Raw genomic sequence first — 72089 nt, forward strand, 5'->3', positions numbered from 1 at the left:
AAACATCTGGCTCAAGACATGCTAATTTCTTCACCTGTTACATGGGGGCTTTGACTAAATCTCTAAGGTTGCTTCCAGCTCTAAAAGTTGGACTTTTTTTTTTTTTTTTAATCCTGCAACTAGGAGAAACCTAACAAGGAAGTTTTCTTGCTATTTTTCTTTAGACATATGAAAAATACATTTCAGGACAGTCACAGGAAGCAGCCTGGAGTTTTATAATTGATCAGGAGTACTAGAAAGGCAAACTAATATTATTCCTTTAAGTTACTATGGTTGCCTAGGCTCTAACTTTTCTTGAGTAATTTTTTGTTGTTGTTAAATCTTTTGTTTTCTGTTTTCTTTATATTGGTATGTAAGAAATAGCTACCATATTCAATTAAGTTTAAAGATTTCAGTAAAGAATTAGAGCAAAGAATAAAACCATGTATGTTTCAATATATTGGAACACCTTCCTATAGTAAAAATCCTTATTGTGCAAATAACTCAGCCATGACTGAAGCACTGTTGCCACCTGCTGGCACATTGCCTAATTACAGGAAAAATATCAAAACAGCTTGTGAAACTAAACGACAACACATATTATAGGTCTTGTTTGTTTGTTTGTCTATGGCCACACCTCGTGGCATGTGGGATCTTGGTTCCCCAACCAGGAATTGAACTCAGACACTCTTCAGTGGAAGCACAGCGTCTTAAGCACTGGACCACGAGGAAATTCCCAAATGTTATAGTTTTAAACAAGCCTCTGAAATGTATATTTAACAAGGCAATTACTATGTAGATAAAAGTATTATAATCTAGTAGTGCCCAGGTTGGTGTCACTGAACCTATAGTCAGGCAACATTGCTTATTTTTGCTTTCTTGGAAATAAAAAAAAATCCACTTTTTTTTTCTTCCAGTTGCTCCAGTGGCATTTATTTATTTATTTAAAAATTTTAATTAAGTAAGTCATGGATGCTTTTCTGGAAAAGTTAGAAAACCGAAAGAAGCAAGAAGTTTATAAAAGCCATTTACAGTGGTATCACCCAAGAGTAAACACTCGTTAACTTTTGGGCATATTTCCAATATCATATCATAAGTTTTTCTACATCATTTAAATGATGGGATAAGTGATTTAGTACACATGCAACAATATTAATAATAACGACTGACACTAACGTTGTACTTACTGTATGCCATGCAGTTCCAAATGCTTTAATCTTCATGGCTAGCCTATGAAGAAAGTAATATTATCTTCATGTTACACACAGGAAATTGAAGCATGTAGAAGAGCAGAAGCTTACTAGATGTCGTAATAACAACTGGTAGAGCTGGGATTCAAACTTAGTCTGCTTGGGTTTAGATCTATTCTTAACCGCCTCTCTGCATTAGTTATATTGATATAATTTAGTCACTAAATTACCCTTGTTGGACATTTAGGTAGTTTCCAGTTATTGTTCTTATAAACAGTGATAAGGTGGGCATCGTTTTTGTTAGTTTTTGCAAACATACTTCATTATACTTTTAGGCTAAATTCCAAGAGGTAAAATGAAAGTCAGATTAACTTCACATTTTTTAAGGTTCATTGTCTAATCGCCTTGTGTCAGTAAGAATGTGCTCAAAGAAAGAAGGGTGTGGTGAGGGAAATCTAAAGGGAGTCAGTGGTATTGGATTGGAATTGAAGGCATGGGCATGAACTTACAGTATTTAAAAACATATTTAGATAGCTAAATATAGAAATAGATTGAGATATGTGTATACTGAGAGGATATAAATTCATGCATTATATGTTTAACAGCTCTGTCTGCTGAGAGGGCCCCAAAACAGTGACACCCAGTAGCAATGAGCACACCTAGCACTCATATCTTGGTTTTTAAGTGCCGTTCTTCATTAAAAGGAACCACATCTTCCTTGGAGAAATGGCTGATACCAGGGCTGGGGCTGGGAAAGTGCAAGATGAGTGCGCAACATTTTGGTGTCAGAAAGTAAGGCAGTGACCAAAGAAAGAGGGAATATATCAGAAGAACGTAGGAGTCAGGTAAAAGGAACTCCCACTGACCAAATCTGGGACAATTTGAGCATCAAAATAAATAATGATAGTAAAGTTTAAACTCCATTGAGTTTAAACCAGTATAAGTAAGTGTATGAAACAAAGAACAAATGATGAATAAATGGGAAAGAGAAAATTTTCCTTAATAGTAATATTCTAACTAATTAATGTTAGTTAATTAGCTTCTTAGGGTTTCCCAAGTAGCTCAGATAGTAAAGAATCTGCTTGCAATGCAGGAGACCCAGGTTTGATCCCTGGGTCGGGAAGATCCTCTGGAGAAGGGCATGGCAACTCACTCCAGTATTCTTGCCTGGAGAATCCCATGGACAGAGAAGCCTAGCAGGCTACAGTCCATGGGGTCACAAAGAGTTGGGCACGACTGAGTGACTAACACACAACAGCTGATTAATGTAGAAGGAATGATGGAATTAGAAAGCCACTATTACAAAGGAAAAACTAGTAAATTAACAGTGGAGAAACCTGGCAAGACGTCACCGTCACCAAGTGTTCGAAGCTTAACAGCACCTGTGATGGTTCATTGTGTGCCTCCTGATACGGGGACGAACACATCACACCTGTGATATTGCCATCCCAAAGGATAACCTGAATCATGAGGAAACATCAGACAATTCCAAACTGAGGCACATTCTTCAAAATACTTGGACTTTATTCATCAGAAACATCAGGATCATGAAACAGAGAGAAAGAACTTCCCTGGTGGTACAGTGGACGGGAATCCATCTACCAATGCAGGGGATGCGGTTTTGATCCCTGGTCCAGGAGTATCCCACATGCCTTGGAGCAACAGAGCCCATGCCCCGCAACTACTGAACTAGAGCCCGTGGGCTGCAACTGCTAAGCATATATGCTGCAACTACTGAAGCCCGCATGCCTAGAGCCCGTGTTCTGCAACAAGAGAAGCTGCCGCAATGAGAAACCCAAGCACCGCAACCAAGAATAGCCCCACTCGCGCAGCTAGAGAAAAGCCCAGGCACACAGCAAGGAAGACCCAGCATCATCAAAGAATGGCATTGAAACATGTCTAATATCATTTAAGAAACGAATCACCAGTCCAGGTTCGATGCAGGATACAGGATGCTTGGGGCTGGTGCACTGGGATGACCCAGAGGGATGGTACAGGGAGGGAGGTGGGAAGGGGGTTTAGGATGGGGAACATATGTACATCCGTGGCGGATTCATGTTGATGTATGGCAAAACCAATACAATATTGTAAAGTAATTAGCCTCCAATTAAAATAAATAAATTTAAATTAAAAAAAAGCAAAACAATAGAAAGACTGAGGCACTGTTCTAATAAAAGGAGACTAAAGACACATGACAGCTGAATGCAATCCATTATCTGAGATTTCCTTTTCCTACAAAAGTCATTGTTGGGATAATAGTTGAAATATGATTTATAGATTAGCTAATAGCTTTTTATCAAAGTTAATTTCTTGATTTTCCTGATTTTGGTAATTGTATTGTGATTATATAATAGAGTGCTTTGCTTTAGTAAATAGCTGTATTTAGAGGTACAGGGGAATCATGTCTGCAACTTTCTCTCAGTTTAAAAATTCACATATACATACAGAAAGAGAAGGAGAGAGAGAAAGAGAGGAAGTGGGGGAAGGGAGAGGGAGAGAGAAAACAAATGTGACATCTGGGGAATCTGTGTGGAGGTTATAAAGTAATTCTTTGCACTATTTTTGCAATGTAGTGTAAAACCTGAAATTTTGCCAAAATCAAAAGTTAAAAAAACAAACAAACATGTATGTGTTTTCCTGGTGGGTCTGTGGTAAAGACTCTGCCTTCTAATGCAGGAAACACAGGTTCAATCCCTGGATTGGGAAGATCCCCTGGAGGAGGGCATGGCAACCCACTCCAGTATTCTTGCCTGGAGAATCCCAAGGACAGAGCAGCCTGGTCCATGGGATCCCAAAGAGTCGGACACAACTTAGTGACCAAACAACAACAGGAAGAAATGTATATGCTATAAAAGGGAAAGTGATTTCTTACTCTTTTTTTTTTTAATATCCTTTCCCTCAGATATAATCACAATAAGCAGTTTGGTGGGTAGGCTTACAAACATCTGCTACGCATATATAAATAGATGTGTCTGTGTCTGTGTATGTGTTCTTACACATAATTTTTAAGTCAGCTCATAGTATAATAGAATATTCTGCTACTTGAGTTTTTAAAACGTGTCATTGACATTTTCCCATGTCAGAAAATATACATATATCTCTCTTTAAGAACTAGTTGTTTAATACCCAGGGTGTGGATGTGTAGTACAGCTTAGTTAACAGCTTTGCCATTGGTAAACAAGCACTTTTCTACAAAAACCAGAGTGAGCATTTTTGTGCATTTGTATCTTTATTCGTGTGCTACAGTCACATGGAAATCCTGAGTCAAAGGATATTCATATTTAACCTCTTGATAAATATGGCAAAGGCCTCTTTAGAAAGCAAAAGGTTCCCTACACAGTATCTCTTGATTACCACTGTCAGGGCGTTCAGAATATATGTGAACATTGACTGAGACCAGTTTTGGGGCCATTTGGGTGAGCCTTATGGACCACCGTCTGCTTATGGCTTTGCATCAGTGACCAGCACGAGCAGTGTAAATGCCTCTCATACTCTTGTATATTACCCGTAAACATCTCTGGCTGTGGGTTACCTCGTGCAGGCTGGCACATGACTGTAAACAGTTTCCCAAGAGTTCATTGTTAACCTGAGGGGTTGTGCCAACTCCGTAAGTGCCCCATAATTACCTGCGTGTTTTCTGGTGTGTTTGTCTTAAGAACACAGCTATTAATTATTGTGACTCGGATCACTACTTATCTTCTACTTTACTTTCTTCTCTTTACTGTTGTGTGTTGTTATGATTATTTTTTTGCCTTTCACTCACAACCAATTCAGTAATATCAGTTAGATACCTGTAAGGAAATATTGGCATCAAGACAGGCTTAATAAAAATAAGTAAATACAATAATTCCTTTTATTATACTGTCCACCACTACTGCCCCCAAATATTTGCTCTGTAAGTTGGCTTTTCATTAGCAATGGATATGTTATGTTGTGGGAAAGGTCTGTATTCAAGGGAGAAGCGGCAGAAATAGTTATCCCAGTGAAACATAGGCTCAGAGATTGTTTGTAAGCCAATGGAAATGTTTTTGAATCATGACTGTAAATTGGCAAATTTAAGGATGTAAAAAGGGTTTTTAAAGGATAGAAGGTTACCATATGAAAATCTTCAGGCAGCACAAGGCTTACCATGACATGACTGGAGAACAATGAGAGGAAAAATCACGAAAAGTAGTTTTCATGGAACAATCACTGAGTTTCTGTTCCAAGTCCTGGGCTGGGTGCTGGGGAACATAGATGAGTAAGGTGTGCCCTTTACCCCTGGGTAACTTGCCCTCTTGTGGGGGCATGGACACGGGTGCACATAATTATAACGTGGTATGCAGAGCTATGCACTGGGTGCAGCTGTCAAGTACCAGAGAGCACAGAAGAGAGAGTCATTAGTTTCGGCTCAGGGTACAGCATAAGGGAGGGCTTCCTAGGTGGCTTCCCAGTGGTGAAGAATCCACCTGCCAGTGCAGGAGACATAAGAGACACAGGTTCGATCCCTGGATCGGGAAGATCCCCTGGAGGAGGGCATGGCAACCCACTCCAGTATTCTTGCCTGGAGAACCCCATGGACAGAGGAGCCTGGCGGGCTACAGTTCACAGGGTCGCCAAGAGTCAGACACGACTGAACGACTAATACTTTGACTTTTTAGTTGCTTGACGATGTTGTGTTAGTTTCCACTGTACAGCAAAGTGAATCAGCTATAGACATACATAGACCCCCTCTTTTTGGATTTCCTCACCATTTAGGTCACCACAGAGCACTGCGCAGAGTCTCCTGTACTATACGAGCGTATAGAGTTGTTTAGTTGCTCAGTTGTGTCCAACTCTTTGCAACCCTACATGGACTGTAGCCCACCTGACTCCTAAGTCCATGGGATTTCCTAGGCAAGAATACAGGAGTGGGTTGCCATTTCCTTCTCCAGGGGATCTTCCCGACCCAGGGACTTAACCCACATCTCCTGCTTGGCAGGTGGCTTCTTTACCACTGAGCCGCCTGGGATGCATGTGCTGTACAACGGAATCTCATTAATCATCTATTTTATACATAGTTTCAGTAGTGTGTATATTTCAATCCCAATCTCCCAATTCATCCCACATCCCCCTTACCCCTTGGTATCCAAATGTTTGTTCTGTGTCTGTGTCTATTTCTGCTTTTGTAAATAAGATCATCTATACCAATTTTTTTTTTTCAGATTCCACATATACAATATTTGTTTTCTCTCTCTGGCTTACTTCCATTTGAGTTATTTGATGATGTTTTCTTGGGTGCTTCAGTGAGAAAATAGATGCATCAGTTGGGATGCCCTGTTTTGAATTCGTGACAATGGTTCCTAAAGAGCCACTGTGTTTTGTTTTGGTTTTTTTTTGATCATAGAAGTGATGCTTGTGTTTTGCAGAACATTTGGCAATAAGCCATGACTTGGAGTGGTCTCAGTTGAGTAGATGATATGGACTATTTTTCTTTTATTCCTGTTTTCCATACCTCACCCTGTGGCCACACCCTCTTTGGGGAGCTGGCTCTGGTGAGTGGTTTGGCAATGTGGTAAACAGAATCCCCGGGGGGCCCACCTGTTGCGCTAAAGACAGACTGTGATCGCCAAATAAGATCACTGAGCTGTTCTTCGCTTTCATCTTCCCTGCTATTAATGCTGGTTGTGAAATGCAGTAGGGAGGCTTCATAAGACTAATGAAGGAGGAGGAAAGATCAAGTGATTGTCTTTCACAAGAAGATCATCCTCATCACGATTTCTGTGATGAACTGCACAACCTACCCAGATAGTTTGGAGCAGACCTAAGGCTGGAATCTAGTGCCCAGGGATTGGACTATCCTTACTTCCTCAGCCTCTCCCTGAACATCCCCACAGAGACCACTGCAGAGACGAGACCGTATGAGATTGTACTAGAATGATAAGCAATGATTAACACCATGGTCTCACTAAGAATAAAATCAGATGGACATGTGAGCCTGTTGGAGGGAATTATGAAATCAGAGGCTGGAGGAGATTGGTGATGAGGACTCCCCAATCCAAAGCTGACTCAAGACATCTTCGATAACGTTTCCAAGCACACGATCATCTATCTGGAGGGCAGCATTTAGCTGGCTCACTAAGTAAACATCTTGGAACCAGGGTTTATCTCTTTCAATTTTGGTTCCACCAGATTCCTGAAACGTCAGTTCTCATTCTTTCACACGCATACTGATCACCTGGAAGCATTTGTTGGGAATGCCTATGCCTGGGCTGCCTTGCAGTCAGCGGACTCAGAGAAGCTCCAGGAGGCTGAACCCAGCCGCTGAGTGTCCCTCCTTCCCGGAGTCATGCTGACTGACAAGTGCAGGTCCCATGCGACTGGGGAAGAAAGTCCTGTGTTTCCTCCTGCTGGTTTCCCACCAAGTGCTCAGAGTAAAGGCTAAACGAAGAGGTCCAAAGAAAGGAAAAACAGAATAGATGACCCCCAATTTTTACAGCCCAATGTATTTCTCAAAAGTTGCATAAAACTCTAATTTGTATGAGCTTTATCTTAACTTTTTATTTCAACCCTGACATATTATATCCACTTTTTGATCTTCATGTGGTCGTGGCTTTGCCACCTCACCTTTCTTTTTCAGCTCCACCCAGCCTCTCCAGTGTGAATTTAACTTCTTGTGAACAGAGTAAGCAGGGTAAGTGAGAGCCCCGAGGGCCCCCTGCCTTTACAGCCCCTCATCTCCCCCGGGGGTACCTCTCTCAGGCGCCAGCGCCTGTCTCAGGGTCACATGGCTGCTGGCCTTCTGCCTCGGGGTGTAGGATTGTTTGCACCCTGGCCAAGGCCCTGGCTCTCCTCTTGCTCTGCCCCGCTGCCTGTCAAGTTGTGCCTGGAGGTGCAGAGTGACTTTACTCTATCACTTGTCAGACCAGGTGCCCCGGTTGGGCTGGTCACCCGTCTGGCTTCATCCCGGGTGAGCACCGCACTGACTGAAAGGGATCGGAAGTCATTTCCCATCAGAGTCCCAAGTTCCTGCTCTGCAACTAGTGCTTCCTACCTCTGTTTGCTGTCGGAGTAGGTGAGATGCTTCCCAGGGCTTCCCAGGTGGTGCTCGTGCTGAAGAACCCACCTGCCAATGCTGCTGCTGCTGCTAAGTCGCTTCAGTCGTGTCCAACTCTGTGCGACCCCATAGACAGCAGCCCACCAGGCTCCCCCATCCCTGGGATTCTCCAGGCAAGAACACTGGAGTGGGTTGCCATTTCCTTCTCCGATGCATGAAAGTGAAAAGTGAAAGTGAAGTCACTCAGTTGTGTCTGACTCTTAGCTACCCCATGGACTGCAGCCCACCAGGCTCCTCCGTCCATGGGATTTTCCAGGCAAGAGTACTGGAATGGGGTGCCATTGTGTGGATCACAATAAAGTGTGGAAAATTCTGAAAGAGATGGGAATACCAGACCACCTGACCTGCCTCTTGAGAAATCTGTATGCAGGTCAGGAAGCAACAGTTAGAACTGGACATGGAACAACAGACTGGTTCCAAATAGGAAAAGGAGTACGTCAAGGCTGTATATTGTCACCCTGCTTATTTAACTTATATGCAGAGTACATCATGAGAAACGCTGGACTGGAAGAAACACAAGCTGGCATCAGGATTGCTGGGAGAAATATCAATAACCTCAGATATGCAGATGACACCACCCTTATAGCAGAAAGTGAAGAAGAACTAAAGAGCCTCTTGATGAAAGTGAAAGAAGAGAGTGAAAAAGTTGGCTTAAAGCTCAACATTCAGAAAACGAAGATGATGGCATCCGGTCCCATCACTTCATGGCAAATAGATAGGGAAACAATGGAAACAGTGAGAGACTTTGTGTTTTTTTTGGGCTCCAAAATCTCTGCAGATGGTGACTGCAGCCGTGAAATTAAAAGACACTTGCTTATTGGAAGAAACGCTATGACCAACCTAGACAGCATGTTAAAAAGCAGAGACATTACTTTGCCAACAAAGGTCCATCTAGTCAAAGCTGTGGTTTTTCTAGTAGTCATGTATGGATGTGAGAATTGGACTATAAAGAAAGGTCAGCGCCAAAAAATTAATGCTTTTGAATTGTGGTGTTGGAGAAGACTCTTGAGAGTCCCTTGGACTACAAGGAGATCCAACCAGTCCATCCTAAAGGAAATCAGTCCTGAATATTCATTGGAAGGACTGATGCTAAAGCTGGAGCTCCAATATTTTGGCCCCCTGATGCAAAGAACTGACTCATTGGAAAAGACCCTGATGCTGGGAAAGATTGAAGGTGGGAGAAGGAGATGACAGAGAATGAGTAGTTGGATGGCATCACCAACTCGATGGACATGAGTTTGAGTAAACTCCAGAAGTTGGTGATGGACAGGGAAGCCTGGCATGCTGCAGTCCATGGGGTTGCATAGAGTCAGACACAGCTGAGCAACTGAACTGAACTGATTCTTCTATAAGTAACAGTTGTTGCTTCTCCCCAGTTTATTTGTATCAGTATGAACTCAAGGATATTTATTTTAATCTTTGGGTTTTAAATCAGCACTGTTCTTATTTGTTCTGATGCTCAAATTGTTCCAGCCTTGGCCACCGGGAACTCTTTTAGGTTAAATTCCATGCCTTTTGAGCAAGTTCCCTCTTTTTTGAAAGGGCATTATTTTACTTTCTGGTGTTTTACCAACTGCAGCCTTGGAATCCACTTTCTGCAAGGGGTTGGGACTTCTTGTGTTATAGAATGGTATTTAAAAATAAAAATCTAGATGCTAAGTTGTATTTTTAGGTCAAAGGATATGGGTGTCATTAATGGCCTGGTATACTTGTCAATAGATTCTTTTTCAATAAGGTTACACTAAATATACTACCAACAGCAATCTTCTAGTTTTACTAAATCTTGTTGTCAATCCAAATGAATTATCATTCATTTATTTTTCTCTTACTTCATCCCTCCCTCCCTTTCTTCTTTCCTTCTCTGTTTTTCTAATATAGTGAGAAAAAATTGCTTTATTAATTTTCCAACTATAAGTAAGTTTGGGTCTTTCATTCATTCAGCCAAAATATAGAGATTTTGACTACAAACCAGGTACTGTTCTAGGCACTGGGAATATGGTAATGAGTGTGAGTAAAATTCTTGTCCACATAGAGCTGGGTTTTTGCAGGAGGAAGAGACAGTACATAAACTATTCATTGTGCCTGGTAGATAAATGGAGCAGAAAAGGAGGTGAGGTTCACTAGTGAATAAATATTTGTGATGCGAAGAGTTGACTCATTGGAAAAGACTCTGATGCTGGGAGGGATTGGGGGCAGGAGGAGAAGGGGATGACAGAGGATGAGATGGCTGGATGGCATCACTGACTCGATGGATGTGAATCTGAGTGAACTCCGGGAGATGGTGATGGACAGGGAGGCCTGGCGTGCTGCGATTCATGGGGTTGCAAAGAGTCGGACACGACTGAGCGACTGAACTGAACTGAAGTGAATCAGAGAAAGCTTTGTTAGGTGACCTTTGAACAAAGACCTGAAAAAGTGAGTTTAAGAGCCAGGTGGGACATTTGGGGGGAGTGTGTTTGGAGGCAAAGCATAAAGGCCCTGAGAGCAGAGTGTGTACCCTTATGTATTTGTTTACTAATTCTAGTTGCTCTTTTTTTGTCGTTTGCCATTTTTCTTTTGTTACTTGCCTGCTTTTCTCATAAAACTGTATAAATTCTTTATATAACTTAAAAATATCCAATTTATTTGTCTTGTTTGCCATAAGTATTTTTTTGGTATCATTTAAAAATTTTCTTAAGAACCTGTTTTTAATCTGCTGACCTTTTCACTTGGGCTTCTTTTATTACTTTGAGGTTACAGAAGTAAACATCTGTCCAAGTTTAGGTAATGATTCAGTTCTATTCCCTTGCACTTTCCATTAAATTTTTTCCCTTTTACTTAATCACTGATCCATGCAATATTTGTTTGGTGTATGGTATGGGGTCGCAAAGAGTCGGACACGACTGAGCGACTGAACTGAACTGATGAGGTGTTAAGTTGTTCTTCCCCTACCCAATTGCTAACTAATTGTCCCAATACCATTTATTAACAAATTTGTGAAGCATCCTTTATTATATGTTCACTATTATGCAAACTATTTCTAGATTATCTCTTTTTGCCTTTCATGATTTATTCTTGTATGAATACCAGTATCTTTAAAAACAATTTAAACTATGTATTTGATCTGAGGTAGGTCTTCACATTATTCTTCCTTTGCAGAATTTCTTTTGTGTTCTCTATTTTTCATTCCAAATGAAATTTTAAATCCTTTTATCAAACACCAGAAATGTATATTGAAATTTTGATAGAAATCATAAAATAAATTATATAAATTAAATGTAAACTATTAACATCTTCATAACACTTAACCTTCCTATTTAGGTATATGGGGTTCTGCTCCACTTACTCAGTTTTTCTTTTACAGCATCCAGTAGTTTCGTGAACTTTCTCACACTAAGACTTTCCCCTTACCTGGTTCTACTGCTGTCAAGCTCTGAAGATTTGCTTCTTCTGGGTTACCAGAAGGCTTCAGGATGGCTAAGGAACCTCATTTGAGGTAGAGCCACACTGGTTTGCCAGCTGGTGGGCTTTGGCCAAGTGATTTTAATAGTTCTCAAAGTGTGGTACCATGCTAGCAGCATCAGCAACACTCAGGAAGTGTTACAAATGCAAATTCTTGGGCTCCTGGGAGCCCTGCTGAATAAGACAGTCTGGGGTGGGGCCCAGCCGTGTTTGACAAGCTCTCTCGATGATAACTGCTGAATACTAACGTCTGAGGAACAGTACTTTTTTTTAAATTTATTTTTTTTTTTCAAATTTGGCTGCACCCGGTCTTACCTGGAAGAAAAGATCTTACCTGGAAGAAAAGATCTTCCATCTTCATTGGGGCATGCAGGATCTTTAGTTGGGGCATGTAGTCTTAGTTGTGGCATGTGGGATCCAGGTCCCTGACCAGGGGTTGAACCCAGGCCCCATGCATTAGGAGCTCAGAGCGTTAGCCACTGGACCACCAGGGAAGTCCCCGAGGAATACTGCTTTAAAGCAATGATTCTTAACCTGGCTGCACAGTACAGCCATCTAAGGAGCTTCTCAAAAATACTGTGGTGAAGTCATTGCTCTCTTCCCACCCCCATGCTGATTGAATTGGCCTGGAGTGGAATCAGCTACAGGGTTCTTCTAACCTCCTGCTGGTGACTCTAACACATAGCTGGAGCTGAGGGCCACAAATCTAAACTGCAGTTCACATATAAAATGGGCAAAGCTATTATACTTCATAGGGTGATTGTAAGAATTAAGTGATATAGCTTATGGAGTGAAGCATAGTACTTGCTGTGCCGTGCTGCTGTGCTCAGTTGTGTCCGACTCTGCGACCCCATGGACTGTAGCCCACCAGACTTCTCTGCCCATGTGATTTTCCAGGCAAGAATGCTGGAGTGAGTTGCCATTTCCTTCTCTAGGGGATCTGCCCAGGAATTGAACCTGTAACTCCTGCTTTGGCAGGTGGATTCTTTACCACTGAGCCACCAGGCAAGCCCAAGCACAGAGCTTAGCAAATGCTAAAACACTGGACAAATGGTAGTTATTGTTGCAGTAATCCTCAGACTTAGCAGATCTGTGCTACGCCGTCATGTCACAAAAGGTACAGGCTTTGGAGTCAGGTGGCTTGGACTTAACCTTCAGTCTTAAGACATTTGGAGCTGTGTGATTTTTGGCAAAAGACCTAAGCCTCAGTTTCTGCATCTGTAAAAGGGGGGATACTTATGATATGGGAATTAAATAAGATTGGGCTTACAAAGCACAAGCCCTGGCATCTGGTAAGCACTCTAAAACACTGACATTACTTGCAATCACTGCTTGTAAAGTTCCTGATGATTCAAACCACATTGGTCTCTCAAAACGTTTCAAGTTCAGCATACATTTTTTACTGGTTTTCCAGTTATCTCCACATCCAGGCCTTTACTATTTGTTTCCTTGTTTTATCTAAGTCTTCTTGAATGTATTGCTGTTTTGGTGATTTTATCTTATATGTAATTTTAAATATATATAAAATATACATTTTATATAAATGTGTATATTTTAATATATGTACATATTATATACATATATTTTTTAAAGAAATGCTTCCTTTTGAACTTATGAGTACTTAAGAAGGATCATGAAGTCAGGATTGGCAGGTTGAAAGACATTTCCCTCTGCCTTTTGCTCTTGAAGTTTGTTTCTGCCTCTCATTCTCTAAACTTTGAGACTTAAAAGCTTTGGGAGAAGTGTGTGAGGAAGGAGGAAAAAGGTGAAAAGGGTAGAATTTTGTTTTTTTAAACTTTTTATTTTATATTGGAGTATAGCCGATTAGCAATGTTGTGACAGTTTCAAGGGGACAGAAAAGGGACTCAGCCATACAGACACATGTATCCATTTGAGGGTGGAATTTTAAATTCTGACTTTTTTGTGGGAGGGGCTTCATAAATAAAAGCATTATTATGTATGTGTGTGCTTTTTTTTAAAAAATAAGTTACCTGAACCCATGATTACAGAAACAGTAAAATGCATCTTACACCTTCTTCCTGAACCTACCACGCTGCTTATAAATGTAGAGAACTCATATTTTTAGCAGGTATTTATCAACATTATCTTGGAAAAATCTGCTAGTAAAACAGAAGCAGTTCTTATTAGTCATACAAATAGCTGTCTGTAAAAATATTTGATTAATCTTTTATAGTATACCTAGTCCTTTTCACAAATGTTTTCATTAATCCCATGAAGTACTATCATGATTTTACAGAGGCAGAAAGTCTCGGAGGTTGTAAGGGACTTAATGTCTCCTAGCTGGTGAGTAGAACTATGTCACAAACCCATGAGTTTTGAATCATGGGTTTGAGAAACCCAGTCTCTTTTTACTAAGCCATTCCAGGGTGAAATCCAAACAAATAGTTTTGGTTGTGACCAGAGAAATTAAACCACCTGGCTAGCCAAAACCCAAAAAGGTATTTTTTCTAGTTGCAGTTAGTTCTTAACTGCTGGTCGCTGGTGTCCTGAAATGTGTTGATTCCCTGGACTTAAGAATTGACAAGAATTGACTCTTCCCTCTCATCTTTTACTTTCCGTCTGGTCCACCGTTCAGTACGGATTGTTTTGAGCTGCACAGTGTTTCCTTATCAGTTGGTTTTAGGGTGCAGCTCACGTACAAATGCATTTTACCCTTAGTTTCTCATTTTCAGCATGGAGCAGTGCCACGCTAATATGCTGAGTTGTCTACAGCTTTCCTGTCAAACAGTGGCTCTTTGGAGGCTCAGGGACCATCAGCGCACCAACACACCGATCCTTGGCTTGTTTTCTGACTCCGGGGAGCTGTTGACATCTAATGCACTCTATTTTTTGTATAAAAGATTAAAATTATTGGTCTTTTTTGGGGAATTTGAGGCATCATTGGTGTATTACAACTGAGCCGTTAGTCTTGTAGCTTCATCAACATTAACCGGTCGTTTTCATGACACTGCTGAGATACCAGTTGTTTCTGCAGAGGTTCAAGGGAAAGGCCTTTTGAGAAGTTTGCCAGTTCCTTCTGTGTATCTATAAAAGCTTTATTCACTCTGTTAACTTTTTCATCATTCATAATGTTTATCTTCTCAAGATTAGGGTAACTGGTTTTATTTCTAACCTTAAAGCTTTTTGACTGGCTATGTGGAATACACTCCTGGACTTCTGCCCTCTTGGTTTGTTCTTGGCCACTGTCTCTCACCAGGCCTCCGACACCCTCATGTAGCCTCTCAGGTTCCAGGTGACGCCACCTGCGTGCACGAGACCCGGAAGTTCCGGGATGAGAGGGCCTGTCAAAAGGCCTCCTCAGAGCCGTGCTGCAGTCACTCTCTTTAAAGTATCAAGCTAATGCTCCCAAGTTCCTCTGAGAGTCTTCCCCTGAAAAGGTGGCGATGGCGTGATTCAGAACATCCGTTTAGCTACACTGGGTTCAGGCTGCAAGCCTGTTTCCCAGCCCAGCATCCTGGAGCCCGTCTACTCAGCAGGCTCCACTGCACTGGCCAAGAGTGACAGTGTATCTGCACTTTCCTGAGCGAGTCCCCAGGATCTGGCCAATGCTTTACAACACACGCCTGTTCATTCCCAGATCCTAGTGACCAAGGCTGTTCGTCTGTCCTCTACAATCAGTGTGGGCCAGGTGCTCAGGAAAAGTTCTAACTGAATGGATTCTCAGCTTTCTGTTGAAATTCATGTCTATCAGATGGAATTATCCATTTTTAGGTATTTCGTATTTTTATCAACTGTAATATAGGCCCTAGCCGTACCATCTGGATAAGTATCTCTAAAAATACCATTTATCTAAACATATGGAGCAAGATTCCTACTAGTTCAGGAATTATTCACAGGGCAGTTACTGCCAATACTGCCAGTGTTGCAGGGAAAGAAAATTACGGCTAGAGCAGTGGCTGTTGGTGCCTTGCCAGTGGGGAACAGGGGTTAAAGGTGCTTTATTTTCCACAATAATCTGCATATAGTTAGCACTTCTGTACTGTACACTGAAACAGTCAGGATGGTAACTTTTACGATTTTGCCACAGTAAAAATAAAGTATTTAAAAAATTTCCTAGACAGTGCTAGAGGGGGAAAAAAAATCAGAGAAGCTCTTGCATTTCATTGGAAACTCACTGCTAGAATACAATAAAAAGTTAATCTGATTAAGTTAACATGTACAAGTTGATCTGGCTAAGTCCAAGCTTTTTCAAAGAACTTGCAAAACCCTTCGTCTGGCTTTTGTTTCATTATACCTAAAGTCGTACTAGTTAGTGTTTTTTCAGTTCCTCAAACTAGACTGTTTCCTTTTATCTTTGGGCTTTGCCAATGGATGTTCTCTATGCCTCTAATGCTTTCCCACCATTTTTATTCTAATACCCTCATTTATTCTTCAGAGCTCTTTAGGGAGGCCTTCTTTAAATTACCTAACGAAGTTTTGGCCTCTTGGTATCTCTCTGGATCAATCCATCGATCCATCCACATTCTCACAGAAGTCTGGATTTTTCCTTTGTAGCATATAATACAGCTGCATTTGTGTAACTGTGTAATATCAGTCTCTCGCACAGGACTGAAAGTTCCATGAGGTAGGGACTGTTTCCTGCAAAGCACTGTTATTAGCAGGACTCTGGCAGCTTGTATACAGCAGGTATTCGGTACTCTCCTACCAGGCACAGCCTTTTATCCCACAAACTTACCTTACAGATATTCTCAAAGGAGTAGGTGGAGAGGAACATAAAGTTTGTGAGCTTGGTGGTGGAGACAGTGGTTGAACAGCCAGAGAGATCAAAGAGTTTAGGGGTGGTTTAGGTGGGGAGGCAAGAAGGGAGTAATGAGGACATTCATTTAATGAGTCTCCCCTCCACTCTCCCAACACCCCATACCCTCCCAAACCAGTCATTCAACAATAAATAGTCATGCATTCCATTTCTTTGAGGAATAAGGTAAACCTCAGATTACAGAACCAAGGCAGATAATTTTGCAGAATTACAATGAAACCAGTCACAATTCAACTGGGTTAGATTTCAAAGCAGAGATGATGGTGTTCCTCCAAACAGTCTTCAACCTGGGAAGCTGACACTCCTCCAGGATGTGGACAGACCGTAAATACACTTCCTCCTACTTTCAGCTGCTGAGAGAGAAGTCCTCCCCTGATGGACCAGCACTATTTCTTTTTCGCTGCTCTTTTCCCTTCTCCTTTCCTTGGTTTCTCCTTTCCACGAAGTTTCTTTAGACGCAGCTGCTCATCCTTGAAGTCCTGATGTTCGTCTCTGAAAGGTGAAAGAAAAAAATAATTAGCCAGTATTTTTATCAGACTGGAAAAACTCACCTGTTTAGAGTGTCCCCTTATGTGGTTCTGGTTATCAAACTCTTGACTTCTACAGCTTAGTGAACAGAAAGGACATGGAGCCCCTGATGTACAGACAGGCTGCGTTCCCAGTGTTCATTTCTAAGTCAGTTTCCCCTCACAGAAGCGAGGTCACGAACAGCAGTTAATTGCTAAGCCCATCTGTGTAAACTGATATTAATTATGATTCAACACTAATAATTGCCCCAGGTTTCCCTGTAACACCAAGACTACACATTGATGGGGGCAGAAAGTGCGTATAAGCTTCAGTAGCTACATGAGACCCTGGGAGGCCCAGGGATCAGCACCTAAGGGGACAGGTGTGGAGGAAGCTGCCTGGATGACAGTGGATGAGTCACACAGAAGTCTGCTGGGGAGTCTCCAGCAGAAGGAAGCTAGGTCAGCAAAGAGGAACTCTACAGACAGGTCCTTGAGGAATCAAGGCAGCCAGGGCTGTTTGTACATATGAATAGGGTGTAAACTGAAGACTGCCTGTACTGTATAAAAATGTCTGCATTTTACAATGAAACATGATCATTCATCAGTATCCTTGGGGAACTGGCCTAGGACAACCCCCCACCAATAGATACTAAAATCCACTGGTGCTCAGGTTCCTTATATAGCATAGCATATAATCTATACACATCTTCCTGTGTACTTTAAATCATCTACTTATAATACTTAATAAAATAAATGTAAATGTTATATAGAGAGAGTTGCCAGTGCACGGCAAATTCACGGTGTGTTTCTTGGGACTTTCTGGATTTTTTTTTTTTTTTTATATTTTCAATCTGTGGTTGGATGAATCTACAGATAGCTAACCTGTGGATAAGGAGGGCCTAAAACAGTATCGTGTTTTAATACGTAAGCTCTGGAACCCATGTGACCCTGGGTTCAAGCCACAGCTGCACCACCTAGTAGCTGTGTGACCTTGGGTGAGGATCCTTCCCTCTCTGCACCCTGGTCTCCTCACCTGTACGAGTGTGGATAGTGGTAAACTAATTAAATGTAAGAGAGTGGTTTCCTGGGCCCAATTTTCAACTCCTGATGCTGTTTTTTTTAGGGTTTCCCTGGTAGCTCAGCTGGTAAAGAATCCAATGCAGGAGACCCTGGTTTGATCCCTGGGTCAGGAAGATCCCCTGGAGAAGGGCATGGCAACCCACTCCAGTATTCTTGCCTGGAGAATCCCCATGGACAGAGGAGCCTGGTGGGCTGCAAGTCCACAGGTCAGAGTCCGACATGACTGAGCGACTAAGGACACACAGCACAGCTGCTTTTTCATTTTTTTTAATCCTTTAACTTTTGGCTGTGCCGTGTGACTTGTGGGATCTTAGTTCCCCAGTCAGAGATTGAACCTGGGCCCTTGGCAGTGAAAGCTCAGTCTTAACTGCTGGACCACCAAGGAGTTCCTCCAGGTTGTTTTAAAAAATAGATAGGTTTTATAGGGTTGGATGTTTCAGTCCATGAACATGATGGCTACAACAGACCTCTCTGGGATGAGCTATGCACTGTGCTTCGCTTAGTCGCTCAGTTGTGTTCAACACTTTGCGACCTGATGGACTGTAGCCCGCCAGGCTCCTCTGTCCCTGGGATTCTCCAGGCCCTCCTCAGGATTAGCTATGACTGCCCCCAAGTAAGTCACTCTCAAAAAAGCAGCCAGAGTAATTCTTCTGACAGCCTGGCAAATTGCTCTCTGCTCTCTCAGCCCCCTTCACAACCTGCCTCCTGTACCATGGCTTTCCCGTCAGCCTGTGAGGCTCCTGGAACAGATGAGGCGCATTCCTCAAGGTCTTTGCTCTGCTTTGGCCTCTGCCTTGAAAGCTCTTCCTTGGGCCCCCCTGGCTCGCTCTCCACCCTCAAGTCTCTGCAGAAACCTCTCTTCTCAGTGAGGCTACCCTGACTGCTCTGTTTGATACTGTGATCCGTCCTCGCCCTGCCCACTGAGGGCCCAGTCAGCACTCTAGATCCTGCTCAGCTGGCTCTACTATTTTTTCCCCCTGCATCACATTCAACTTTGTAACATTCCACATGATTTACTTACTTAGTATGTTTTCCCTCTCTTCTTCCCTCCCGTCAGTCATTTCTGACAACCCCCCAGCCAGAAAGACAATTCCACAGGCAGGGGTCTTTGTGGATGAACTGCCCAAGCACCTGCTTGATGGAATGAGTCACTGTTTTTGAGACCCTGATTCCCTTCCCATTTTATAGGTCTTTGTAAGATTTTTTTTTAAATTGAAGTCTGCCTGCTTTCATCCTGCCTGACTCCCCAGGAGGCCTTGCGTTAGAGGCACCATTTACTGTAACTAGTGACTACATACATGAAAATAATTGTGCTTCTCCATGGATAACTAAACCTAAGTGTTTTTCCTCTGTCCCCAAAGGTAGTTGAAGCTTTATTTTTCAAACAAATGGGAAGCAGCAGCAAAAAAGTAAAATAACTGAAGGTAATTTTGATATGGGTTATGATTTTCTACTCAGGACATGTGTCTTTCAATATTTTATTTGGGGTAAGAATAAAATTAATTTTTATTTTTTGAGCCAAGACTTTAGGGAGATAATCCCAAAAGCAATTCCAGAAATTCAAAATACATCATGGATTATCATCTCTAGTGATATATTAACTAAGAAGATCTATTTTGTTCATAGAACTTTTCCCTTGTGCCCATCTTAAATGCCTGCATATGGAAGGTACTTAAAAAAAAAATCTGTTGGGTAAACGAATGTACCAATCTCTAGTTATTTGGAATGAACTGTTAATCTTATTATATTAGAGCGAACAGTCCCAAATTAATTTTTGTAACATCGCCCTAAGACAATTAAAACATGTTAAATTAAAAAAAAAAGTAGGCATTTGACTTGATACAATTATGTACTGTTTAAATTCTTGTATAATGAGCATGTATTCGTTTGGTAATTAAGACATTTTTTAAAAGAAAAACGATCACAGGGGTATTTGATCTTTTTTCTTTTTAGAGCAGCATATCATCTTAAGCGCCCACTTCCTACACATGCACAAACATACAAATGCATGGTGGAAAGAGCCCGCTACTCTTACTATTACATACTATTATCCTATTATAATATCAATTACCTATTACCCGTAAAGGTAAACTTCAGCTTTAGTATACCAAAAAGGGTACCAATTAAAAATGCCCAAGGAGAGTGAAAGGAAATAAGAAATCCAACAAAACTGCCATCAGGAAAGAAGCGAGGCTCCCCCTCACCAGTTAGGAAACAGCTCGGCTGCGCCCTTTTCACCTGACCAACGGGATCTGCTCAGTGTGTGGACCTATTTCCTCTGCATCCATTGAGTGCTCTTAGATTAACAACTAATTCAAGGTCTCTCTATAGCTCAGTGTCTAGTCAATGTCAGTCACATCTTAGACATAATTAAGGTATGTCTTCTAGGAAGTTCGTGTTTCCTTTTTTTTCTTAGTATACTCATTATGGACATTTCGAAAGCTTTCCCCTCCCACAATTGTACCTTTTGAATTACCTGGGCACTATTATAAGAATAAAAAAACTATGAAAGTAGAAAGGCTAATTTTTTCCCTTTCTGATCTATTAAACAAACCTCCTATAGGTTACTCTTTGTGGATTTTTTTTTTGTCATTACCTGTAGAGGCCAAGAAAACGTAGTATCCCCATGAGTGCAAAGTAAGTGTTGTGATTTGGATACCAGTCATAAGTCTCCTTCCTCTTGGCCAAAGGCTGCTCACTGAACAACTTCACCACTTTCATGGATTTGGAATCAGTAGGCCTGGCAACCTCACCAAATAGCCGGGCACTCAGACGACTCATGCGCAAGGCATATTCTGAAAGTGAAGACATTTCTTGAGCAGCAAGGAATAAGAGGCCCTATAGAAAAATGAGAACACAAATGGTTCACGTTAAGAAATTCCCAGATTATCTACGGAATGCTTTACAAAGTGAAAACACAGACAGCCACCCCTGACTTAGTTCACGTTGGCAGGACATGCCTTGGGGTTGAGAGATCTCCACAGTCCGAGTGGATGCGCAGTTCCTTTCAGCGCTTTCCGCTTGCATCTTTTACGCTTAGTGTTAACATGATTATTCCTGTGCTGTAATGCCCTTTTTCGATGAACGATTCTGTGATTTAATAGGTTATTTACTGATAGTCAGCTTACCTATTTGTAGGCTAGATGAGGACAGGGAAATAAGTTATCCAGCCACAGCATCTGTTATTATACCTTCAGAAAACACCGACCTCAGCACTCTGCAGAATAAACATGCTGACTGCTTGCCATCTAAAGGTTTAATCATGGTGGAGAAATAATTATGCTGTTGTCTTTATTATCAGCCCTTTGAACACTGTTCTCCTCAAGGGCTCCAGATGGCTCTGAGAATGGCTAATGAGTTATGAGGTCATTTAGCCTCTAGGTTGCTGGACTGGATTCTGCCTAGAGACAGAGAGCCAGTTGGGGAAAACAGAGATAATAGTCTTATAGGAATTGACTCGATGGCTCAAAAGATTCATTTTATTCCTGAATAAAAGGCATTTATGAGTTGGGATGTGACGTGTCTTATCTTCCATCTTATATATTCTGTTTAATGAAAACTTGCTAAATTTGTATTGGCTGAAAACAGAAACTTTTTCTTTGGAGGCATAAGATGGTGAAATAGTGTAAGAATGATATCTGCAACATGCAGAAATTACAGGTAATATATATTGAAGATTATATAAGTGATACATTAAAAATCAAGACTGTTCACAAGTACTATACCAATATTTTGTAACTATAAATGGAATATTACCTTTAAAAATTGTGCATTACTATAGGGTATATATGTAACATATAATATTGTACATCAGCTATAATTCAATTACAAAAGCAGTAGAGAGTTTCTTATATTAGAAAAAAGAATGATGCTAGTGGACTAACTCTCATTCCATTTTAGTTCAAATGTAAGGGCAACTGTCAGCAGAGTATACTAATTTACATAAACTTTTGTAGTGACATGAGAGTTTTGTTGACTAAGACAGTATCTTGGGGGACAGTTCATCTAGGATGAAAAGGAGCTGACCTCTGAATAGAAAAAAAAAGGCATCAACTTATCTTGAAAAACCAATGGAAGAAATATATTAAAAAAAACCTCTCCTGAACAGGAATGCTGACAAGTAAATTTCAAAAGTGCTCTGGCAATTTAAATACCCAGTATTTAAAGAACTTTTCATATCCATTCCAAGATCCACTGAAAGAGCCTAAAGGATGACCTGAAACCAATTTCAGGTCAATCTCTAACCAGTTACCTTCTGAAAACCAACCAAGCAATCTTGGGCCAACAGTGCCACCTGAAGGCCAGCAATGGGAGAACGGTCAGGTCCAAGGTCTCCCAGCCCATCTCCCCTCCAAGCTGGGATGTGTGCAAGCCTTACTCCTTTCAGCACTCTGTTTCAGGATTCCCTTCTTTCCCAACTCTTGCTCCACTGTGGATGGGGATGGATTGGGGTTGTTAGGGCTAGGTTTATAATTTCATCAATGAGAAAAAGTCACTAACAGTTTAACATATAAAGAGAGCTAAAAAGCCTCTTGATGAAAGTGAAAGAAGAGAGCGAAAAAGTTGGCTTAAAGCTCAACATTCAGAAAACGAAGATCATGGCATCTGGTCCCATCACTTCATGGGAATTAGATGGAGAAACAGTGGAAACAGTGTCAGACTTTTTTTTTTTTGACTCCAAAATCACTGCAGATGGTGACTGCAGCCATGAAATTAAAAGACGCTTACTCCTTGGAATAAAAGTTATGACCAACCTAGATAGTATATTCAAAAGCAGAGACATTACTTTGCCGACTAAGGTCCATCTAGTCAAGGCTATGGTTTTTCCTGTGGTCATGTATGGATGTGAGCGTTGGACTGTGAAGAGAGCTGAGCGCCGAAGAATTGATGCTTTTGAACTGTGGTGTTGGAGAACACCCTTGAGGGTCCCTTGGACTGCAAGGAGATCCAACCAGTCCATTCTGAAGGAGATCAACCCTGGGATTTCTTTGGAAGGAATGATGCTGAAGCTGAAACTCCAGTACTTTGGCCACCTCATGTGAAGAGTTGACTCATTGGAAAAGACTCTGATGCTGGGAGGGATTGGGGGCAGGAGAAGAAAGGGACGACCGAGGATGAGATGGCTGGATGGCATCACTGACTCGATGGACGTGAGTCTGAGTGAACTCCGGAGGATAGTAATGGACAGGGAGGCCTGGGGTGCTGCGATTCATGGGTCGCAAAGAGTCGGACATGACTGAGCGACTGAACTGAATAACGTATCAGGTTTTGCACATTACCAGAAGTTGCCTTCAAAAGCTACAAAAAGTTTCTTTGCATGCATTATCTTTTCTCTTCCCTCCACCCTTCAGTTCAGTTCAGTCACTTAGTCGTGTCTGACTCTTTGGGACCTCATGAACTGCAGCATGCCAGGCCTCCCTGTCCATTATCAACTTCCGGAGTTCAACCAAAATTGGGTGAACAATTACCTATTGTCTCTAAATATGAGTTTCCCTTTCGGAAAACAAAGCTTGCATGACTGTGTGAGAAATAAGACAGTGGCGCTGAATAAACGGCAAACTAAAAAAACAAAAACCTAAATGTGCCTGGTATTCATACATTCTATATACAGACACATTTGTTTGTTCCTTGTCCTCATTTAGCCATGCACAAAAGGAGATGCATACCCCATGCAGCTGAACCTGTGCCTCCCTGGAATGGTATCCTCACTTACAAACACTGACGCCCAGGGAAACACAGGGGAGGGGACCACAGCTTGGCAGTAATGAGCAAGGGACTCAGCAGGACTGTGGTCACTGAAAGCAACACAGGATGCTAAGTCATCTCCATGGCAGCCCTGGAAGGCAGCAAAGTGCTGGGACATGACTCATGGATAACAAGGTCTCATTAGAACCCAACGGAGGGCTTCCCTAGTAGTCCAGTGGTTAAGAGTCTGCATGCCAGTGCAGGGGACATGGGTTTGATCCCTGGTCTGGGAAGATTCCATGTGCCACGGGGCAACTAAGCCCGTGTGCTGCAGCTGGTGATCCTGTGCACTAGAGCCTATGCTCTGCATCAGGAGAAGCCGCCGCAGTGAGCAGCCCGGGCACTGCTGCTAGAGAAAAGTCCGCATCCAGCGATGAGGGACCAGTGCAGCAATACATAAGTAAGTAAGTAGGAAGATTTGTTTAAAAAAAAAAAAAAAAAAGGAAGAAGAATCCTGTGGAAATGGTCATATCACAAACTCAAGGCCTAGAACTTTTCTGATGGAGAAAGAGAATAAGCTTCTCCAGACCTGAAACATTTACTAGAAACAAAGCAGCCCTTGCTAAATAGAAGCAAACAAAATGGCTCTAACAATTACCAGTTACTGTTTTGTGGCCTCTTACAGAGCCCAGACCTATATGCTCCGGATGAAGGGTGGCATGCTGCTGCTGCTGCTGAGTCGCTGCGAAGAATGGCATAGGTGCTAGGTAATCCTTTCTTTCACATAGATTAAAACAGCTCAAAAGTTATGCTGTCCCTAAATACTGGTCCTGAGACTGGCAAACTGCCACTCTTTACTAGCTTTGATTTTTTTTTAAGATTGGGAAAGCCTTACCTAGGACTTTTCAGGATCCTCGTATGTCCCTTTACGGAAACTTTCAACTTTATCTTAAAAACAAACAAACAAAAAAGAACATGTTTACTGTGTGAAAGACATTAAGGTAAAAGGCAAGTAAATTAGATTTTTATCCACATGAGGCCACTTAAAATATCAGATTTTCTTTAAATGTGAACTAAATAAAACGGTATCATGAAGAAAAATTACCTGGACTGAAAATGCTAAGTAAAAACGAATTACTGAAATGTGCTGGCTGGAGCAAGATGGGAGAAAATGTCCATATTTTTACTTTAGCATATAAGGGCAAGTTTCTGTATCTTTCTGATAGGTCTGATGCAGTAAAAAGGTCAGGTTTGTACAGTAACTGACTTTGGATTATGTTTGCCTGTGTTCTTTGAAAAGTGTGGATGATGTTCAAGAGTTCTTAATCTGGGTATCCCTCAGTGTGGTGAATCTCGGGGAGCTGTATTTAGAAGCATATGCTAAAAGGTGTGTGTGTGTAAATTCTGCTGCGGAGGCAGGCTTCTCAAAAACCACTGGTCAGTGGACAGCGCCAGCTTTGGAGTACAAAAGCTGGCTGGAATTTTGCCTTTCTACTTTAATGGTCATATCGTGTTTGTAGTAGTATGTATTCTTTGCCTTCCTTTTCTCATTTACTACAGGACAGTTATACTATCTCACTGCCTTGCCAGGGTGACAGGCAAAAGTCATCGGGTAAGGAAGTCACACACTGTGCACGCGTGTTTCACACATACAAAAAGCCAACTAGACATAATGCTTTATTATTTTTGAAGCTTGGTGCTAATTATTTGACTGGGTCTGAGCGACATGACCGGCTCTGAATGTAGGTCAAGCTTTACTCATTTCAACGACAACATCCCTAACCCCCTCCAACTGCCTGGATCACACCTCTCTCCTGTGATGGAAGCAGCAGTGTCAAGCTGGGCTTTTCGCTAATATATTTAAGCTGATACAACTTATCTGCATTACCCCCGACTTCCACACACCTAAGGCCGACTGATAAGCATAGTAACCGAGACTTGAATGCTGCCTGATCAGAGTAATTGTTGGGCCGGAGAGGAAACTACGCTAGGGCCCTTCGCTGGGTAAATTCACCAAGTTAAGCAGGAGAAGGCCAAGCTGTTTGGGTGATACCTGTGAAATCTCCAAGCTGGTTAATGAAATTCACTTGTCCTATTCTCGGCGACTCTACAAGGTTGGAGACCCCCGCTCGGTCTCTAAAGCCATCGCCCACAACTCACTACAGAGCCCCCCCTAAAAGTCACGTACGGCCTTACCTACTTGTGACCTTCTCTCCAGTGAGCCCTTTTCCCGGAAGGTCAGCCCCCAGCCCGCCCCCAAGTGCCCGCCGGAGACTTCAGCGGAGAGCAGTAGAGAAACGGAAGCGTGGTGGCTAGAGAGGAGTCTTAGGAAAAGACCCGGAGCTCTTAACGTCGTATCTGACGCCTGCGCAGTGAGAACAGCGCCTCCAGGTGCGTGGAGGACTGACGGGGACGCAGGTTTAGGTGCGAGAGGCTTGGTTTTCATGGACTGTCCTGTAGGGTTCGCTAATTGTATTTTGTTGGAAGTGTCTCTAGCGTGGACCTCCCAACCTCTGAAGTAGTATTTATACATGCTCCTTGTCGGGGAGAATGAAATGCGTTTGTTTTTTCTTTTCCTCCTTCCGCTTTCTTTCTGTATGTTTTCTTTCTCTTTTCATCAAGCTTAGGCCTTGACGTGCTCCAAGCGCATTGCTTGACTTTAGGGGCTGAGGAATCTGACTCACCAGGAGTGCCATTCCCCTCCCTCCGGGAGGCTGTTCTTGATTGATACCCCTTTCCTGTGTTAGGGGCGCTGTTTTGAGCACTCTCTCTTTCCACCCACTGTCCTGGAAGCTTCTTCAGAGAGTAGACAGGGTATCTCTCTGACTCCTCAGTGGTTATCTAGACCCTCTTGGCAGTATTTCACTCCGTAAGAGATCTACTCTCAAGCAAGCTATATAGGCATTGAATTGAAGCATTTGTTGAATGTTTGAAAGTTCAACTGAAAACTCTACTTATTTTTTGAGCCTTATTCAGGCCTGTAATAAATATTCTAAAAATGTACCCTGGGAAAATGCAAATCAACAGCGTGTTATATACCTAGACACCCTCTTCCCTTCTACAGAACTTTGTATTATTAACTTAGGCTTTGACATCTTATCAATATGTGCTTTAGAATTTATTTCTATCAAGTTAAGTTTTGACATGTTATCAGTTCAGTTCAGTTCAGTTGCTCAGTTGTGTCCGACTCTGCGACCCCATGAATCGCAGCACGCCAGGCCTCCCTGTCCATCACTGTCTTCCTGAGTTCACTCAGACTCACGTCCATCGAGTCTGTGATGCCATCCAGCCATCTCATTCTCTGTCATCCCCTTCTCCTCCTGCCCCCAATCCCTCCCAGCATCAGAGTCTTTTCCAATGAGTCAACTCTTCGCATGAGGTGGCCAAAGTACTGGAGTTTCAGCTTTAGCATCATTCCTTCCAAAGAAATCCCATGGTTGATCTCCTTCAGAATGGACTGGTTGGATCTCCTTGCAGTCCAAGGGACTCTCAAGAGTCTTCTCCAACACCACAGTTCAAAAGCATCAATTCTTCGGCACTCAGCCTTCTTCACAGTTCAACTCTCACATCCATACATGACCACAGGAAAAATCATAGCCTTGACTAGATGGACCTTAGTCGGCAAAGTAATGTCTCTGCTTTTCAAGATGCTATCTAGATTGGTCATAACTTTTATTCCAAGGAGTAAGCGTCTTTTAATTTCATGACTGCAGTCACCATCTGCAGTGATTTTGGAGCCCCCAAAAATAAAGTCTGACACTGTTTCCACTGTTTCTCCATCTAATTCCCATGAAGTGATGGGACCGGATGCCATGATCTTCGTTTTCTGAATGTTGAGCTTTAAGCCAACTTTTTCACTCTCCTCTTTCACTTTCATCAAGAGGTTTTTTAGCTCCTCTTCACTTTCTGCCATAAGGGTGGTGTCATCTGCATATCTGAGGTTATTGATATTTCTCCTGGCAATCTTGATTCCAGCCTGTGTTTCTTCCAGTCCAGTGTTTCTCATGATGTGCTCTGTATATAAGTTAAATAAGCAGGGTGACAATATACAGCCTTGACGTACTCCTTTTCCTGTTTGGAACCAGTGTGTTGTTCCATGTCCAGTTCTAACTGTTGCTTCCTGAACTGCATACAGATTTCTCAAGAGGCAGGTCAGGTGGTCTGATATTCCCATCTCTTTCAGAATTTTCCACAGTTTATTGTGATCCACACAGTCAAAGGCTTTGGCATAGTCAAGAAAGCAGAAATAGATGTTTTTCTGGAACTCTCTTCCTTTTTCCATGATCCAGCGGATGTTGGCAATTTGATCTCTGGTTCCTCTGCCTTTTCTAAAAGCAGCTTGAACATCAGGGAGTTCACGGTTCACGTATTGCTGAAGCCTGGCTTGGAGAATTTTGAGCATTACTTTACTAGCATGTGAGATGAGTGCAATTGTGTAGTAGTTTGAGCATTCTTTGGCATTGCCTTTCATTGGGATTGGAATGAAAACTGACCTTTTCCAGTCCTGTGGCCACTGCTGTTTTCCAAATTTGCTGGCATATTGAGTACAGCACTTTCACAGCATCATCTTTTAGGATTTGAAACAGCTCAACTGGAATTCCATCACCTCCACTAGCTATGTTTGTAGTGATGCTTTCTAAGGCCCACTTGACTTCACTTTCCAAGATGTCTGGCTCTAGATTAGTGATCACATCATCATGATTATCTGGGTCGTGAAGATCTTTTTTGTACAGTTCTTCTGTGTATTCTTGTCACCTCTTCTTAATATCTTCTGCTTCTGTTAGGTCCATACCATTTCTGTCCTTTTCAAGCCCATCTTTGCATGAAATGTTCCCTTGGTATCTCTAATTTTCTTGAAGAGATCTCTAGTCTTTCCCATTGTGTTATTTTCCTCTATTTCTTTGCATTGATCGCTGAAGAAGGCTTTCTCATCTCTTCTTGCTGTTCTTTGGAACTCTGCATTCAGATGCTTATATCTTTCCTTTTCTCCTTTGCTTTTCACCTCTCTTCTTTTCACAGCTATTTGTAAGGCCTCCCCGACAACCATTTTGCTTTTTTGCATTTCTTTTCCCTGGGGATGGTCTTGATCCCTGTCTCCTGTACAATGTCACGAACCTCAGTCCATAGTTCATCAGGCACTCTATCTATCAGATCTGGTCCCTTAAATCTATTTCTCACTTCCACTGTATAATCATAAGGGATTTGATTTAGGTCATACCTGAATGGTCTAGCGGTTTTCCCTACTTTCTTCAATTTAAGTCTGAATTTGGCAATAAGGAGTTCATGATCTGAGCCACAGTCAGCTCCTGGTCTTGTTTTTGTTGACTGTATAGAGCTTCTCCATCTTTGGCTGCATAGAATATAATCAATCTGATTTCGATGTTGACCATCTGGTGATGTCCATGTGTAGAGTCTTCTCTTGTGTTGTTGGAAGACTGGAGAAGGGAATGGCAAGCCACTTCAGTATTCTTGCCTTGAGAACCCCATGAACAGTATGAAAAGGCAAAATGATAGGATACCAAAAGAGGAATTCCCCAGGTCACTAGGTGCCCAATATGCTACTGGAGATCAGTGGAGAAATAACTCCAGAAAGAATGAAGAGATGGAGCCAAAGCAAAAACAATACCTAGTTGTAGATGTGACTGGTGATAGAAGCAAGGTCCGATGCTGTAAAGAGCAATATTGGTTGGATAGGAACCTGGAATGTCAGGTCCATGAATCAAGGCAAATTGGAAGTGGTCAAACAAGAGATGGCAAGGGTGAACGTCGACATTCTAGGAATCAGCAAACTAAAATGGACTGGAATGGGTGAAAATAACTCAGATGACCATTATATCTACTACTGCGGGCAGGAATCCCTCAGAAGAAATGGAGTAGCCATCATGGTCAACAAAAGAGTCTGAAATGCAGTACTTGGATGCAATCTCAAAAACAACAGAATGATCTCTGTTCGTCTCCAAGGCAAACCATTCAGTATCACAGTTATCCAAGTCTATGCCCCAACCAGTAATGCTGAAGAAGCTGAAGTTGAACGGTTTTATGAAGACCTACAAGACCTTGTAGAACTAACACCCAAAAAAGATGTCCTTTTCATTATAGGGGACTGGAATGCAAAAGTAGGAAGTCAAGAAACACCTGGAGTAACAGGCAAATTTGGCCTTGGAATGCGGAATGAAGCAGGGCAAAGACTAATAGAGTTTTGCCAAGAGAATGCACTGGTCATAGAAAACACCCTCTTCCAACAACACAAGAGAAGACATGTTATAACCTATGATAACAAGTAGCCTGGTTAACTTGGGTCTGGCTTAAGAAGTTGTCACAGGGTGTAATGAATATAGCATGTATCAGTTCAGTTCAGTCGCTCAGTCGTGCCCGACTCTTTGCGCCCCCATGAATCGCAGCATGCCAGGCCTCCCTGTCCATCACCAACTCCTGGAGTTCACTCAGACTCACGTCCATCGAGTCAGTGATGCCTTCCAGCCATCTCATCCTCTGTCGTCCCCTTCTCCGCCTGCCCCCAACCCCTCCCAGCATCAGAGTCTTTTCCAATGAGTTAACTCTTCGCATGAGGTGGCCAAAGTACTGGAGTTTCAGCTTTAGCATCATTCCTTCCAAAGAAATCCCAGGGTTGATCTCCTTCAGAATGGACTGTATAACTCAGTAGAAAAAATATACTGGGTGGGAATTTCACCTTGTCTTGGCTTGTTGGCTTCCCCTGAATATTGACTGTTAGAAAGTTTAAAACCAAATTTGCAGTGGACTCATGGCAAGAGCTATTATGTGTGTATTTCCATAAGCAAATATAAATCTTGTTGGCTGTTTTGTGTGTCTTCAATTTCCCCCCTTTTAGGCCTATTTATTAGTTGTGTTATCAGAATGTTTTGTGAATCTGTCAGCTATCATAATTTTTTTCTTAAAATATAATAAGGCTTACAGGTGGCTGTGTACTCTGGGGCACTTTACACTACGACTCCTATTAAGTCTATTTCATAGGGATCATACTCTTTTCTAGAGCCTACTGTAACAAAATACCACAAGCTTGTTGGCTTTAAACACCAGAACTTTATTCTCTCACAGTTCTGGAGACCAGAAATCCAAAATTGGTATCCTTGAGCCAAACCAAGATGTTGGAAAGGCTGTGCTTCTTCCTGAGGCTCTGAAATAGAATCATTTCTTTGACTCTTCCAGCTTCTGGTGGTTGCTGGCATTCATTGGCTTATGGCCACATCATTCCAGTCTTCAAGGCCAGAATCTTCAAATAGCTCTCTGCTTCCTCTTTACATCACCTTCTTCTTGATGTGTATCAGATCTCCTACTGCCTTCCTCTTAGAGGGATATGTGTAATTGCATTTAGGGCCCACTTGATAACCCAGGATAATCTCCCCATCTCAAGATTCTTAATTTGTTCACATCTGCAAGGGCCCCTTTCCCTTATATAGTGGGATTCACACCTTCCAGGGATTAGGACTGGCAACTACGGGGGGACATTTTCCTGTCTACCAGAGTTAGAAATAGCAAGTCTATGATACTGACCTGTAGAAACTGTTACTGACTCAATGGGGAAATTTAAATATTAGGGTGGGCAAACTAAGGGAACAGAATAAAATTTAACCTCCTGGGGACATTAACTTCCAGACCTTTGCTTACCCACTTGTACCTCCAAGCTAAAGCTTCCTTAAAGACACTTGTTATAGGTAGAAATTGCCTTATATATTTCTCTTTTCTGAAACCCAGTGCATTAAAATTGTGGATTATGAATCATTAGTTGGTTGTGAAATCAATTTAGTGGGTCATGAGCAGCATTAAAAGATGTTGGAATAGGAAATGTCAGAGTGCATTGCATGTAGTAAGGGTAATTATTGTTTCATGAAACAATCTGTATGTGTATGTTGGATCATGATATAAACATACTGCTTACTCTAGGCTTGTAGAAGGCATCTGTTGTAGGCAAATTCACTATTCATCATACGCTATGGCAAGTTGCAGCCAGAATTAAAGTTCACATCAATTGAAATTCTTATTGTGTGGAATAGTCTACGGGGCAGGAGGATCCCTGCTCCCTCAAGTATAAGTTAATTTATAGAACCTTATTTCTGTAAGTATTCTTCCCCAGTGTTGGGTAGGTTCTTTTATCTTATTTCTACATTTATAATAGTTCTTTTCTCAATTTACAAAAGAAAGATGCATTCCTCACCCAGGGTTTAAAACCCTCTAGTATAACAAGCAAAGATATTCAAGATGTTTTGGGAGAAGCTTCTTTTTCCCCTTGATCATTATCCATATTTATTAAAAATTTTTAGTTTTGTATTGAGGTGTAACTTATTAACAATGTTTTGTGGAAGTTTCAGCTGAACAGTGAAGGAACTCAGCCATCCAAACACATGTATCCATTCTCCCCCAAACTCCCCTTCCCATCCATGCTGCCATATAACATTGAGTCCGTGTGCTATACCATAGGTCCTTGCTGGTTATCCATTTTGAACATAACAGTGTGTACATGACCTTCCCAAACTCCCTAACTATCCCTCTCCCCCGGCAACCCATAAGTTCATTTTCTAAGTCTATGAGTCTCTATTTTGTAAGTTAAGTTCCTTTGTATAATTTCTTTTTAGCTTCCATATATAAGGGATATCATATGATATTTCTCCTTCTTTGTCTGACTTACTTCACTCAGTATGACACTCTCTAGGTCCATCCTTGTTGTGGCAAATGACATTATTTCATTCTTTTTAATGGCCGAGTAATATTCCACTGTATATATGTGCAACATCTTTTTCTGTTCCCCTGTCAATGGGATTTAGGTTGCTTCCATGTCTTGGCTATTGCAGACAGTGCTGCAATGAGCATTGGGGTACATGTATTCTTTTAGATTATGTTTTTCTCTGGATATATTGCCAGGAGTGGGATTGCAGGGTCATATGGCAGCTCTATTTTTAATTTTTTTAAGGGACTTCCGTACTGTTCTCCATAGTGGCTATACCATTCCTACCAAAAGTATAGAAGGGTTCCCATTGGAAGAAGCTTTCTTTAATGATCAGTCAAGACAACATAAATCTTTCTTAGGCTTCTGTCTTTTCCCATCTTACATATATTCCAGATAAGGGTGAAGTAAACTCTTAGATATGGTAATTGGATATTCGGTGTGACTTTCTGAAATCAGATAGACTGTGTGAGTGTGAATGCTGGGAGTGATAGTAATTTTCCTTTAATCATCACATCTCTTTTATCTTCCGTGGTTAAGAAGTATATTGTTATTGAAGGAGAGTCTGGCGAGAGCAGAGCAAAACTGGCATTGAAGAAAATATTGAACCCTCATTTTTTTTCACATATATAAACATAAGCAAAAAAATTTTTTTCAGCTAGTCTCAGTGCTTATCTGTAGGATGTATTGTTATCTGGAAAGGAAAGTGACTTTGAACAACCGAAGGAGTGAAGGTTAGTGACTCTGATTCTTTACCCAGGAATTGAACCCAGGTCTCTTGCATTGCAAGCGGACATTTTACCAGCTGAGCCACAAGGGAAGCGCAAGGATACTGGAGTGGGTAGCCTAGCCCTTCTCCAGCTGATCTTCCAGACCCAGGTCTCCTGCATTGCAGACAGATTTTTTTTTTTTACCAACTGAACTATCAGGGAAGCCCTCTTTTAAATAAAAAATGAATTATTTTAAGAGAGAAAATAATTATTCATATTTTTCCCATTACATAGAATAATATGCAAAAACATCATGCATAATTTTATTTGCTTATTTTTTTGATGGCCACTTTTGGTACCACCTAAAATCATTTTGTGTACACCCATCAGTGCCTTAATTTTATTTTAGATTTGGCATGTGTTGTTCAATGAAATTTAAAACATATTGTGAAAATCGCAGATTGCCAAATAGTTCCTCCTCCCTCTCTTTCCAGGCATAAGATTGTAGTTCATTTCATGCCAGTTCTTGGAGTTGGGTAAGGCCATGTGACTACCCATGGTCAGTGGGTTATAAACAGAAATGAAGTGTTGCCTTTACCCATATGAAACTCTCTGGCGCTCTCCTTTCCCTCTGGAACTGAGGATCATTGCTTTGTCAGCCTTGAGAGTTGTGATTATGAGGAACAGATGCTGTTCTGCCAGCCACAGTGTGCACCAAGCTTAGGCTAGAAAGACGCCTTTGTTGTTTGAAGTCGTACAATTTTGTTTTTTGTTACGGCAGCATAACATAGCCCATCCTGTCTGATACACTCATTTTATCAAATTCTGTCGTGAAGTACATAAATACATCCCTGCTTAATAATTTCTGCCTCTTACTAACAATAAAATTATGTGCTAGTTGCTAGACTGATTTGTTTTTAACAGCATGTACTTTTATTCTTCATTAAATATAAGGGGAAATTTTTATTATTATTAAAAAAAGCTGCTTAGAGTATTACAGAACTTTTATGTGATTTTTACTTAGTTATTCCTGAAAGTTGAAAACCAAATTTCAGTATACACATGGACATACTTATTAAAGGGATACTGTGATTTAAAAAAATATTATAATTTATAAATAGTATTTACTTTGTTTTACTACTGTGAATTAGCATATTAAAAAGCAGAGACATTACTTTGTCAACAAAGGTCTGTCTAGTCAAGGCTGTGGTTTTTCTAGTAGCCATGAGAGTTGGACTATAAAGAAAGCTGAGCGCCAAAGAATTGATGCTTTTGGACTGTGGTGTTGGAGAAGGCTCTGGAGATTCCCTTGGATAGCAAGGAGATCCAAATAGTCCTTCCTAAAGGAGATCAGTCCTGGGTGTTCACTGGAAGGACTGATGCTGAGGATGAAACTCCAATACTTTGGCCACCTGATGCAAAGAGCTGACTCATTTGAAAAGACCCTGATGCTGGGAAAGATTGAGGGCAGGAGGAGAAGGGGACGACAGAGGATGAGATGGATGGATGGCATCACTGAATCAATGGACATGAGTTTGGGTAAACTCTGGGAGTTGGTGATGGACAGGGAGGCCTGGCGTGCTTCAGTTCATGGGGTAGCAAAGAGTTGGACACGACTGAGTGACTGAACTGAACTGTGAATTAAGTGATGACAAAATGCACATACATTTTTATTCCTGATTTTGTAACATTATAAAATGTATCAGTTCAGTTCAATTCAGGTCCATAGCCTTGACTAGGCAGACCTTAGTTGGCAAAGTAATGTCTCTGCTTTTGAATATGCTATCTAGGTTGGTCATAACTTTCCTTCCAAGGAGTAAGCATCTTTTAATTTCACGGCTGCAGTCACCATCTGCAGTGATTTTGGAGCCCCCAAAAATAAAGTCTGACACTGTTTCCACTGTTTCCCCATCTATTTCCCATGAAGTGATGGGACCAGATGCTGAATGTTGAGCTTTAAGCCAACCTTTTCACTCTCCTCTTTCACTTTCATCAAAAGGCTTTTTAGTTCCTCTTCACTTTCTGCCATAAGGGTGGTGTCATCTGCATATCTGAGGTTATTGATATTTCTCCCGGCAATCTTGATTCCAGCCTGTGTTTCTTCCAGTCCAGCGTTTCTCAAGATGTACTCTGCATATAATTTAAATAAGCAGGATGACTATATACAGCCTTGATGTACTCCGTTTCCTGTTTGAAACCAGTCTGTTGTTCCATGTCCAGTTCTAACTGTTGCTTCTTGACCTGCATACAGATTTCTCAAGAGGTAGGTCAGGTAGTCTGGTATTCCCATTGTATAAACTAACTCTATTAGTTCTTATTAATACATCATTTTAGTCTTGATTGGTTTTGATAATTGAACTTATGAGATATTTTATAATCTATTTCCCAGTTTTTAGAAAATTTGCATCATATACACATACTAACACATTTATTGGAATTGAAAATTGTCACACTTTTTCTCAAAGTGAATTTCATTTAGATGATTGGTTTGAAAATGAAGATCGACTTTGCTAATTAGATTTTGTGGTCAATAGCACATTTTCTCCAAATTGAATAAATTATATCTGCAACCCCTCCAGGGTTCAGCAAAAGTATATAAAGTACATGATGTAATGAAAGTGTTTTATAAAAAATATTTTGCATTAAATTAATAACGTTTCCATTTTGCTAATCCTTTAAAGGTTAGTTCAGGTAAGGCAAGATACTTCTAAATGAGAACAAAAGAAATATGGATTTGGTAAACCTTAGTATTGCTTTTTTGATTTATTTCCCAGACATTGTGAAAGTGAATAGCAATGATGCCTGGATAATAAATTCTTTTTCTTTTAACTCAAATTTTAGATTCTGTTTTGGAGGGTAACAGCCTCTCCATTGTTTACTAGTTATGTTATTTTGAGTTGCAGAAATTTTGTGTTTTCCCTTATATTAGCATCTGTAGTAGGAATCTTAGCAGCAGACAGTAACGGCTCCAGGTCAATATATTCTTCTAAAATTCAGACTGAAAACAACTCTTTGTTTTCAGAAAACTTTGAGAAACTATTGAAGTTGTCAGTTGATAGATCATCACAAATAATTTTTATGATAGATTTCTATGTAATCTTTTGCATCTAACTTGGGATGAATTTAAGGACTTGGGTGATATCGCTATGACCTAGCTTTTTCCATTCCCATCTACTTGTTCCTGTGAACAAAGTTTCTCAGTGCTTATGTCAATACAAGTAAAAGTAGAATTGATGCTGTCTCATTCAATAAGAAGTAATAGTTGTACATGAATACATTAAATCAATGGGGAAAACTTCTGTCAAGAGATGTGTTAAATTTTTTGTTGTTTATAAGGATTCACCTTGGACAGCAAGAAGGTCAAACAGGTTAATCCTAAAGGAAATCAACCCTGAATATTCATTGGAAGGACTGATGCTGAAGCTGAAGCTTCAGTACTTTGGCCACCTGATGCAAAGAGCCAGCTCATTGGAAAAGATCCTGATGCTGGGAAAGACTGAGGGCAGGAGGAGAAGAGGACGACAGAGAATGAGATGGTTGGATGGTATCACTAACTCAATGGACATGGGTTTGAGCAAACTCTGGGGGAAGGTGAAGGACAGGGAAGCCTGGTGTGCTATAGTCCATGGAGTCGGACATGACTCAGTGATTGAACAACATAAGCACTCTCCAAAATTTATGATATGTTTAATTTATTTTGATTGCTTGTATATAAAAATATTGTAACCCTAAATCAACCCAAAGGGAAAACTATTTTTAACAGATAGAGAATTTCAGTCACAGAAGTTTAAAAAAATTAAAATTTGATTTACAAATATTTTATTGCCAAGAAATAGAATAAATGATCAAGAAATGTCTTTTAAGTATAAAAATATAGTAGGATAAGGTGACATTACATGAGGTAAATAGAATGTAACTTCAAGGAGAAAAAGAGATGGTATAAATTTTTCTACTATCAAAGAAGGTCATATTTGTATATTTTATAAACAAAATGATGATGGATATGAAAGTACTATTCCATTGGACATTGAAAAGATGATGTAATGCTTTTATTTTAAAATTTTCATGTTGGCAATACACTTTACCATTCTTTAAATTTATGATGAGAAATTTTAGATGTCAACTTAAAATGTATGTGCAAGGGAGCACATGCTTTCTCTTAGGTGGGTCATAAGCAAAAGTTCGAAGATCATTTGTATTTTATTTTTTATGCTAACAGTTTCTAAGGCTGTTTCCAAAAGTGCTAACTGGAGAGTTAAGGTAATAGTCTAGGATTCATTACAGTTTCTTTTATCAATTACAGTTTCTTTTATTAATTACAGTTTCCTGTATTAATTACAATTTCTTTCTGACATCTCTTTTTGTGAGAACTCATTGCAGAAAAAGAGTTATACCTGTCACTTATCTGGGTAATTGTCTCATTTTATAAGTATGTGGGTATTTATGTAGGCTATTTATATATATTTTGGATATTTATATATATTCCTGGATATCGATATACAGGAAAAAGCAGGTCTCTTCTGGTGGCACTAACTACTACTAGTGACTTTCATCCTTCTCTGCTGTTTCTGTCACCCAATTCTTGTATGGCTGTTGTATATAATTTCAGACAAAGAAGGTGATGACTAGGGAAAAACAAAGCTTAGAAATATAGGAAAATATTATCTCTTTATCAGAATAATTTAAGTGCACTTTCCCCTACATCAGTACATTTAAAAACATCAACAGTTTGTGAAAGGATTTAGTAGCATGTTGGTATCATGTGAAAACCCATTACCAAAGGATCTCTGCATCCAAGGCCCTCTATTTTCTGAGCTTCTCAGCCCTTTATCTCAAGCCTAAAAGCATATTTATCCATTTATCCTACACCCTTTATGTTGTAGTTGTCTGAAGTATTACATGTACATTTCTTGAAATTTGGAGAATATTAGTAATTTTTGTTCTCAGCAGTTATACATATTTTAAATGAAGAAAAAGAGTCCATTATATTTACCTAGATATTTACCATCTTTGTTGTTCTTTCTTCTTTCCTGATGGTCCGAGTGCCCCTCTGGTATAATTTCCTTTCAGCCTGAAAAACTTCGTCACTTTTTAAAGAGCAGATCTGCTTGTGACAAATTCTTTTATTTTTGGTTCCAGTGAGAATGTCTTTATTTCACTGTCATTCCTTAAAGGTATCCTCACTGAATATAGAATATTCTGAGTTGAGAGTTGTTTTCTTTCAGCTCTCAAAAATGTTCTGCTGTCTTCTGGTCTTCATGGCTGCTGAGGAGAAATCAGCAGTTGTTCAAATAGTTGTTCCCCTATATGTAATGTGTCAGTTTTTAAAATTTAAGAAAAAAAAATCTTTGATCTTTGGAAGTTTATATTTTTGGGACAAGAATAAAAATCATGCCAGGTTCATAAATCAAACTTCTGAAGACCAAATTTTTTTTCTTCAATCTTAAAAATTGACATCTGTACACTTATGACTTCACTATATTAGGGAACTTTTGGCCATTATATTTTCAAAAATTCTTTTTGTATTAATTTAGTTCTCCTGTTCTTCTAGGACTCCAGTGACTGAAATGTTAGATTATTTGATGATGCTCTGTTTATTTCCCCCGCTTTCAGGTTGAATAACTGCTATAATCTGTTTTCAATCTAATCTTTAGTTTCACTGTCCCTTTCCATCCTCATTGTCTCTGTTCTTTTGTCAAGCTGTGCATCGACATTTTTATTTCATATAAAATGTTTATTTTCAGTCCTAAAATTTCTATTTGAGTCTTTGCTATTGAATCTATTACTTTGCAAAAAAAAAATTGTTTCTATTCACTTAAGGAAGGTTTATCTACATGAAGCATGGATATGATGACTAAAGTCTTTGATATTTCCAATATCTAGGTTGTCTTGGGGTTGGCATATCCTAATTTTCTTTTCCTTACAAATGGATCGTAATTCCCTGGTTCTTTGTATGCTGAATAACTTTGGATTATGTCTTGTATTTGGAGTATTCGGTGGTGAGTCTCTCAGGCCTGTTAAAATTCTCTGGAGGATGTTGATTTTCGTTTGTTTTGGTACACAATCAGCTTGGTTATATTTGGATTGTAAGTTGTGTGTTGCCTTCTACGTCAGTTCAATTTTCAAAGCCCTTACAATGCTGCTTTGGGTCAGTTCTAAGCATGTGCAGATTAGGGAGTAAGCCTAGTCATGGGTGAGTCTATGCATGTAGAGAATTAGGGATCCCTTTGTCTATCTTTCTGCTCGCTAAGATTTCCCTCACACTCTCTTGAGTCCCGGGGCCTCTTTTCTTCATCCTCTGGCTGTAAAGACAGGTTTCTGCTAGGAGTTTAGTCACCTGCGCTGCATGATGGGGCCACCCATGGGGCCGAATAGGGAGAAAAAACAAAGAGAGAAAAAAATGGTAGAGGTTCCTCCGCAGTCCCTTTCCGCAGGTCCTCTGTTTAGGATGGTAAGTTATTGAGGCTTCGGATGCTTCCTGTACCACCACTGTCCTACGCCCCAGGACTGGGGCTAATCTTGTGGTAAAGCTGGCTCTCAGGCTCTCCTCTTCCTGGTCCTCCAGACAGTAAGGCAGTGTTTCTCTTGGAGTTTATTTGCTACCAGACCCAAGTTCCTCCCTTGGGTTACCCTTGGGTGAAATCTGGGAGAGATACAAGAGGAAAAACAAAAGGAAACTCATCACGTCTTACCCAGAGATGATTTGTTTAAATTCCAGAGTGGAAGTCTCTCCCATCCTCTGGAGAAGAGATTGCCATCAGTCCCTTTGTAAACCCTGAGTCTCACAGTTTTGGGGTCTTCACCTTTGGTTTTAGCACCCCTGCATCTTCAGCGTAGCGTCAGGCCCTCGTTGTTGTTCTGTGGGGAACTGGGTATCACAACTGGTGCTAAGATACTCTCTGAGTAGTAAATGGTCTGCTTGTATAATCCAGAGACCTGGTATTTCTTTGTACAAAAATCAACTCTAAATGTGTCGTAGATCTAAATATAAGAACCAAAACTATAAACTTTCTTTGAGAAAACATATAAAAAGACTACTGTGATGTTAGACTAGACAAAGTCTTCCTGGATCGGACATGAACAATGCCAGCCGTAAAATAAAAAGTTGATAAATGATGCTTCCTCAGAAATGTAAAACTTCTGATTTTTGAAATATACTTTTAAGAATAGGAAGAGAGAAGCCACAACGGGGAGAAACTATTTGCCAAAATTATACCTGATAAAAGACTTGTGTCCAGTCAGAAAACAGGAAGAGCTCCTACAACTGAAATGTAAGAAGATAAACAACCCAGTTAAAAACACGAGCAAAAGATGTGAACAACTCTTCACCAAAGAAGATATACAGACGAAAACTGAGCACGTCAAAAGGTGTTTAACATCAGGGGAATGTGAATTCAAGGCAACATGTTGACTAGAAAGGCTAAAATTAAAAAAAAAAAAAATGTTGATATGGATAGCAGAACTGGAAAATGGTATAGCTACTTTGCAATATAATATGGCAGCTTATTATAGTGTTAAATATCTCCTTACCAGAATTCCCCCAGATTGCCACCGAAGAGAAATTCAAAAATATGTTTACACAAAGACTTATACTGAAATGTTTATAAACCAGTCGTATTTATGGTCGTCCAGACTGAGAGATGTGAAGGGATGTGTGTGTGCAAGTGAAGAAGATATTCTCGAAACCAATCAGACTGAGAAAGTGTTCTTCTCTAGCTATTTCTTTTTTTTTTCTCCAGCTATTTCTAATGTTATTAGTTGAATTGCTTCTCTTTCTGGATCCCTAGCCAGTTTCTCTTAATAAAACAGTGTATAATCAGCCCATCGTTGAGTCTTCCCACTATTCGCTGGTTCAGTACTTTTCCCTATTTTTTTCTTAGAACTTTTCTAATGGGGTAATTAACTCATCCCTTCACAGTGAATCTTGATTTCTGTCTGCTCACAGGAATTCTAGAAGCCATCATCATCACCGTCATTGTCATTTTATCAGCAGCAGCAGCAGCGTGTAAGTACCATCGTCACATCACCACCACCACCACCACCACCTCCACCACCATCGTCATCCTTAAAGTGGTTTTTCAGTCATCACTGAAGTGGGCTTTCAATCCAGTCCGTCTAAAACTGGGCAGACGCCACATAACTTAGCTTTAGCAGACTTGCTTTGCTCTTCCGAAATAATCTCACTCCCAAGGCTGTTACTGTGGTTCTCATGAAGTGAGGTAGCAGAGTGGTTAAGAGCATAGGCTGTGAAGCTAGACTTCCCGGATTCAGCTTGTGGCTGAGCCACTTACTAGCTGTGCAGCCTCAGGCAAGTTACTTAACCTCTCTGTGCCTAAACCTTGGGAAATTTTTAACCTCTCTGTGCCTTAATTTCTTCCTTTGTCAAATCAGACTGATGCTGGTGCCTGTTTCATAGGATTGTTCTGAGTATTAAATGTAATATTATAAAGCACTTAGAGCAGTGCCTGATACATAATTAGCTCATAGTAAACGATAGCTCAGTTGGTAAAGAATCTGCCTGCAATGCAGGAGACGTGGGTTCAATCCCTGGGTTGGGAAGATCCCCTGGAGAAGGGAAAGGCTACCCACTCTGGTATTCTGGCCTAGAAAATTCCATGGACTGTATAGTCCATGGGTTCTCAAAGAATTGAACACGACTGAGCTTTACTTTCACTTTCACTTTCAAATGCTAATAGTAAATGAATTATAATAATAATTATATTGCTGTTCCCGTTTCCTGGAATGTCCTGCCCTCTGCCTTCTATTTAACCAAGCCATCTATCCTGAAGGCTCAGGTTACTTCCATGTCTGACTTGAATCCATCCTGTTTTTTCTTTTTAAAAATTTTTATTGGAGTATAGTTGATTTTAAATGCTGGGTTAGTTTCAGGTATTCAGCAAAGTGAATCAATTATACATGTATCCACGCTTTTTTAGATTCTTTCCCATATAGGTGATTACAGAGTTTGAGAAGGGTTACCTGTACGATACAGTAGGTCCTTATTAGTGATCTGTTTCACACATAGTTGTGTGTGTACGCATCCTGACTGTTTTGGTTCTTACTGGTAGCCCTCTCCTCTACAGTTATACGGTACTTATAACCTGACCCACATCATTTAACCAATTGTGTATTGAAGTCTTTCGGCCTCCCCTTCTCTAGCTGCAGTTTAACTTCTCCGAGAGCAGGAAGTGTGTCCTGCTGGAGCTCTCTTTGAGTTCCAGACTCACATCTTTAAGGATGGGGAGGGAGGGATTTTTGCCCGAGTGTCCCACTGCTGCCATGTGCTGGACATTCCTGCTTGCACCTCCGTATGTACTCTCTACTCTTCTGTACCCGGCTCTGTGCTTTAGGAGCTGACCTCCTAAGACTGTATTTCTTCGGACCCAGGCATTAGGAGGCACCAGCAAGAGATTAGAGAGTGGTAGGGTATTTATTCCCTTGAGTCCCTCCAGCCTGGGTGGCTCTTTTCCCCAGAGCCCTTGGGCAGCCCTCCCCTGCAGCTGCAGTTCCAGCTAAGCTTGTTAACTGCTTTCCTCCTCTGGGCTCTGCAAGCCTATTGGCAGTAATAGCTTGCTGTTCTGGTGATTGGGATAGTTAACCATCCCTTGTTAGTTTCCTTAACAGTCCATGCCGAATGATGCTAAGTTGCTTCGGTCGTGTCCAACTCTTTGCAACCTAATGGACTGTAGCCTGCCAGGCTTCTCTTTCCATGGGATTTTCTGGGCAAGAATACTGGAATGGGTTGCCATGCCCTTCCCCAGGGATCTGGGTTCTGGACTCACGTTTCTTACATCTCCTGCATTGGCAGGCAGGTTCTTTACCTCTAGCGCCAACTGGGAATCCCCCTTAACAGCCCACATATCTTTAATTTCTTTTTTTCCTATCCTTGTACTATTATTTTTTTCTAGTCTTTCTTCAGAGTCTAGGGATGCCAATAAAATGTTAAATAGAAGTGATGTTAATGGGAATCTCGTTTTGTACCTGATTTTGAAGAGGAAGTTTGCAATTTTTTTCCCCATTAAATATGATGCCTGCTGCAGTTTACTGTAGACATTATTTATCAGATGATGGCTTTTTGCTTTTATTTCTGCTTTGCTAAGAGTCTTTTCTAAATTATGAATCTATGTTGAAATCTATCAAATACTTTTCTATATTTATTGATGTGATCATATTTTTTAAAAAAATTCTTTTTCCTATAATGCAGTAGATTATAGTGATTGATTTGGTTTTTACTCCTGGAATAAACTGAATTTGACTGTGATATATTTACTGTTATTTCTATATATTTTTGTATTCATTTGCAAATATACTGTTTAGGGATTTTACATGTATACTGATAAGTATTAACCTATAATTTTACTTTTAAAAAAATGTATTCGGTTTTGGTATCAAGGTTATGCTAGTTCATAAATCTATCCTCTTTTTCTATTCCCTGGTATAGTTTTGAGATCGACATTATTTTTTCCACAGATATTTAGTAGAATTTGCTGGTAGAGTCATCTAGGCTTGTGTTCTCTTTGTGCAAAAATTTTGAATTACCATTTTTTTTGGATAATCATTATTGTGTTATTTTTTGAAATTCTACTCACTGACCATCTGAAACAGGACTCTTTTTCTTTATGTCAACTTTGATAAGTTGTATGTGTTCTAGAAAGTGGTCCATATAGCCTAACTTTTAATGTTTGTTGTCAAGTAGGCTATGGGTTATTAATTTTCAAAGAACTGACCTTTAGCTTAGATAATCTCTGCATATGTTTGTTTTCTATTTTACTGTTTCCTTCTGTTTTTATTATCTTCTTTCCATTGTATTTGGGTCGAATTTGTTGGTTTGGTTTTTTTATTTACTTATAATGTGGAAGTTTAGCATATTGATTTTAAACTGTCTTCTTTCTTACTATATGCAGTTAAAGAAATGATGACTTCTGAGGAGGGTGAGAACCCCATGGGCCAGAGTGGCTAGAGAAAGAATCACAGAGAAACTGGGACTTGCGTTTTCAGAAAGAGGAACAGAAGTGCTTATCAGACTGATAGAATATTGTAAACAACAGCTTATGGCAAGAATATATTAAAATTTTTTAATAGAAAAGTTCAAACATATACACATGCAGACAGAGCGATATAAGGAACCCCTGTGTACCCACCTCCCCCTCTTCTAATATTATTTTGAAGTAAATCATGGATGGCATATGATTTCATATGCTTTTATTTCAGCATGCATGTCTAAAAGATTGGGAATCTTTTTTGCTTATTTAAAATAAAATCAGCCTGTTGAGGACTTTGTAATGAGGTGCTAATAATCAGTAGCATTATCATGGTAATTTGGACTGAGGACTCATGAATATGCAAATCTGGGGCCACATGGCCTTCTTACTCTGAAACCTAAACTCAAATCCTGGAACTGTTACAACTCTGATAGAGCAAAAAGTCACACCTGTCAGTATGAGAGAAGAAGGGTCCAAAGATGTTATCTAAGATCATTGGAAAATACGTTTCCATTAATGACCAGGAATCTTATCATTTAGGCCACTTGTTTAGGAAATTGACACAACCTGGCATAGCCCACAGGCAATTTGGAAGGGATTTTGTGTAAGGGGCATGATGCGTTGCGTAAAGTATAGGCACACACTCTTGTGTTAGCTTGGCCCGGTTTCTGCTGCGTTGATCCACTCCTTCTCTGGCTTTTGGTAGTTCACCTTTGTATCCCACCCCTGGGGTAGATTTTGTGATCCTGGAAGAGGCGTGCCCCTTATCTGCTCCAAAGGGCAACATGGTTTTAAAAAATGGTTTTGGAAGCAGAACTAGGTCTGAACCCTGTGTACACCGCGGAAGAGATCTAGATACTCTTGGCTGTTTTCATCATCAGTAAAACAGGTTGGCGATGGGTACTTGGCAAGGCCATTATGAAAATTAATTATGGCAGAAAGCAAAGAGGAACTAAAGAGCCTCTTGATAAAGGTGAAAGAAGAGAGTGAAAAAGCTGGCTTAAACCTCAACATTCCAAAAATAAAGATCATGGCATCCGGTCCCATTACTTCATGTTAAATAGGTGGGGAAACAGTGACAGATTTTACTTTCTTGGGATCCAAAATTACTGCAGATAGTGAGTGCAGCCATGAAATTAAAAGACACTTGCTCTTTGGAAGAAAAGTTATGACAAATCGAGACAGTATATTATAAAGCAGAGACATCACTTTGCCAACAAAGATCTGTATAATCAAAGCTATGGTTTTTCCAGTAGTCGTGTATGGATGTGAGAGTTGGACCATAAAGAAGGTTGAGCACCAAAGAATTGATGCTTTCAAACTGTGGTGTTGGGGAAGACTTTTGAGAGTCCCTTGGACAGCAAGGTGATCAAACCAGTCAATCCTAAAGAAATTCAGTCCTGAATATTCATTGGAAGGACTGATGCTGAAGCTCCAGTACTTTGGCCATCTGATGTGAAGAGCTGACTCATTGGAAAAGATCCTGATACTGGGAAAGATTGAAGACAGGACGAGAAGGGGACGACAGAAGACGAGATGGCTGGATGGCATCACCGACTTGATGAATATGAGTTTGAGCAAACTCCGGGAGATAGTAAAGGACAGGGAAGCCTGGTGTGCTGCAGTCCATCGGGTCACAAAGAATCGGACACAACTGAGTGACTGAACAACAACAATAATATGTGAACCACATGGTGCTTGCTATTAATCTTTCCTCAATGTAAGATTGACCCTGCCTTTCTCAGAGTTACCTGAACCTTAGTATGTATCTTTGGACTTGGTCAACAAAAATTCCATGAATTAGACTCTAACATTTGTTCTTATTATACCAGACCCTCTGAGTTGTCTGCTCTGAGAATGTTTTCCATATTTCTTAATTTCTGAATCCAAAAATTTTCTCAAAGTTTCTAGGTTCTCCACCATTCTGCCCTGGGTGGCGGGAGTTCTTGTCCTTAGCCACACATCAGAATGTTAGAAATTCTCATTTAACTGAAACATCCTGCCTTTGAACTGTCTACTGACAACATTAGCATTTGTAGAACTCCACGTTTATATTTCATTATATCCTCTCTAACCCACTCTGAGTTCTTAATTGAGTCTTAATAAGTTGGAGAGAATATATTATTTTCCAACATGGGGAATCAGAGTTACTGGATTTGAGAAAAGAGTTTGAGAGAGAGTTTGGAAACCCCAAAGGAAATAGTCATTCACTTCACAGACTTGCCTACAGTTAGCTTGCCCAGTGACTGGACTGATGTTTCCCTGGGGCAGCCTCATATCCATTCAGTCTCTGTGGCTTCATTTTCTCATCTTCAACTGATAGATAATAATGCCAGTGGTCGGTATCTTGTGAGTAGATCCTGAATAAGCATTCGTGTGATTTAGTCATAATGATAGCATCATAATACCTACCCCATAGGGCTACAGAGATAGGAGAGTGTTTGCATTGTGGTTAGACACAAGCGTTTTAGAGCCAGACAATCTAGGTTTCAAGCTCAGCTTTACCACTTATTACCCACATGACTTTGGGCAAGTTACTTAACCTTTTAAAGCTTTACTTTCTTCATCTGTAAAATGGCAGTACTAATAACATCTATTTCATAGGGCTATTAGAGGATTACATGAAATAAATTCTGGTATTTAAGCACTCTCTAAAAGTCTCTTTACGGTTATTCTTTAAAAGTACTAACGGTGATTAAAGTATTGAAATAAGTAGGTATGAAAGCTCCAGCAGAGTAAGTGCTTAATAAATGTGAGAAGTCAATAATTATTTTTTTCTCTTTCAACACTTCCTTCTCTATCAACCGAATAGCAGACATGAAAAGGAAACGGTAAAGAGGTTAAGGACCTGGACTCTGGCATCAGACTGTCAGGATTCAAATCTTAAATCTAAAGTTTACTAGCTGTGTGGCTTTAGGCAAGTTATTTAACTTCTCTGTACGTCAGTTTCCTCATCTATAAAGTTAGGATAATAGTAGAACCTACCTCATAAAATTATTATGAAGATTAAATTGTTTGATATAGTGAAGTATTTAATAACAGCCTCAACACAGTCAGTGCTATATATTTATATATAAAATAAAAGAGACTTTATTTGTCAATTTTTAGTTCCAATTCCAAGTGCATAAGTTTCCATTTTGTAATATATATGGTGAGTGATTGACATTGAACTTGGATGAACTGTGGGCAAGTTATGTTGTTACCAACAGAGCTTAAAAACTTAGAGAAGAGAAACATGAAGACCAATATATATAGGTATATGTTAATAATTATGGGCTTCCCTGGTGGCTCAGAGGTTAAAGTGTCTACCTGGAACGTGGGAGACCCGGGTTCAATCCCTGGATCGGGAAGATCCCCTGAAGGAAATGGCAACCCACTCCAGTACTCTTGCCTGGAGAATCCCATGGAGAGAGGAGCCTGGTAGGCTGCAGTCCATGGGGTCACAAAGAGTCGGACAGGACTGAGCGACTTCACTTTCACTTTCTTTCATTAATAATTATGAAATACTATGTATCAACTGCTGATTTAAATATTAAGCATGAATTATTTGATTCTCCCACAATCCTTTGAGGTAAGAGCTGTTTTATCCTTATGTTACAGATAAGAGAAATGAGGCACAGAGAGACTATGCGACTTGCCTTGGGTCACAGAGTGGAGCTGGGTTACCTCTGAATCTGTCTCCGCAGCCCTTCATGTCGTTCTGGTGCCCAGTTCCCTTCCCAGTGAGAAGGGCAAAACGGTGCTCTGCAGGTCGTGGGCTTAGGCCAGTGATCTTCACTGAGTGACTTTTGAGTCACTCACCCTCGTGAGATATAAGTAAGTTTAAAGTAAGTTTAAGGCTGGCAAGTTTAAAGCACAAGGTCAGTCTTCTGCATAGCTTAGTCCAAACATTCAAGTAACATAAAATAGGTTTATCCCCAATAAAATTTATTTGTCTGTTGATCCCAAGATGTGTTTATACAAAAATGAGCATGTGATAAATGTAGGCAGTCCTGGGTCTTGCTAGTAATACAAAAATAAACACGTTAACAAATAAATTTGAAAGTGCAGTTGACCCTTGAATAATGTAGAGGCTAGAAGTGCGACCCTCCTCACAGTGGATAATCCATGTGTAACTTTATGATTGGCCCTCCAAACCCCCAAATCCTTATTCTTGGATTCAGTCAGCCTTGTATTGTGTGGTACTGTGGTATGCATTTACTGAAAAGAATCTTTGTATGAATGAAGAACTCATGTTCAAGGGTTGAATTCACTAAAAGCTGGCTTAATGAAAAAATGTGGTCACCAGTTCAGACAGAATGCTTCCCTGTCAGCAGGATTTCTCTGACAATTTCATTAACAGTTAAATTTCTGAGCACAGAGAAGCAACAGATACTCAAGGGATGTTAGGATGTTTTTCCTGGTAAAGCCGTGGAACGGCTACTCTTTGCCGCAGTTCCTGGAACCCTTGTGTTCGCCAAGGCCCCAGACCTTCCCTTGCTTTCCAAACAGGAGAGGCTGATACTGAAAGTATGGTTGTTTAGGACCCAGCTCTCCCCCATGGCAGCCACAGGTTACTTCAGTATTATTTTAGACACCCATAGGCAGCAGGTGACTGTTTGCTCACCCATCACACATTTGCTCTTCCTCCTGGTCAGAACATCCTGAATTTCCTCTGGTGAATCTTTTCTCTGTGACTCAACCCTGTGGATTGTGGATTGGGTAGGGCCCCCTTCTGGCCCCAGAGGTGGCACATATGAACAACGCATGACTGATCAGGAGTGGACAGTGATCCAAGTTGATCCAATCAGTGTGATTCCAGGACTCATGAGGGAGGTTTAAAAATGGTGCTGTCTTCTCGGCTGGAAGACACCTGGGAGGATGGGAACCCGGAGAGTTGCCAAGTGGAGAATGAGAATGAAGCCAGCAGTGAGAGCAGAGCTGAGAGGTAAGGAAACTGTCATCCTGGTAACACCATTTGGGTTCCAGGCTCATGTCAAGCCTGAAAACCATCCTGAGACTTTTCAATAACAAACCAAAAACTCTTTGCTGATACCAGTTTGAGTTGAGTTTCTGTCACTTGCCACAGGAAGAGTCTTAACTCACATTGCAAAAAGAGAATGTGGAGCTTTGTATTATTCATAGTATAGTAGCTTGTACCACTTTTAAAAGATTATTTAAAAAATCTATATCTACTATTACCTGTTTCTTTTCCTCTTTAAAATAGAGTAAAAAGTTTTTTTGAGATCTTGCAGATGACACCACCCTTATGGCAGAAAGTGAAGAGGAACTAAAAAGCCTCTTGATGAAAGTGAAAGAGGAGAGTGAAAAAGTTGGCTTAAAGCTCAACATTCAGAAAACGAGATCATGGCATCCGGTCCCATCACTTCATGGGAAATAGATGGGGAAACAGTGGAAACAGTGTCAGACTTTATTGGTTTTGGCTCCCAAATCACTGCAGATGATGATTGCAGCCATGAAATTAAAAGATGCTTACTCCTTGGAAGAAAAGTTATAACCAACCTAGATAGTATATTCAAAAGCAGAGACATTACTTGGCTGACTAAGATCTGTCTAGTCAAGGCTATGGTTTTCCCAGTGGTCATGTATGGATGTGAGAGTTGGACTGTGAAGAAGGCAGAGCGCCGAAGAATTGATGCTTTTGAACTGTGGTGTTGGAGAAGACTCTTGAGAGTCCCTTGGACTGCAAGGAGATCCAACCAGTCCATTCTCAAGGAGATCAACCCTGGGATTTCTTTGGAAGGAATGATGCTGAAGCTGAAACTCCAGTACTTTGGCCACCTCATGTGAAGGGTTGACTCATTGGAAAAGACTCTGATGCTGGGAGGGATTGGGGGCAGGAGGAGAAGGGGACGACTGAGGATGAGATGGCTGAATGGCATCACTGACTTGATGGACGTGAGTCTGAGTGAACTCCGGGAGTTGGTGATGGACAGGGAGGCCTGGCGTGCTGCGATTCATGGGGTCGCAAAGAGTCGGACATGACTGAGCAACTGAACTGAACTGAACTGAACTGAAAGCAAAATGAAAATATTGGAAATGTTCTAGCTCATTTTTTAGTTAAAAAACTTTAAATCTTTCTGTAAAGTCCACAGTTTACTGACCTTTACATTGGAGATTTTCTGTACTTACTGATACAGGAAAAGCAGAGGCATTGAAATGAGTTCCACTTTAAGAGAAGCTGGTATTTGAGAACTAATATTTATGAAATAACTATTTGAAGGAATGATTATTTGCATAAAAGGTGTTTTCCATTTTAAACAAAATCTCTTCTGTGTTTCCCATTAATATTCACCCTATTTGTCTCAAGGACTGAGCGACTGAATTGAACCGATAAAACTGTGCTTAGAATTCTGGAATTTCAGAACAGGAAAAATGCTTGCTTGATGATAATTTCTTAGTTGTAGAAGTTGCAGAATGCAACAAGTTAAATAATTTGTCCAGTTAATGATTGGTTGATGAGTGGGAGTTGAGAATGTATTGCCAGTAGACCCAAATTTTGAAATTTATTTATTAATTTTTGGCTGTGCTGAGTCTTCATTGCTGTGTGGGTTTTCCTCTAGCTGTGGCAGATGGGGGCTATTCTCTAGTTGTGGTGATTTGGGCTTTTCATTGCGGTGGCTTCTCTTGTTGCAGATCATGGATTCTAGGGTGCACCAGCTTCAGTAGTTGTGATACCTGGGGTCAGTAGTTGTGGGTCCTGGACTCTAGAGGACAGGCTTGATAATTGTGAGGCTTAGTTGCTCCGTGACATGTGGGATCTTCCTGGATTGGGCATCAAACCTGTATCTCCTGCATTGCCAGGCGGATTCTTTACCACTGAGCCACTAGCGAAGCCTGACCCCCTTCCGTCTTAAAAGAAGTTCTTCAGGAACCCTCCCTCTGCAACCTGCTCCCACCCTTCACCCATCCAAAGATGTTCTTAGAAGGAAAAATGATATAGTTCTGAAACTTTAGGTTTCATAAAGAAAGGAAGAACATCAGAGAAGGAATAAATAATGGTAATATAAGTCTTTTTTAAAAATTTCAGTTGATCCAACAGATAATAGTTTGCTCAAAATAATAATAGAACCAAGGTGTTTGGTGATTGTAGGTTGTGCACAGTGAAATGAATGACATGTAAGAGATGAGAGGAAGGGATTGGGAATACCCTGTTATAATGTACTTGCATTACCCATGAGATTGTATAATTGTATTTGAAAAGGGACTTGGATGAGTAAATGTCTAGGACAGCTGCTAAAAGAATAAATTAAATAAAAAAGTATAACTAATATCCTGAGAGAGTGGAAAAAATGGGATTATATAACATGCTCAATTAAAAAAAAGATTAAAAAAATATAAGACCAAAAAAAAAAAAGAAAAAAGAAAGGCAATGAATTAAAAACTATGGCAAATACTAAAAAAAATAAAATAAAAAATAAAAACTATGGCAAATACTAATTTGATTATATCAATAATCACTTTAAATGTCAGTGGTCTAAATACGCCAACTGAAAAAAACAGATTGTGTGTCTGAGTGGATTAAAGAAAACAAGTTCTTATATTTTGTTTATAAGAAGCTCATTTTAAACATAGGCTGGATAGACTAAAAGTAAAGATAGATAGGTTAAAAGTAAAGAGACGGAGAAAGACATACCATGGTAACACCAATCAAAAGAAAGCCGAGGTAGTAATATTAATTTCAGACAAAGCAGAGCAAGAAAATATGAATATTATCAACATTAATTTGTATCAATAAATTATTAATTTATATTAAAATTACTAACATTAATTTCAGACCAAGGAAAATTAACAAGGATAAAGAGAGGAGAGGTATTACATAATGATAAAGAGGTCAATTCTCTAAGAATTCATAATAATTCTTAATGTGTATGTACCCAACAGCAAAGTATCAAAATACATGAGGCAAAAATTGATTAAGCTGAAGGGAGAAGCAGAACTTTAGAAATTCTCTCAGAACTTATGAAAGAAGTTCTTTTTTCAGAAGCTGAAGGAGAAATAGAACTCACTATTATAGTTGGAGACATTAACATCCTTCTCTCAGTAATTGGTAGAAATTTAGAAAGGACATAGCCAAAGTGAATAGCACCATCAATCAATATGATATAATTGACTTTTATAGACGAATTCACCCAACAGAATAATAAAGTGTTTCCTTTCTTTCACACAGAGCATTCACTAAGATAGACTGCATGCTGGGTCACAGAATACACCTTAACAAATTAAAAAAAAAAAAGACACCACACTATGTATGCTATCAGTTCACAATGGAATTAAACTGGAAATCAACAAAAGATAGCTGAAAAATCCTGAAATGCTTGGAGGTTAAACAATACAATTCTCAGTAACATATAAGTTAAAGAACTCTTAAATTCTAAAGTATTTTTAACTAAATCAAAGTGAAAATACAATTTTCCAAAATTTGTTGTATACAGTAAAAGCACTGCTTAGAGGAAAATTTATAGCATTGAATGCATATATTAGAAAAAAAATAACCTAAAATTACTCATTTAAGTTTCCATCTTTGTTGTGGTTGTTCAGCCACTAAGTCATGTCCATCTCGTTGCAACCCCATGGACTGCGGCATACCAGGTTCCTCTGTCTTCAACTCTCTCCTGGAGTTTGCTCAAATTTGTGCCATTGAGTCAGTGATGCTATCTAACCACCTTGTCCTCTGTCACCCCCTTCTCCTTTTGCCTTCAGTCTCCCATCTTAGGAAACTAGACAAAGGAGGAAAAATAAAGTAAGCAGAAGAAAAGATAATAAAAATTAAAGCAGAAGTCAATAAAATTATAAACAGGAATGATGAAATTGAAAGATGGTTGTTTGAAAAGATTAATGAAATTAATAAATGTCCAGCTAGGCTAACTAAGAAAAAGAGAAGACAGAAACTACTGATACTAGAAATGAAAGAGGAGCCATCACTACTGATCCTATAGATATTAAAAGGAGAATAAAGGAATATTATGAGTAGAAAAGAGTAAAAACTATGGCAAATAGTAATTTGATTATATCAACAATCACTTCAATGTGACTATTGATATACAAGCTCATACTAAAAGAGAGAATTTGGATTTGCCTGCATTTATTAAACAAAAAACCAATAACACTTATTGAACCAATAACCTTCTAAACAGAAAGTTTAGACAAACCTAGACACCATATTAAAAAGCAGAGACAAAAGCTATGGTTTTTCCAGTAGTCATGTATAGCTGTGAGAGTTGGACCATAAAGAAGCTGAGCACTGAATAATTGATACTTTCAAATTTTGATGCTGGAGAAGACTATTGAGAGTCCCTTGGACTCCTCAGAGATGAAATCAATCAGTCCTAAAGGAAACCAACCCTGAATACTCATTGGAAGGACTGATGCTGCAGCTGCAGCTCCAATACGATGGCCACCTGATGTGAAGAGTCGACTCCTTAGAAAAGACCCTGATGCTGGGAAAGATTGAGGTCAGGAGGAGAAAGGGGCAAGAGATGATACAATGATTGGATGGCATCACCGACTCAATGGACATGAGTTTGAGCGAACTCCAGGAGATAGTGAAGGGCAAAAGAGATTGATGTGCTGCAGTCCATGGGGTTTCAAAAAGTCAGAATAACTTAGTGACTGAACAACAACAACAACAAATAGCTAGATTTAAATCCCTGCCCCATCATCCACCAGCTGGATTAAGTTGGGCAAGTTAATCTTAGTGTCTCCCTCCCTTCAACCTGATAAAAGTAGATTATATAAAGTAGATGTTTTATGTAAAGTTGATTATATTTTGAGTCAACTAATGCTCAGAATTCTCCAAGCCAGGCTTCAGCAGTACGCTAACTAAGAACTTCCAGATGTTCCAGCTGGATTTAGAGAAGGCAGAGGAACCAGAGATCAAATTGCAACATCTACTGGATCATTGAAAAAGCAAGAGAGTTCCAGAAAATCTAGAACTTGGCTTCCCTGGTGGCTCAGAGGTTAAAGCATCTGCCTGCAATGTGGGAGACCTGGGTTCGATTCCTGGGTCGGGAAGATCTCCTGGAGAAGAAAATGGCAACCCACTCCAGTATTCTTGCCTGGAGGATCCCATGGACAGAGGCACCTTGTGGGCTACAGTCCACGGGATCGCAAAGAGTCAGACACGACTGAGCGACTTCGCTTTCACTTTCTTTCCAGAAAAACATCTACTTTTGCTTTATTGACTATGCTAAAGTCTTTGACTGTGTGGATCACAACAAACTGGAAAATTCTTCAAGAGATGGGAATACCAGACCACTTTACCTGCCTCCTGAGAAACCTGTATGCAGGTCAAGAAGCAACAGTTAGAACCAGACATGAAACAATGGACTGGTTCCAAATTGGGAAAGGAGTGCATCAGTTTAGTTCAATTCAGTCGCTCAGTTGTGTCTGACTCTTTGCAGCCTCATGGACTGCAGCACTCCATGCCTCCCCGTCCATCACCAACTCCTGGAGTTTACTCACACTCATGTCCATTGAGTTGGTGATGCCATCCAACCATCTCATCCTCTGTCATCCCCTGAGAACTCCCACCTTCAATCTTTCCCAGCATCAGGGTTCTTTTCCAATGAGTCAGTTCTTTGTATCAGGTGGCCAAAGTATTGGAATTTCAGCTTTAACATCAGTCCTTCCAATGGATATTCAGGACTGATTTCCTTTAGGATGCACTGGTTGGATCTCCTTGCAGTCCAGGGGACTCTCAAGAATCCTTTTCAACACCACAGTTCAAAAGCATCAATTCTTTGGTGCTCAGCTTTCTTTATAGTCCAACTCTCACATCCATACATGGCTACTGGAAAAACCATAGCCTTGACTAGATGGACCTTTGTTGGCAAAGTAATGTCTCTGCTTTTTAATATGCTGTCTAGGTTGGTCATAACTTTTCTTCCAAGGAGTAAGCGCCTTTTAATTTCATGGTTGCAATCACCATCTGCAGTGATTTTGGAGCCCCCCAAAATAAAGTCTGTCACTGTTTCCACTGTTTCCCTATCTATTTGCCATGAAGTGACGGGACTGAATGCCATAATCTTAGTTTTCTGAATGTTGAGCTTTAAGCTAACTTTTTCACTCTCCTCTTTCACTTTCATCCAGAGGCTCTTCAGTTCTTCTTCACTTTCTGCCATAAGGGTGGTGTCATCTGCATATCTGAGGTTATTGATATTTCTTCTGGCAATCTTGATTCCAACCTGTGCTTCATCCTGCCCCGCATTTCTCATGATGTACTCTGCATAGAAGTTAAATAAGCAGGGTGACAATATACAGCCTTGACATACTCCTTTCCCTATTTGGAACCAGTCTGTTGTTCCATGTCCAGATCTAACTATTGCTTCCTGCCCTGCATACAGATTTCTTAAGAAGTAGGTCAGGTGGTCTGATATTCCCATCTCTTTCAGAATTTTCCACAGTCACCCTGCTTATTTAACATACATGCAGAAGAGTGTATCATGTGAAATACTGGGCCGGATAATGTACAAGTTGGATTCAAGAATGCTGGGAGAAATACCAATAACCCCAGATATGCAGGTGACACCACCCTTATAGCAGGAACTGAAGAGGAACTAAAGAGCCTCTTGATGAAAGTGAAAGAGGAGAGTGAAAAAGCTGGCTTAAAACTCAACATTAAAAAAACAAAGATCATGGCATCCAGTCCCATCACTTCATGGCAAATAGATTGCGAAACTATGGAAACAGTGAGAGACTTTTATTTTCTTGGGCTCCAAAACCGCTGCAGATGGTGACTGCAGCCATGAAATTAAAAGACACTTGCTTCTTGGAAGAAAAGCCAAGACCAACCTAGACAGCATATTAAAAAGCAGAGACATTACTTTGTCAACAAAGGTCCGTCTAGTCAAAGCTATGGTTTTTCCAGTAGTCATGTATGGATGTGAGAGTTGGACCATAAAGAAAGCTGAATGCCAAAGAATTGATGCTTTTGAGCTGTGGTGTTGCAGAAGACTCTTGAGAGTCCCTTGAACTGCAAGGAGATCAAACTAGTCAATCCTAAAGGAAATCAATCCTGCATATTCATTGGAAGGACTTATGTTGAAGCTGAAGCTTCAATACTTTGGCCATCTGATGTGAAGAGCCAACTCATTAGAAAAGACACTGATGTGGGGAAAGATTGAAGGAAGAAGGAGAAGGGGACGACAGAGGACAAGATGGTTGGATGGCATCACTGACTCAATGGACCTGAGTTTGAGCATGCTCTGGGAGTTGGTGATGGATAGGGAAGCCTGACATGCTGCAGACCACAGGGTCACAAAGAATTGCATACGACTGAGCGACTGAACAACAATGACAATGAAAATTTGATGATTAGATGAAAAGTCCTCTGTGCAATGCCTGGCACCAAGTATGCAGTCAACAAATGGGGGAGCCTGATGCTCATAACTGTCCTCTGACCTGCCTACCCTTCCAGTTATTTGAGTTGATTACAGAGGTTCTGGCTTTCCTTGCAGGACTCTCTTTGTCCTGGTCTAGTATCTTGCTTTTGGACCACAGTTGCTAATTTCTCTCTGGCTGTTCGTTCTCCCTCATTTAGTGGATGTTTCGAGTCCCATCATCTTGCTTGTTTATTGTGTCCCTGTGATTCTTTTTCTTGGTGCTCTTACTTGGCCCAGGTAAGAGAACCATGTCCGTTAGGTTCCTCAGCAACCTGCTTTCTAACCGTGGCAAAATCATTTCTAGTCTTGTACCACACCTATGCCTCTTGATGGCATGTGCTTGTCAGACTGAAACATAAAGATCCAGTGGAGGGAGGCGATGAGTGTGGTTCACAATGAGCAGAGAACCCTGGAAAAACCATAACTCTTTTTTTTTTTTTTAATTCTCCTGTAAAGAGTCTTCACTGTCATAAAATGTATAGCAAAAATATACAGCTCAAAACACTGAGAAACAGAATTATCTCTAAAGAGAATACTCTTAATTTTGGATGTCGATGACTGTTTGATTGATTTTGCACTTTTTGAATGAATTTGTTCATTTTGGAACCTAGGGAAGCCTACCTGCAAGAGGAATTAATCTTGTTGCAGATAATACTTCAGTGTAAATATCTGAACTTTCATTTTTGAGTGCGTATCCAGGGATACCCTTAAAGTAGATTCTTTGTGAGCACTTTACACTTCCAGGGTGCTCTGGTTGCTGCATGGGGTACCACTGAGATCAACTGCAGTGGGGCTAAATGACCGAAGACACTCTGGGTAGAGGATTCTCTCTGCTAGGATGATTTTTATTACCTTCTAGGAGGGGGCTCTTCCCTGTGGGCTTAGCTGCTTGTGCAAATGAAATGGTAAACGTGAAAAGGCTTTTTGTAAAAGAACAGGTTTCTACATCTGTGTGATCGACTACAGGCTGCAGCCGTGTGAACACCCTGTAATGCAATATCCTAGGCAGTACTTTCAAGTCTTTTTTTCTCAATTTTTATTCATTTAAAATATATGTATGTATTTGTTTTTTACTGTGCTGGGTTTTCACTGCGGCCAGCAGGGGCTACTCTGGTTGTGGCATGCAGGCTTCTCACTGCAGTGATTTCTCTTGTTGTGGCGCACAAACTTAGTTGCCCTGTGGCATGTCCTGCATTGGCAGGGAGAGTCTTAACCATCAGACCACCAGGGAGGTCCCTACCTTCATGTCTTGCACAGGCATTAGTTGGCCAGTGATTCCTTTTCCTGAATGGAGTGCTTGGTAGCAAGCCCAGCATCTGTAGAAGGCGGTGGAGGAATGGAGAGTCCTATACCCTAGGTTCTCCGTGGTAAGACAAGCCCCTGCCAACAAGCTGGAGTCTGGGTTTGCCTGGATAAGCCCTGGCCATGCTGTAGTAAGCCAGGTTGGGTATCTGGCACCCTCCAGAGATGATACAAATTCCTCTCTTTTATGAGGTGGTTTCTCTTTGTGTTAGTCTTGGGTTGCCATAACAAAGCACTATAGACTGCTTGAGTTAAACAACAGACATTTATTTCCTCACAGTTCTGGAGCCCAGGAAGTCTCAGATCAAAGGGCTGGGCAGTTAGGCTCCCGGTGAGTTCTCTCTGCCCGGCTTGTGGATGACTGTCTTCTCTCTGTGTCCTCAAATGGCCTTTTCTCTGTGATCAAAGGAAGAGAGAGTGAGATAGGGCTTCCTCCTTTTCCAGTCCGTTTGGGTTAGGGCCCCAACCTTATGGCTTTATTTAAACCTAGTTACTTCCTAAAGAACTTATCTCAAGATGCAGTCACATTGAGGGTTATAAGTTCCTCTGAGTTGCTATGGAAACTCTGCCCAAACAAAATGCCATTAGCTTGGGAGGCTTAACCAATAGAGCTTCAATGTCTCACCATTCTGGAAGTTGGAGGTCTAAGATCAGAGTGCCAGCAGGGTTGGGTTCAGGTGAGGGCTTTCTTCCTGGCTTGTAGATGGCTGCCTTCTCTGTGTCTTCACACGGCCAGAGAGAGAGGAAGCAAGCTATCTAGAGTCTAATCCCAACATGGGGGCCACACCCTTATGACCTCCCAAGGCCTCATCTCTGAATATTACCACATTGTGGGTTAGGACTTTGACATATGAATTTTCTGGGGATACAAACATTCAGTCCAAAGCTGATAAAGTAGCAAATGACCAAGGACTTGCAGAATCTGGACTCTGAGATGTCAGGTCAGAGAGGAGAATAGGACACTGCCTTAGTCAGGAGGTAAATGCCTGGATACTATCAGGATATTGCATTGACCAGATGACATCAGAGTGTGCTTGTATTGGTCAAAGGCTGCCTGAGAGAAGTGTGTCTACTTGTCCCATTTCCAGATCTTGTGGAATTTTTGTCCCCAGGAGGTCTAATCTCACACAAGTCAAGTGTGCCATGATTTCTGGTGAATGATTAGATCAGGTTTCCTATTCTTTTTCTTTATAAAAAAAGAAAATCCCAGGGCTTCTGGGGAGGAAGTACAGGGTCTGAGAAGTAGGTATCACACTGTTTAAAATATTGTGACTTTCTAAAATACTCACTTCTGAAAGAGAAATTATCACACAAAAATATCTATTCTCACTAGTAGATTTTTACAGATGAACTTTAGAATTATTTTCCAGTAAATATCTAGGTTCCAATAAAATCTCTTGAGATTTTGATTGGAATTATGTTAAATCTATGAATGATTTCATATAGCATGGACATTTTAACAGTATTGAGCTGTTTCATTCAGGAACATGGTAGGTTTCTACATCTTTTTTGGGTCATTCATGTCTAGCAGTAAAATTGTTTTCTTCATATAAAGCCTTCACTTTCTTTGTAAATGTTATACTTAAGAATGTTATCTTAAAAAAATTTTTTTTTTCTTTTTGTTTTGGCTATTTCTCATGGCATGTAGGATCTTAGTTCCCTGACAAGGGATTGAATCCATGTCCCCTGTAGTGGAAGTTCAAAGTCCTAACTACTGGACTTCCAGGGAATTTCTAGGGTGTTTTTTGTTTGTTTGTTGTTGTTACTATGCATGGGATAGTTGTCCAGTATTTGTTCTAACAATTGCTTTTATAGTATATTGATTCCTATGTATTTTTCTTATATTAGGCCACTTTATTGAACTCTCTTATTAGTATTAACCATTCTAAAGTTTTTTCTTTTGAGCTTTCAGTCATACTTTCCACATATAATAATTTTACACTCTTCTTTCTGATCGTTGTCTTATTTCTGTTGCCTGCCCTGTTCTTGATGTTCCACACCCCTGCCCCCCTCCCACCATTAAACAGTGATGGTAGAGAGTGCATATTTTTCTTGGTCTTGATTTTATGGAAATATCCACCTTGTGCCAGTCCATCATAGCCTGTTTCCCCTCATATTTGTTCCTTGACTTCCTTGCTCAGTTCTGTTGCAGGGGGCCGACAGTTGTGTGTTGCATGTCCCAATGCTCCCGTGTCACCTGGTGTCCATCTGGGTTCAGCCAACAGAAGGCCCTGGGAAGGACTGATGAACAGAAGGTAGGGAGAAGGGCAGAGTGTCTATCCCCTGTTTTCTTCCACAGGTAATCACTGCAGCAGCTGCTGCCTCAGTTTCATGGTTCTGGCTCTGCTGGACAGCTGTCTTCACAGTCCTGCTTCTGTTGGAAAATCGGGTCCTTAAGCTCAGGAAATATCTTTCCTTTTATGTTTCTCCAGCTAGGCTGCCCTGTGTCCCCAGCAAGAGAGACACTGCCCCATAGATCCCATGTTTTATTTTTTTTGTGGTACTTGGGCTTCTCTAATCATGGTGCATGGGCTTAGTTGCCCCCTGGCATATGGGATCTTAGTTCCCTGACCAAGGATTGAGCCTGCACCCCCTCCATTAGAAGGCTGATCCTTAACCGCTGGACCACCAGGGAAGTCCCTCGACCCCTTGTTTTAGAGGGCCCACATATCACACACACACACAATAACGGTTGAAGACCTCATGGTTGCTTCTATGTGTTGGGATCCAGTATCAGTACTGGCACAGGATGGCTTGCAACCTTAAACATCTATTTTTCTGGTTAACACAGAACAGGCTCCAAGGAGATGCTTTCCTATACCTTTTGCTCTGCATCCTCAGTGCGAAAGACCTGCATCTGAGTGCCGTTCAGTTGTGTGAGTTGAGTTGCTGGTGACAGATATTGTTGGTGATAGATACTGCTTTGAGTTGTTGAGAAGATCTGAGGGTGGAGGCACTTTGATAAAAGAAAAGATGAAATGATTAACTTGTCAAAGTCTTCCTCCCAGGTAGATTTTTGAATAAGGAAGTATCATTTCCCAGCAGTGATGAGCATCCATTTTCTTGCTTACCTTTGTGTTCCAATTCGTGGTTCAGACTTATATATGAATTAGGGCAGTGTTTTGAACAGCAGCACACAGTAACTGAAGAACGTCTTACAATATTATGCTCTTGCAGTTCATATTGCTGTTTTTAAAGTTTCTTTGTTTTTATTTATCTCGAATGTGCTGGCTCTTCCTTGCTGTGCACAGCCTTTTTCTAGTTGCAGCAAGAAGTGGGCACTGTCTAGTTGCAGTGCACAGGCTTCTCGTGGTGGTGGGCTCTCTTGCTGCAGATCACGGGCTCTCGGGAGTGTGCGTGGGCTTCAGTAGTTGCGGCGTGAGGGCTCAGCAGTTGTTGTCCACGGGCTTAGTTCTTCTGGGGCGTGTGGGCTCTTCCAGGACTAGGGATTGAACCTATGTCTGCTGCATTGGCAGACAGATTCTTAACCTGCTGGTCATATTGCTCTTAAGCTACAAGTATATTTCTCTAGATCCAACCTGCATTTTGGCCTAAAATCCAGAAGCATTCTTGATAACTTGTGTGGAACATGATTTGAATTTGTTTCTAGTGATGTGGCCTCAACTGAGCCAATAGTCATGAAGTTCTTTAGGGAAACTCAGAAATTATTTATGATATGTCTTAGATCTATCTGTAGATGAAATACATTTAAATTTGACTTTATAGCCACTTAAGACACGTAATGGAGATGTCAATTAAACGTTGTTAAAGCCATTAAATTTAATTTAGAAAGGATATAAGATATACTAGGAGAGCTAAATGAAATAATAGAAGATTTAAATACAGAACAAAGTATAGTCTTTGGTGGATAATGAAATTAATTTTGGATTTGTGCTATCCACAGTTTTTTGATATGAACTATTGCTTGCTATTTATAATATAAACAAAAGCATATCTAAGTTTGGAAATTTCTCAGAAGGATTAAAAATATTAAAAAATTGTAAAGAAAATGGAAATAAACTACTTATAACCAAAAGTGATATTCTAATAAAAGGAAATTAGAACAAAGAAATGCAAATGTTTTTATGACTTTAAAGAAAATTTACATACTTTTAATCCCAAACTAATGTTTGTAGTAACTATTTCCAATCATTACTGATCAAGTTATGGTCTTGTAAAGAGATATGAATCAATTAAGCAATGTGCTGTGATTTTTGGTTTTCTTCATTCTGGCATTTGAAAGAAGAACTTAATAAATATTGTGTGGATCTAGGAGTTACTTTAAGAGCTAGTAAAAATCATGCTGTATGTGATAATGATTTATATGGTAGATGTAATATAGCATTTTTTGCATTAACAATAATTTGTCACATGTGATTGTTACAATTCTTGACCATACCATATAAAATTGCAAATGTAAGCATTGATTTAAGAATTTTATTGACACTTTCAATAGATGTGCTAGTGCCTCAGTAAAGTTTCTCCAAATTAAAATTATTAAAAAAATAACTAGGAAATACACTGAATCGAAAGCAGTTATCAAAAACATTTGGCATTACCATCAATAGTATATAATGTTATGTGGAAATCCTGATTATAACAATAGTGATTTTTCTGAAACAAAAATCAAGAAGAGTAAGTCTTATGATACACATATTACAAATCAATTATTAACATCTTTATTTTATTACTTATCTACACATTGTTTGGCCCATCAATGCATGTATGATAGTAATTAATTTGGTTGTATTTGATATTTTGCCGTAAAAAAAAACTTTTTTCATACAAAAATCATGACTTTATGCATATTTGAAAATTTTATTGTCATAAATATATTTGTCAGGTAGAAGGATAGAACATATTTAGTTACCAGTCTTTGTAACCTGCCAGGCTCCACTGTCCATGGAATTTTCCAGGCAAGAATACTGTAGTGGGTTGCCATTTCCCGTTTCAGGAGATCTTCCCAGCCCAGGAATGAAACCCACATTTCTTGTGTCTCCTGCATTGGCAGGTGGGTTCTTTACCACTAGGCCACCTGGGAAGCCCCAGCATTTAGACATATGGTATGTGGGCCTCCATTTGTATGCTTGCCCTGAGCTCTTTGTTAGGGGTGAGCCTCTTTGTTGAGGGTGGTAGTGACACTCCGCTATCAACTTCCTGTTGCCTGCTTGGCTTCTTGGTTCTTCCATTACCCTTTCATTTTGCACAGATAAGCAACCACATGGATATTTTCTTAAATGTCACTTTCTTTTTTACATGAAAGGTAAAGTTATGGGTTGAAGAGTGTCCCCCTGGAATGAGTGTTGAATCCTTATCCTCATGCCCTCAAAATATGGCCTTTTTTAGAAACAGTGTCATTGCAGATGTAATTAGTTAAGATGAGGTTATGCTGGAGCAGGGTAACCCTTTAATCCAATATGACTAGTGTCCTTATAAGAAGAGAGAAACTTGGAGACAGAGGAAAGGATGATGTGAGAGACGATGGTCACATGCTGACACAGGCAGAGACTGGGGTGAGAAAGCTTCTATAAGCTGAGAAATGTCAAGGATTTCCAGCAGACACTGCGGTTGGAAGAAGCCAGGAAGGATTCTCCGCTACAGGTTTCAGAGGGATTCTGGTCCCATTAAGACCTTGGTTTTGAACTTCTAGCCTCTAGAACTGTGTGACAATGAATCTCTGATGTTTTCAGACACCTAGTTTGTGATACTTCTCATAGAAACACTAGGAAACTAATACAGGTAGTACATTAAAGATACTCTTTGCCTGTTGTACAAGTGCTCTGCAGGCTAAGTACCTAGAAGCACATCCTCTGGGTCATAACAAACCTGTATTTTTCATCTTAACAGATACTCCAGATTGCCCTCCAGTGTGGCAGTGTCAGTTTATGTTCCTGCCAGCTGTGCGTGAGAGCACGTTTCCTTTGCCCTGGCCAACACTTGACATTAACAGCCATGTAATTTTTTCCCCATCTGATGGGTAAAAAGCAGTATTTAAAAAAAAATTGTATTCCCTGATTACTAGTGAGATTGAGTTTTTTCCCATTTGTTAATTTTTCACTTGAATTTCTTCTTCTGTAAATTGTCTTTTTATAAGCTCTGCCTGATTTCCTGTTGTGATACCAATCATGAATATTTCTTTACACAGGAGATGATCTTATTCATTTAAAACCGTTTCTAGTATAGGAAGAGCTTTTAAATATCGAGAATGTTTATTAGGTTTAATTGGCCGTCTTTTCAGCTTCTAGTGAGATGAACAAATGATATTTATTTGACCTGTTGATATGAGGCACCTGTAACTGTAAGAACCTTAAAAAGCAGACCAGTTAAATATTTTATGGGGCAAGAGGAATGCCAATGTGGGGCTTTTCAAAACATGTTTAGAGAGCTGCCTAGTTAGAACAGAGAGTGTTTCTAAGGGAATATGATGATCAACTCTAGAAAACAGGCTGAAGCCTTTGTGGGGTGGAGTCCAGAGTTTGAGCTTTACTGCAGAGGTGAGATGAAATCACTGTAGTGTTTGGAGTAAAGGACTGGAGAATTTAAGAAGACGAATATGTTGCTGTGGTGGAGGAAGAAGAAAAATCAAAGCAAAGAGAGGACTTAGATACTCAGGGAGGAGTAAACTAAGAAAATAACCTAATAAGGAAGAAAAGACCAAAGGTAGGTCAGTACACCAGTGTAACTCTGCTGAGTGATTTAGGAAGAAGGTCTTTATAGGAAAAGAAGTGTACCTATTCAAGCATGTCACAGACTTGGGGGACTTTGTCAGGAGGGCTAAAGTAGAAGATAACTTTTGGGTTTCAGATGATGTCCAAGTTGCACAAAGTTATTTAGGAAAATGGAAATAAGAATATGTAGAGGGCCTTTTCTCTGGGCACTGATGTAATACTGATGGAAGGCTAAGAGAAAGCACACCTCATCAACTTTTATTTCCAATTGACAGTGTCAAAGAGAGTGATTTTCAGACTCAATGGACATGAGTTTGAGTAAGCTCCAGGAGTTGGTGATGGACAGGGAGGCCTGGCGTGCTGCAGTCCATGGGGTCGCAAAGAGTCAGACACGACTGAGCCAGTGAACTGAACTGAAAAGTAGATGTGTATGTGCTTGTGTGCATGTGCGCAAATGGAATTCCAAATTTCAGAAACATAGATTTCACAGACTGCAAATCCATAGTGATCTTAATGTCAGGGCAAGATCCTAGGACAGCATTCCAAAGGGGATGGCATGTGAACTCCCAGAAGAGGAGGTGAGGATCATTAGAACTCTACATGGGTCATGTAAAAAACTGGCTGATCACGTTTTCTTCTTCATCGGTTGCCATGACTGTTAGATCAAGGATCACTGTTGGTTGCAAGAAGCACAAACAATGAGGAGGTATCAGAAACCCAGTAGGAGAAAGCACAAGAAGGAAATGAACAAAGAATGTTTAGCCTGGAAAGAAGAAAGTATAGTGAGAATGTGATGGCTGACGTTAAATATGAGAAGAATCATTCTATGGAGGAGGGGTCAGGTATCTGTGGACTTCTCCAAGGCCAGTGGGTAGGATTCCAGGGACCTAGGATGAGACTCAGTATAAGGAAGACCTGTTTAACCACGCATACCATCCAGCAGTGGAACACAGTGCTTTGCAAGCCAGTGATTTCCCCATCACTGCAAGTATGCTAGCGGAAGCTGGTCAGTCACTTTTTGGGAAATGTTCTAGAAGAGATTCATGTGTTATTGTGTGGATAACTCTAAGCTTAGTCGTGTCTGACTCTTTGTGACCCCATGGACTGTAGCCCACTAGGCTCCTCTATGCACGGGATTTTCCAGATAAGAACACTGGAATGGGTAGCCATTCATTCCCTTCTTCAGGAGATCTTCCTGACCCAGAGATTGAATCTGGGTCTCCTGCATTGCAGGCAGATTCTTTACTGTCTCAACCGCCAGGGAAGCCGAGTGGAAATGAAAGTCGCTCAGTCGTGTCTGACTCTGCGACCGCAAGGACTATACAGTCCGTGGAATTCTCCAATCCTTTCTCCAGGGGATCCTCCCAACCCAGGGATCAAACCCAGGTCTTCCGCATTGCGGGCAGATTCTTTACCAGCTGAGCCACAAGGGAAGCCCAAGAATACTGGAGTGGGTAGCCTATCCCTTCTTCAGCGGATCTTCCCGACCCAGGAATTGCACCAGGGTCTCCAGCATTGTAGGTGGATTCTTTATCAACTGAGCTATCAGGGAAGCCCCAAAGCCTTTCCAATTTTGAGCTTCTGTGATCCTAGGCCAGTGTAGGTGCAAATGAGAAGGATTAGGTTGGAAATAATAGAGACCGTGAAGCTGTGCATAATGGGGCAGAAGGAGCTTGAAGAAGACAGTGGGAAGACATGTAGATCAGTTACTTAAGGAGAGAAAATCATACAGTCATATAGTCTAGAGGAAGAATCACTGTTTTTTTTAACTGCAAAGACCAGGATCATCCTCAAATGGTTTAGAGCTGTCCAAAGGCATTGCACTTTAAAAGAGGCCTCAAATCAGTACCTTTTATAGGGTTTCTGGGATGTGATGAAGGACAGACGTTTCAAAATACAATGATAAAGGTGGTCAGAAAAGATGACGACAGTGCCTCATCACAGTCCCATTGAGGACCACTGGGAAGGGCATGGCATGTCACTGGAAGCAGGCCTAAGGCACAGGCCAGGAGAAAAAGCTGAAAAGCAAGAGTAAGAGAGGAGGGGAATAATGGCAGAGGGAGGGAGGATAGGACACAGGAAACAGGTGCATTTACTACAAAAAGCAGCTGCCTGGGCTTGCAGAGGCCCCAGGGGCTCCTCTTTCAGCAGGGGCTCCTCTTTCAGCTGGGCCTCAGAGGCAGGAGAGAGGGTAGCAGACTCAATAGAGACTGAGGCTCTGATGCTGGCGTGCCCCAACTTCCTGAGTGACCTTGTGGATGTCATTTCACCTTGTTGCCTCCTCCCTATTGTCAAGGGCAGGTATACAGCTCACCTAAAAGTACTCTGGGCTTTACCAGAGAAAATAGGTCCAGAAATTTAAGACATTGTCTGCCTGGGTAGGAAGTGTCTACACTTGTTTCCTTTTTTTCACGGTTGAGAGAGGGAGAACAGGTAAGTGGAGGGTGGAGAGAAAGGTGAGAAGACATTGTGGCCAAAGTCAGCCTAGCTCCCCATCATCGTCCCAGGGAGCGCGGAGCCGGGATGTGGCCGGAGCGGGCTGGGGGCGGGGGCATGCTGCATGCTGCAGCGCGCAGACAGCCGGACACCCAAGGACCTAAGCGGACACCCAAGGACCTAAGCGGACATCCTCAGGCTCTGCGGGCGCTTCACCAAGTCCCATTGCAGCATCAGGGACCAAAAGAGAGGCACGCCCCTCCCCCACTAGATGGCACTGAAACGCCTCGTTCGAGATATTCAGAATGCAGGAAGCTAGGAAAAAAGACAAAAAGAATATGGTGGAGGTGCGCTCATTTTGGCTCGCCGGCCCAGTTGTGCAAAGCAGGGTGCCAGACCCTCTCTGATTCCCCAGGGCAGCCCTTCAGTCGGCAGTCCGGGCTTTCGGCTTTGGAATGAGAGTGAAAATGAGGGGTGAGCCTTAGAGCGGAGAACCCAAGGTTTCGACCCGGGAGGGAGGCACCCAGCCCTGCGGCGGCATCTCACGTGAGCCGGGCGGTGTGTGTTGGGAGGATGAAGCTGGCTCGCTTGGGGCCTGTTCGCTTAAGGTCTGGGGTCTCTCCTCGCCACCTCCCAGAGTCCTCGGAGAGCCTAAATCCAGCCACCACCCGGATAAGGACAAACCCCGAACCGAGGTGTCATTTAACCCCACTTCACCACCTCAAAGCGTGAGCCTCCCAGGCGTTTCCAAAATCTATTAAGCACCCTCAGGCCCCCGCCCCCGGAAAATTCTGTCTCTCTCATCTAGAAAGCATCACTCAATTTTCTTTTCCCGCTGAGGAGGGAGGTGGAGGTGGGTGTATGTTGGAGTGTCTGGCGCTGGCGTGGGGCTGGACCCGGGCTGGTGCCGACAAACCCGCGGACGCGCTCGGCCCCGGGTGGAAACGCCTGTAGCCGGTTAGGGCAGCGCTTGCGGCTTTCTGGGGGAGAACAAAGATCAAATACAATCCAGGACATAGGCGACCGAATCCGGGGACGCAGGGGAACTTCCTCAGTCCCTCTGAAGGCCCACTCCGCAATAAGCAGTCTTTTCTTTCAAGAACTCTGGTCTATTTAAGCGAATTTTGCACTACTGAAAAGAGATAAACGGAGATGGAGGCAACATCCTTACATTTATACTAACGCCCGTAAACATGCTACATATCACATATATGTATATGTGCATAAATATGGATGTGGTTGTGCACATACCTAGCCAGACACCATTGACTTGCCTGGTCACAGAATAAGCCTTAGACATCCTGTGCCTGGGAAATGGTGCACTTTATCTTTAAGGATGCTAGAAAAATAAGAGATGAGGCTCACGTTGCACGGATGACATCACTAGCTTTTGGCTGCGCGCTCCGTGTTCTCGTCTGTGGGTTTCAGCCAAGGCTGCAGCGCCCGGCTCCCGAGCAAGAGAGCAAAGCCGCGGCTTCCTCCAGCGCCCCGCAGCCGGGCGATGCGATTTCCCGAGCCTCCCCGGCGCAGCCCGGGCTCTGGCTCCCTGGCACCGGCCGAGACCGCGAGGTCCCGGAGCCGCCGCGGCTAGAGGAGGAGGCAGGGACCGGGAGCTGAGAGTCCCAGCCTCCCTCCCCCACCCTCGCCCCATTCACCTCGGCGACCACCGCTCCTGGAGCCGGATCGTGGAACGCCGAGGCCGGACGCGACTCTCTGCGTGCTGCCGAGTGAGCCGGCATCTCAACCCCTGGGTGGGCTGCGAAGAAAATGGTGCAGTCTGAGAGCGGCTGACCCCAGCTGGACCGAGCAGACGGAGTGCTGGAGTGCCGGGGTTCAGGTGGCGGGAGAAGGGGGCGGATTGCGTCGAAGGGCCGGAGCCGTTGTTTTCCTGGGTACCTGCAGCACCCGGGCAGCACGTTCCCGGGGCTACACGGGAGCCCGATGAAGTGAGGCGGAGGCGTCGCGGGAGAGGCGGGTTTGAAGGTGGCCGGGTGGACACTTCGGGAAGAAGACGGCAGTGGTGGGGGCGGCATGACGCCCTGGGGGCTGGCTGCTGGGCGGGCCGGGCGCGGCGATCGCGCGACCTGTCCATGGTGTTGAAGGCGCCGTGCGTCGAGCCCCGCGCGCCCCGCTCTGTGCGCCCTGCCGGGTGCACCCTCCTCGGCGCAGCCAGCCTCTCGCTCCCGCGGGCTGCCGCCCAGTCGCCGCAAAGCCCCGACCAAGGCTCATCCGGTAACGCCGTCTGGGTGACCGCACCGTCGGCCCGAGGGGCCGCCTGAATGGCGAAGCAAGAGGCAGACGACCCGGGAGCTCGCGGGGAAAGGTCGGGCGAGACCGTGCACCGACTGGGAGCCCGCCTCTGAACGCTCCGCGCTGGCCAGAAGGAGCAAAGGACCAGCTGGTGACCAGAGGACACAGAATTTTTAAAAATTTTTTGGGTAAAAGACCCGATCCGGAGAAGACTTCTTCTCTTGTAGACCAGAAAGGGTAGAGGCGCTGAGAGGGAGACCCAGGCGGGACTCAGGGCAGCCTACCCTGGCATCTGGAGGTTTCCTGAGCTAGCCGGCCGCATCGAGGGTGATTCAATTTATCCCGTCGCCTAGCATCTCCTCCTGATAGACCCCTCCCCCAAGAAAGCCAAGCGAGTGGGTCCCGCCACTCTGCACAAAGAAAGCCCAGGAGTCCCACCGCAACAGAGAGCACTTGGTGTTTAGTTTCCGGCCCTAGGGCAGCGTCGCCCGAAACCCGGCTGAGTGCTGCGGGCGCGGCGGGTTCCGAGAAGCAGCTTCTTGCGGGGCAGGGAGGGGGCGGGAGGCGGCCTGGCCCGGCGCGGCGCCGCCAGAGGCTGCTCCTGCTCGGGAGGACGCCCAGGGGATCGCCGGAGCCTCTCCCGATCAGAACTTTTTACGCTGCCCGCCCCCATCCCCTGCAGTCCCTGGGCTGCTCACCAGCAGGCAGGGGCCGAGGGGCGCCGCTGCGGAGTCCCCTTGCCGTTCCCTCCTCGGCTCGGCCGCCCGCAGCTTTGTTCCGGGCGCGCTGAGGGAAGGAGAGGCTGCGGCGGATCATGCCCAAGGTGTAGCCGCGAAGCGGAGGCATGGCTGCCGGAAGGTTACTGCTCTACACGGGCCTCTCGCTAGCGCTCTGCGCCCTCGGCATGCTGGCCGTGGCCATATGCTCAGACCACTGGTACGAGACGGACGCCAGGAAGCACAGGGACAGGTGCAAGGCCTTCAACACTCGCCGGATCGACCCCGGCTTCATTTACAACAACAACAACAACTTGCCACTCCGGGCCAGCCGCTCGCGCCTGGACCGCTGGGAGGGCAAGCTCCTCCGGGCCCGCAATCGCCGGCAACTCTTCGCCATGAGCCCCGCCGACGAGTGCAGCCGGCAGTACAACTCCACCAACATGGGCCTCTGGAGGAAGTGCCACCGACAAGGCTTCGACCCTGAGATCGCGGCCCTGATTCGGAAAGGTAAGCGCTTGGAGGCGAGGCGTGGCGCGGCGCTGCGGAGAGCCGCGCGCCTCTAGGCCCGGCTGCCCTCTCCTGCCTTCGCTCGGCCGCAGCCTCTAAGATCTCTTGGTATCAGGAGGTCAGGTTATCCAGGCTCGGCTGAGCCTTAAAGTGGCCACATCTTGCCTCCCAACAGCTCGTAATGAGGCTTACTTCTCCCTCCTCAGCCTTTGGTCTTGCGTGTGCCTGATGGGATTCCGACAGAATCTCATGGTCCAGGGGTTTTACCCAGGAAGATACTTCAGTGGTCTCTGAAAAGGAAGGGAATCTGTAATCTTGTGCGGTTAACAGAGAAACGAAACCCTTTAAGAGGGTTATGTCGGGGTAGACAGACTCCTAGTTTTAATCTTTGTTTTACGTGTTGCACTGATTCATCAAAGGCAACTGGGGAAACATCTCACAGAGAAGGCCTTATTCATGCCAGAAATGTTGAAGTGCTATACTCTGCTCGGCATAATGCAGGCACTAGTCATAGAAACATCAATAAATCGCAGCCCCGGCCCTATTTCAGCCCAAAGCCTGCTGACCTGTAGCAGCACACCACAGTTCTTGATTTGTCTTTTTGAGTGGTTGACAAAAATGTCTCCTGCACACTGAATATTAGCAGGATCTAATAAGCACACGAAAGTAGTCCCCCCCACCCCATAACACCAGAGTGAGTACTTAAGAGGAAAAAAAAAAAATACTATTTTCAGAAGATTTGTAGAAAACATATCCAGAGTATATGAATGCAGAAAACAAACTGCATTTGCTAATGATAAAAATTTACTTGATACTTTAATATGATCACAAAAATTTTTTAAATTCTGCTCATCTGATGCGTTTGTAGATCTTGCATGATTTATACTTTGGGGAGCATCCTGCTCCATTAGCCCACTGAAATATTGTTTGGATGTATATTAATAGTGCTTTGAAGAAGGGACTATGCATGCTGGAATATGCATTAATGATAGCTGCACCCTGGAAGTTGTGGTGCAATTTCATGGGTTCCTCCCACCCCCTTCACTTTCTTCAACTGTTAAATGGTAATACCAAGGTGAAAACAATGTTGTTGTCTGAAAAGTCTTTGTGGCTACCATATGAGGTAGTTTTTCCTAATGTCAATAATTACAGTGCAGGGTTGCTGCTATTTTAAAATCTTGTATGTGAAAACATGTTCTTTGATTTGTTAAAATGTTGAAGTGGATCAGAAAAAACAACTATTAATTTGAAAAAAAAAAGTCAGTTTTTTAAGAAAGACAAACAGTGGGTATAGTTTGAGTGGCCATTCAGATTTAGGGGGGTAGGTTCAGAAAGAGAATCCATCTTAGTATTTGTCTGCATCTTCTGTAGAATGACTAGGGATTTTAGATGATTTTGTTAAGAATGTGTTACTATTACAAGCATCACATCTGCTTCATGGTTAGACTCTTAGTAAAGTATGGTGACCTGCTTGGAGCTCTACAACTTTGTCAAACTCTATAGGATATTAGAGATTTGCAGAAGAGAGCATCTTGAGTTCAGGAAAGAAGAGGAAGCAAAATCGATTTTGACAATGGTTGACTTTGTAACAGTTTTCAAATTCTCAGATTCAGGAAAATGTTACTTTATGTGTCATTTTCTGCTTTCATTAAAATTGGAATGATAGGAAGTTAGCTGAAATGTGAGGAAGGATTC

The 72089-nt window shown here is 41.7% G+C and overlaps 2 protein-coding genes and 1 pseudogene across 4 annotated transcripts in view; 1 reads left to right on the plus strand and 2 right to left on the minus strand.

The window, feature by feature from the left end:
- Positions 1–14506: 14506 nt before the first annotated feature.
- Positions 14507–16420, minus strand: LOC138439827 (ribosomal biogenesis factor-like; annotated as a pseudogene).
- Positions 16421–16595: 175 nt separating this feature from the next.
- On the minus strand, positions 16596–26027 carry MRPS33 (mitochondrial ribosomal protein S33). 2 transcript variants are annotated; one of them, XM_069586999.1, is made up of 4 exons: positions 25933–26027; positions 24632–24684; positions 20648–20889; positions 16596–16954 (listed from the first exon to the last, which is right to left on the minus strand). In XM_069586999.1, exons 3-4 carry the CDS (start codon positions 20860–20862, stop codon positions 16849–16851), a joined length of 321 nt encoding a protein of 106 aa, XP_069443100.1. In that variant the 5' UTR covers positions 20863–20889; positions 24632–24684; positions 25933–26027; the 3' UTR covers positions 16596–16848. The 2 variants fall into 2 exon arrangements, with proteins under 2 accessions (XP_069443100.1, XP_069443101.1); XM_069587000.1 differs by lacking the exon at positions 24632–24684 and having other exon boundaries at positions 25933–25982.
- A 43314-nt stretch (positions 26028–69341) lies between these two features.
- TMEM178B (transmembrane protein 178B) overlaps positions 69342–72089 on the plus strand; it is a 404469-nt gene continuing 401721 nt past the window's right edge. For both annotated transcript variants that reach the window (XM_069588576.1, XM_069588577.1), the window contains exon 1: positions 69342–70394. In XM_069588576.1, coding sequence (XP_069444677.1) covers positions 70013–70394 — 382 coding nt within the window. In that variant the 5' untranslated portion in view covers positions 69342–70012. The remainder of the gene's footprint in view (positions 70395–72089) is intronic.

Source organism: Ovis canadensis, chromosome 4 (assembly GCF_042477335.2).
Source record: "Ovis canadensis isolate MfBH-ARS-UI-01 breed Bighorn chromosome 4, ARS-UI_OviCan_v2, whole genome shotgun sequence".
NCBI classification, from domain to species: domain Eukaryota; kingdom Metazoa; phylum Chordata; class Mammalia; order Artiodactyla; family Bovidae; genus Ovis; species Ovis canadensis.

What these genes read in the sequence shown, in the direction of transcription:
- MRPS33 (XM_069586999.1), bottom strand. Translation starts at nt 20,862, where the DNA reads ATGTCTTCACTTTCAGAATATGCCTTGCGCATGAGTCGTCTGAGTGCC. An exon ending in CGTTTTCTTGGCCTCTACAG is followed by an intron (nt 16,955 to 20,647) that starts GTAATGACAAAA and finishes TTCACCTTTCAG; the next exon opens with AGACGAACATCAGGACTTCA.